Consider the following 72089-nt stretch of genomic DNA (forward strand, 5'->3'; position numbering starts at 1 on the left):
AATCTAAATTTCCGTAGACCAATATTTCTTTAATTAGGTGACCAATCACGCCTTTAATATGGTTGGTGGCGATTCCAAAACTCTTTATTTAAAGACATATAAAAAGGGACGTTGGCCACCCTGCGTCGCGATCATGTTGCGATTGACCCAACATTCATCTTCAAGAGATTCTTTGACATTTCTTAGCTCAACAGGAGAGTTGAAGCAAATATTATTGATCGTCTCCAGGAAATCAACTTTGTCTTTCTTTATGGTTGTCACCCCTTCGTCAAGATCACCAATTATGTTACTAGAGGGATGATTTTTACGAATCCAACTGGATGGTTGCTTATTACTCGCTTCAGCCTGCTTAGAAACTGACTGGTTGTTCTCCATTGGAGTTTCAGAATTCATGTTAGATGTCATGTCTGATGAGATGTTAAGGAAATTTGTATTGACAAGTGGAAGGCACTGGAATCTTCTTTTTCAATAGTAGTGGAGCTTGATGGATCTGCAACATCATCAACCACAATGTTAATAGACTTCATTTCACAACGAGTTTGTTTATTATAGACACGATAAGCTCGACTATTTGTGGAATATCCAAGAAATATTCCTTCATCTGATTTGGAATCCCATTTTCGTCTAGCTTTTCTATCCAATATGATGTAACAAGTGCTGCCAAAGATATGGAAGTATTTCACATTTGGTTTTCTCCCTCTCCATATTTCATAAATTTTGCTCGAGATATTGGGACGTAAAACTATTGGGAATCATGCCCTAAAGTCTCGTGTATTGTAGTTTGTAAACAGTTTGTACAAACGCTTGTGATGTATAATATAATATTTTCTTCACTACATGACTTCGCACATTGGATGTTTTATTTGCTTTACTACAAACCAATAAATTGAAATCTCTGGTTGTCATTATGTAACTTAAGCATGTATGTGGTGACATACAAGTGGATCATGTCTTAAGTGATAACCAAAATGATCTGTAGTATATGGATAAAGAAGGGAAACCTTATCCTGGTAACGCTACAGATGCGGCCCACTTTGTGGAATGGTTACAAGTGTTATGACTTGTCACAGATGGTCTGATCCTGATAATTTATGTGGAGACATGCTAGGTGGGACGTCCTATACAAAGAGTTTGTATAAGACCTGACCACGAATTGTTAACGTCTCGTTATATAACATCGTTCATGATAGAGACTTCACTTCACTAGGATGACCATAGGTAACATGACCTCAATCCTAAGTGAGTTGGGAACTCCTACCTTTGAGGTCGGTCCTTCGATTTGCATGGGTGCGAGTGGCCAGACCGCTGACTCAAACCTATCGCTTTGGAGATTCGTCTGATTTGGGAGCTGGGAACTCAGCTACACAAGACAGAATTCACTCATTCCCCTAAGTAAAGATAAGTAGATAGATTGCTCCCTTAAAGGCTGATTCCGGGGCTTGAACGATGTGGCGCCACACACCTTCTCATGGTCCAAGAGGTGTTTACACATAGTAGGACTATGTTGTATTGTTCATTAGAGGGACCAGTGGTACTTAAGGAGTAAGATTTAACTATAGGGGCAAAATGGTAAATTGACCCAACTGTACTTACGAGCATCTATGAAGGGTTATTGTACTCATGATTGGTTATATCCGGTAGACAAAGAGATATATTTGTGGTAAGAAGAGTTCAGCTGTCGATCTTTAGTGGAATGCCTGATAGTTAACGAATGGTGGATATCGTGGTTAAACAATTTAGTCAACTATTCACGTACCATTGGAGCTTCGAGCCATAAGTTCATAAGGTCCCCTTGGTAGCTTGGATTCAAGTTGAGAGTCAGTTTTTGGGTAAGTTTGAAATGTTCAAATTGACAAGAGAGAGTTCAATTATATATATAATTGAACTCGTTATTTATATATTATACGATTGACTATATGTATGAGATACATTAATTGGAGAAAATTGGATATAAATATGATTTATATCTAGTGAAGGAGAAAACACTATGTTTGACATATGATATTAAACTATAGGTTAACAAATATAATATGATTATATTTAATATTTTTTAATTGGACAATTATGAGATAATTGGCCACCGTTTTCTCCGTAATCATGCGTTAGTGGAAAGTTCCATTAAGTTTTCGTAACTGAAGAATAAAATGAATTTTTTTTTTTCATTTTGCAAAGAATGCACTTATTTTGCTCAACGAAGTGTTTTCCCCATCGCTTAGTGAATTAAGAGGCTATACGATAACTCATCTTTTACTAGACGATCGTGTATACCTGCGCACGCTTCTTCTAAACGATCGCTTAGTGTCCGAGCTTTACTAAACGATCGTATAGACGATTGCTTACCTTTTCCTACACGATTGTGTACATCGCTTAAACGATCAAGCATCTTGTCTATACGATAGACGTTGCCTTCTCCCACTTGCTTGATCGTTATATACGATCTCTTTTCCTCCTTACCTCTACCAAATCCGAACAGAGCCCACTCTTTGGATTCTCACTCCGAGAATACTAAGGGCTCCAAGTGGTGGTGTCGTCCCCATTTTTTCTGTTCGTGTGGAGGCCGTTCGTGAGTAGACGACCGGAGTTTTGGTGAATGATTGCTTGGACGTTCTAGCAAGAGTGAGAGAAGCAGTCCCTTTGGAGAGAGCGAGTTTTCGGTGAAGAAAGGTTCTTCAACTGGTATGTATTTCTTGTTCTCTTGTTTTATCTGTAAGCATGCCGGTAATAATTTAGTAGTTTAATGCATATCTGTATGTGTGAATGTAAACATGAAAATTCTATCACAATGAATTGGAAAGATTCGCTTCCACTTAGAGGTACTCTTATATAAGAGTTCCTTAAAAAATAACTTTGTTGTGAATATGACATGTTGTATTTAGAGCCTCTGCCCAAAAATGAAAGAGCATATGTTTTGCATGTAACATAGCTCGTGTCATCTTCTGAAGTGTTCGATTTTTCCCCTCCACAACTCCGTTTTGTTAGGGGGTGATTAGAGTAGAAAATTCATAATGTATTGTTCATGTTCCTCGTAATGCGAACAAGGGATGTATTGCGTGAGGAAGTGGAAAATAGGGTGCAAGTGAGAATATGAATGATGTGTTATCCTTCTACGTAACAATTTTGGATTATGCGTGCAGAGATGCGTTACACTCCTCCTAATGCGTTCAAGTTTTCCTAAATTGGATCCAAGTATAAATCTAATTCAGATTCCTAGTAAGTCCGGGGTCGAACTCAGGGATTTAGATCAGAACTAATGCAGGGTTTGGGTTGTAGCTAATGTAGAAGGATCCTAAGTAAGTGTTGGATGAGTTTTATTTACACTAAATTTATTGCATGTGTACAAGAAGATGCAAAAGATCAAGTAGAAGACAAGGGTTCATGTAAAAATGGTGTTCATTGAAAGTGGTATGCGTTGATCTAAGTGAGATGTACACGTGCGAGAATGTTGTGTGGATGGAAATGAACTTTGCTTGTTTATAATCCTAGTATGTATAAATGCGTTGGGTTTCTGCTTAGCTTTTATTCAGCACTTCTCAATGCGAATGCCACATAAATTCCTATCTCTAGGATGCATGCGTTAATCACATAAAGTAATGAAACATTAGTGCCTCTATCTCTAGATGTACCAAGCGTTTTGAATTAATGCTTACTTGCTTATTCTCTCGAATAGTTCAAGCTAAAATAGCTTTAACCAAGTAATTATATTGGCTTAAGCGTTTAGAAATTGAACTTACATGAAGTCATGGATGCGTCTAACATATAGCGAGAAATAAACAGTAGTAAAGTGTAGTTGATCAAATACGTGATTTCATAAAGAACAAGATTGTCTTTACAATATCAATACTTAATTAAATAAGATGAAGAGAATGAAATTGAGATGAAAAGAAAAGAACCAAGCCGCAGAATACAATTTATTGTCTTCTTTGGCTTAATTTAAATGTGTGTAGAACCAACTTGTGGAAGAAACAGAGGAGAGTTCTCTCTCGAGCTAGGTCTCCTTCACCCCTTGATCAACGATGGAGATGGATCTTTTCCAGTTTGTGTTGACAGTATCTAGATGAAGTAAAACTCGATTGTGAATACGACAAGATGTATTCAAGGCTTCTGCCCAAAAGTAGAGATGCATCCTCTTAGCATGAAGCATGGCACGAGCCATTTCTTAAACTGTGCAGTTTTTCCTTTCAACAACTCCATTCTACTGAAGAGTTATAGGAGCAGAGAACTCATGTAAAATCCTTTTAGAAGCACAGAAATCAGCAAATTGGGAATTTTCAAATTCCTTCCCATGATCACTTCTAATACAAATGATGTTTTCTCTGTTTGACATTGAGGTTGAAGACACAATGTCTGGAATACCTTAAAGGTGTCAAATTTTTCTCTTATACATCTCACCCATAGGAAGCGAGAAAAATCATCCACACAAATGAAAACATACCACTTTCCTCCCAAACTTTCAACTAGCATAGGCTATCAAGTCCATATGTAGTAACTCCATAACTCTTCTAGTGTTGCATTGTGTCACTTTCTTGTGAGAGGCCTTGACTTGTTTACCAGTTTGATATTCTCTGTAGAATGAATTAGCTTTAAGGCACAAAGAGGGTATCCCAAGAATGGCTTCTACATTGATGACTTTTCTTAGTGATCATAGACTTATGTGACCGAGTCGCTTGTGCCACATTTCAACCTCAGTCATTTTGGAAGAGTGACAAACATCAATGGAGACATCAGGAGTCCAATGACAACAATTGTCTGTTGAACGAGAACCCGTCATAACTAGCATGTTTTTATCATCTTTTACTAAACACTCGTCTTTAGAGAAACTCACCTGATATCCCTGGTCACATAGTTGACTAATACTAATTAAATTAGTAATTAGGCCTTCGAAAAACATGACATCACAAAGGGCAGGAAGTCTAGATCTTAACAAGTCTCTTTTACCCAATACCTTTCCTTTAACTCCATCTCCAAAGGTTATATGCCCAGAACCACACATCTTTAGATTAGAGAAGAAGGATTTTTTATTTGTCATGAGCTTAGAGCACCAACTGTCAAAGTAGCAATCTTCTTTGGTTGAGGTGTGTAAAGAGGTAAAGGCCACATTGTAGGACATACTCTCCCGAGATTTATCTCCTTTGATACGACATTCAAGTCTTCTTGAAAAGGATCTTCTAATTTCATGACTTATAGTTCCTGATCTCGAGGAGGAATGTCTTAATGTTTTATACTCTTTTTTTTGCCAAAAAGGTAAAAATAGAACAAACGAATGTGACCAACCTTCCCATAGTAATGACACACTCATTTCTTCCTAAGCCTACTGATCTCATAGTAAGCCATGAGTATAGTGTCATTAGATTTCAGTTCAGACATGTGAGGATTTTGAACACAAAAACAATTTTAGAAGAGGACGTTGTTTTACAAACAAACTTCCCACGACTACTAAAACCAACCCCATTTCTATCAGCAGCTTGCTTCTTTAATGTGAGAATTTTGTTTAGATCATCTGTACCAAAATTTAACATGCGAACAGACTTAGACATTGAATCCAATTGTTTCTAAGATAATTTCAACTCCATCTTTAATTCAGATACAGTGCTCAAGAATCGATGATTATCTTCAATTAGCTTTTGAATACAACCGTTTGTTGTTATAATGCAAGTAAATCTTCTTCCCATCATTCATAAACTTCTTCAATGGTTAGATTTTTGAATTGAGGAACAGTTTGACTCAATCCACAACAAATTTCATTTACTTCTACTTTTTGACTACATACTACCATAGATTCATCAATAGTTGCACAACCAATCAAGGCACGAATTTCATCTTCTGACTCAATATTTGTGTCTGATTCATCAACTAAAAATGTTGTTGAGTGTCCTTTATTTTGTCTTCTCAAATAGTTTAGACATTCAGCTTAGAATTGTGGCCAAATCCTTCACATTTTCTACATTTGAAATTCCGATCCCTTCCATTTTGATTACTATTTCATCCCCGTTCACTATCTTTTTTACCACCAAAAGGTTTAGCATTCTTATGCATATTATGACTGATGTTACCACCATCGTCTCTGACATAGGGAGGGTTATACTATCCATGACGCTTGTTCAGATGCTTTAAAACTTTGCTCAATTGCTTTGTTAACAAGGAAAGTGTGTTAGCAAGATTCTCTTCATCATCTTTCCCTTTGTTTAGAGCCCGATCCTCAATCACAGAAGAGTGCAAGGCTAGCCTTTTACCTTTCTTGTCTATTCTTTCATCAAATGTCAACTCAACGGTATGCAAAGACCCAAATAGTTCATCTACTTTCATGGTCGCTATATCATTTGCTTCTTCAATGGCGGTCACTTTCATGTCAAATCATTTTTGTAGAGAACGAAGGATCTTTGGAACCAAATTTTATTTTGACATTTTCACACCAAGGGCAAAAGATTCGTTAACAATGTTCAAAATACGTACACTGAAGTCCGTTATTGTTCCATCCTTCATTTATTTTAGAGATTCAAACTTTGAAGTGAGAACCTGCAGCCGAGGCATTTTCACTTTAGATGTACCTTCATGAGCAATTTCCAAAATTTTCCAAGCTTCTTTGGCTGAAACGGACGTATTGATAAGATGAAAAATATTCTTCTCAACCTCAACCCCATTGAAAATCGCATTTAGTGCGCATTCCTAGGGAAGCCTCATCTTCTGCTTTTGTCCAGTCCTTCTCTGGTTTGTAAGAGACTTTGCTACCCTCATTAGTGACTTAAGGATGAGTCCATCCATTCAAAACAACTTTCTAGGTCTTACTGTCAATTGATTTTAGAAACGTGGTCATTCTGGCTTTCTAGTATGAGTAATTAATCTTGTAAAGCACTGAAAGTCTGGTAGTGGATCCACCTTTTTTATTGGTTCTATTGTAAACAAACAACGATAGTATAATAGTGGAACCCTCTCTGATACCAATTGAAAAAAGATGTACAAGAAGTCAAAATAAAAGGAGTATTGATGGACACAATGATGCTAACAATTTGACCAACACGAAGATAAGCAGAGAGAGAAATAACACACAATATGTTAACCCAGTTCGGTATAACTTTACCTACATCTGAGGGGCTCAGGATCCAATTGAAAAGAAGATAATAATATTCAAAAGGTTTACAAGGAATACCACTTATCTGATAAAACCACTATCATGTAATACAGTAAACCTTAGATAGGCATTTTGTGTAGACTCCCCTTAAACTTGATGTCACCTATCTCAAGATCTTCTCACAACTCAGGTTCTCCGCTTTTCACCTATCTCAAGTCAAAAGACACGTCCATAACGCTGCTTGTTCTGCTTCTCTCAAAATTTATCCCCGTTTTACGAAGTTGTGATGTCGATCGACAATCCAGTTTGTCCAGGGTGTACTAATTTGAGTCCTGCATTTTTTGTACTTGATCAAGATACAACAACGAAGCCCTGTGCATGTCCAATATGTGCAAGTAGTTTCCCATTTCCTTTTCCGACGCCAGGATGAACATTCATCGACAAATCAGCAATTTCATATCACTCCCATATTCATTCTTCTGTATGCATTATTAGCATTACCATTAATTACAGTCACCAAGAACCAAAACCCACAATTTTAATACAATATCATCATCATCTTTACCAACTACTTTGCTGCATTCTAGTGACTGCTTCTTCATCTCCATTATGCTTTATCTAAAATAGTAATGTTTTACCCAATTTTGCATTTTCATTTTGTAACCCCTCACCTCCACACACACACACACATATATATACATACATATATACTTTATATGCAAATCTTATTTTTACTCTTTTTTTTTTTTGAAAAAGATTCGAGGTGGCTCAGTAAGTGCACCAGACAATTCTAATTAAGTTGACATCCTCCTACCACCCTCGTAATATATACTAACTTCATTCATAAAAATGTAATAGATAAGTACAGAGGAAGCTATCCAAAAGAACAATATTAGAGATAGATGGGTTAGAGAAAAGCCACAAAGGGGAGGGAGAAGATTTACATAAAAGCACTCAAGTTATATCATGGAACTACTGTAGCCCAAGAAGAGCTTTGATCTATTACACCAGCTAACCCACTAAAGAGCATACATTCTCTCAATTAATTATTCATTTATATTTTTAAACATTGGGAGTTGTTGTATTAATTAATTAAATAATAAATTATTAATTTTGTTATCAGTACACACCACTACAATAAATTTTCCTTTCTATAACATTTTATGATAACGTTTCTAACATAATGCTATGAATGAAATCAAAAGAAAAGGCGGTAAAGGAAAAAAAAAATTGGCGCTCAATTTTTTTAGTAAAGATACCCACTTTTCTCCCTCTCTTTTCATTTTTCTTTTTCTTCTCTTTTCCAGCTTTCCCCCATCATTTTTCTTCTCTAATTTTTCTCTCCCCTCATTCCTCCTCGATTAAAAATCATTTGAATATCTTTGTACATCATTCCATAGCTCTTATACCCATAATCCTTAGTTGAGGTAGAACATTGCTCAATACACTCAACGTCAAAAACCTAGCTGAGATATATCTCTTGTGGTACATACAACTCAACAATCTCTCATATGTGCACGTACAATGTCCCCAAAGGGCTACTCACCCCAACACATGGCCCAAAGCCTATAGATGTGTTCTACAGTAGGTCCCAAAGACTTGGTCGGATACCTTCACCCTTTTGTTCTTCGATATCCCTATTTTTCATTTCAGTAATCCAAAGTATAAGGCTCAGATAGTTGAAACATATTTTTAAACATCAGTTCTATCATAACATAGCAATAGAATTTTCAACCTTTACACCAATCCATAATCATGTGGTTGCGAAAAGAAATATTGGATATATATGTAGAAAAATCAACTATCATGCAATATTAAAGCATGGCAAACCGTTTTAAAATAATCATAAAATAATCCAACTACAAATTGATAACTTTTGAAAATAAGTGTCACTCACAAATTATAGCTCGATCCTAGCTTGTCCTCTCAGGTCGATGCACCTCACCTATCTTCATTTGACCTGAGATTCATATACAAATTTAAGGTTATACTTTTTCATTTAAATTGTTCCAAACTCCAGAAACTAATCCCGAGACCTCAATTCATACTTTTCAAAGCTAGAATATCTTTCAAATATATTTATTTGATCTCTAAAACAAGTTATAGAAATCAAATTACTCAAATTGGACCCTAAATCATGCTTGAAAACACCTTAATTAACCTAGAATTACAAAGTCAGCTTGAAAGGCAACCATTTTACCCTTTAATGACAAGCAGTAGATGATGGTCAGATTTCATCTTCAACCTTCAGCCTCAATTTCGGCCCTGTTTTCCAGCAGCACTTTCAGACTTAAGTTCATCAATTTCTAACCAAATAACTTCAAATTTCTTGCATAAATCGTTTAATCAACATCTTAATTAGCTAAACTGAGAGTTTGAGGCTTCAAAAACTCGTGAATAACTCGGAATCAGTTCCAAAACTCCACTGCTCTGTTTTGACCGAATTTCCGAGTAGCTTCAATTTTCCTATGAATTCGTCAACGTCCAACCAAAATTAGCGAAAACATCCTTCATGAAAAATGTTGGAAAACATCTTAAATTACTAACCTAAAAATTTCAGCTTCTGATTCCTTTTCTATGGCCGGGAATTCTCAAAAAAAACGCAGCTTGCTCAGGTTTGCCCGAAAATCTGATCATCTTCTGTTTTTCTATCATTCCAGCCATTTCCAATCGGAATTATCTCAACTATCCTTCATACGAATTGTTAAGCAGTGTGTTGACGAGCTTACCTTAAAAGTTCAGATCCTAAATCGTTTTCTACAGCTCTAAATCTTTAAAAATACTGAAGCTTGCTCAATCTGTCAGAACAGCAGAATCACCTCAAATTTTTCGTTGTTTTCACCATCTTCTTCAACACCGAACGCTCCGATAACCCTCGAAATTCTTTTCCTCTGGTCCCTCTGCAACTTCATCAAAGAAAATTGAGGATTTGCTCGAGAGAGTTCCTTACACCGACTTAGCAAAACCACCCCTATTTTGAGACCCCTTTTAGCCGACCTTTACTTTTCTTTCTTTTATCTTATTTTTTATATATTTAAGAAATAAAAACTTAAAATTAATTATTTAATTGATTTTACTATTATTTTTATTATTTAATCTACTCAGAATCTTCAATCCCAAAATTTCATTTTTTTAAAAAAAAATTATTTAATCTACCAACTTAATCCCAACTTAATTATTCTTCAACTTATTTTACCTCAAACAATACCAATTATACCAACTATTTCATTTAGGACCATTCGAGATCTAGGGCTTACATGTTGATCTCCATAATTGTGGCTCTTGATTATGTACTCCACTTTGTCAAGGACTTTGTATCTTTAATTGCTCTTCTTCATCTTCGTCGTTTTCTTCTTATCTCGTTAACTTGACTTATTTCTTCTTTCGATCCTTCTTTGAAAGACTTATCATCTTTGAGTGCCTTTTCTAATTCAGGTGCCCACCATGATGATGCTTCATAAAATATCACATTCCTTGATGTATAGCATCGTCAACTGATAGGATTAATGCATCTCCACCCTTTTCTTTGGTTATTTTATCCAACAAAGATTTATCTGATTGCTTTCTTGTCAAAATTCTTTCTCAGATGATCTGGTACAAACATATAACACACACAACCAAAGACTTGAATGTATCCAACTGTTGACTTGATATTCAACAACCTTTCATAAAGGGACTTGAACCCAAGCCTTTGTTGGAGAAGTCTGATAACCACATGGGCTGTTGTTCTAATGCATTCAGCCCAAAATCTTCCTAGCACTTTATTAGCATGTAACTTGTTGCAACATACTTCTGCAAGCGGTCTCTTTTTCTTTATGCCACTCCATTTTATTGTGAAGTGTTTGGACACGTCAATTTATGATGTATCTTATACTTTTGCAAGTATTAAGAGAATTCATTAGACGTATATTCTCTCCTGTTATCTATACGTAGGCATTGAATTTTCTTTCCTAATTCACTTTCAACTTGTTCTTTGAATTCTTTAAACTTTATAATTGTTTCAAAATTTCTCTTTCATAAAGGAAATCCAAACATACATGGAGAAGTCATTAATAAAGGTCACCATGTAGCGTACACCGCTGGTTGAAGATTGCTTGATAGGACCAAATATGTAAGAACGTACCAACTCCAATGGTTGCTTTGCTCTGGATTTGGACTCCTTGAATGACAGTTGATGTGCTTTTCCATATTGATAACCAGCACGGACCATATTTTTTTTTTATATCAAGTTGAGGTAGCCCCTTAAGCATAGACTTGCTTATTATTGTCTTCAATTAGCTGTAGCTAACATAACCAAGTCTTGCATGCCACAAATTTGTTGTTTCGTTTTTTCATGTCTTATTCACGTAGGCACTATCCGCTGACATGACGTAGATGGAGTTCATTCTTCACCCTTCCATTAATGGCGTACCACTGACTTTGAGATTATGGTACACCTTGGCATCGTTAGGTCCAAACACGATGAAGTTGCCTGCTGATGTCAATTGAGATACTGACACCAAAATTTTCTTCATTTCATGCATATAAAATATGTTCTCCAGTTCCACTTGATTGGAATTGGAAAAAGGCATTATCATACTTTTCCCAATGTGGGCTATTGGCAACTTTGAGTTATTTGCAGTTACAACAACTAGGCTTCCTTTGTACTCATATGTGTTTTACAGCTTTTTCTTATCTCTTGTCATATGGTTAGAGCAACTTGAATTGAAAATCCAAGCATTTTCGTAATTTACCTCGTCTGCATGGAGAGCCAACACCTTGTTCTCCACCACATTGGATGTGGACTAGGGGTTGGGATTTGTTATTGCAAAGCATGCCTCTGCATCCCACTCTTCTTCATTAATACTCTTAGCCTGAACTGCGATTGCGTTACTTTTTGTTGCCTTTTTTTCGACGAAAATCTCTAGCATATGGCCTATCTTTCCACAGTTATAACATTCACCATTTTTCTATGCTTGTGATTTTGATTAGCTTTACTAGCTCCCCCTACTTGATAGTGTTTTGGAGTTTCTTCATCTCTTTTTTATCTTACTTTCTTTTGATATTTTGAATGACCTTTTCTTTGGTCACTAAAGAGTACTTCTTCCTTATTGCTTTTTAATGTGACATCTGACATTTGTTTAACCAATGCTTAGACTTACAAGCATATTTTTTAGGTCAATCAAAGGAGATTGGAATGCCCAACCTTATAGCAGCAATAAAACTTCTATATTCAGGTTAAAGATCATGAATAATAATTTTCCTCATTCTTGATTATGAAATAGTGGAAGTAGAATCTAATTAAGAGATTTTACAACATAGAGTTTTTACCTTGATGAAGTATTGGTTGATAGTCATCTTCCTTTGAGCAATTGATAGGAGCTCGTTTTCTAGAAATTACAATCCATTTTTTAGAAAAGTGAGGTGAATGTTTCCCATACTTTCTTAGATGTCTCCACTGTATTGATGTGCTCCAACATTTTTTCATCAATTGTAGTTTTAATTGCAAACATAGCTTTACCTGTCTTGATATTCCATTTCTTCAAAGCGGCAGCATCCTCGAGTGGATTGACTTCAGTGCCTCCCACAACATCCCACAAGTCTTGGCCTTAGAGATACAACTTCATGTATGTAGACCATGTTTTGTACTTCTAAGTGTTGAGCTTTTTAATTCCCTTCAACAATTTGAAGGTCTTCCATCATCTTGTAGCGATGAATGCACTCCACAAGTAGCTGTGTCTCACACAACAAGCTTCATAGTCCAGACTGTACTCAATCTTCAGTAGCTCCATGGCTCTGATACCACTTGTTGAAGAAATTGAGAGAAAAGGAAGAGAGACAATCTCTTTTGAAGAAATAAGCTTTTATTAAGAACTTACAAAGATGGACACTTTTGGATAGAATACTCTTTCACTCTCTTAAGACACAATAACTCACTTTTTACTCAAAGTTTCTCTCTAACTTTCTTTCTTTTATTTCGTCCTCTCTTTGCTTGTTTGGCTTACGAATGCAACTACATCTTCTATTTATGGGCATAAGATCCTTGGAGCCCAAGGAAAAAGATCTCTCTAAATTATTCTTGGATTCTTAATATCTAGATATTTCTTGGTTTATTCTAATCTGAAGGAATTCTAATTCCTTAAACCTAAGGCTGTTCTAGAATTTTTCTAGAATTTTTCCTTTGAGATATTTATTCATACTATAACATAGTTCTAGAAAAAATTCATTTATATATTTGTGCATATGGTAGATACTCCATGAACATTCTAGACTAGTTAGCATTGCTATACATTTTAATATGTATCAACTGATCTATAATATTAGACAAAGATAATGGTAGAATGTCAGCAGCCACACCGTTTATCAGGTTCCATAAGGAAGATGAAAAGCTGCAATTAATGAATAAAGGATCCATGGTCTCCAAGTTTCATTTGCACAATACACACCAATTTGGATTGAGATGTAACTTCTATTGTCTAGCTTGCCGTTTGTCCATTTTGTCGAGGCCACCGTGTATCAGGGTCCATATTAAGAATTTGCATTTTTTCGGCATGATATTCGACCATAGAGTACACACCTCCCGAATGGTTGAAGGATGATTCCTGATAAGGAGTTCTTTTAAGGATTTAACACTGAAGATACCATTAGAGGAAAGCTTCTAGGATTACTTCCCAATGGCATACCGAGATAAGTGATTGGTAAAGGAGTCGATGTACAACCCCACACAGATTCAACAAAGGATGCTTCAACATTGACCCCTGAGATGGTGGACTTCGAGAGATTAACTTTCAAACCAGATGCTTTCTCAAAAGTACTTGTAATAAATTTGAGATTCTTTAACTTGGAGATGTCCGCTCAAGAGAAAAGAAGAACATCATCAGCAAATAATAACTGTGTTATATGAAACTCTTCCTGATTAATACTGAGGTAGTTCATGGCAATGATGAATAGGAAGGGAGACGGAGGATCTCCTTGACGAATACCTCTTTTAGCTTCTATATAGCCTCTGGGTTTGCCATTAAGTAAAATAGAATAATTTACCAATGAGATATATGCATAAATCCAATTCAATGATTGTTAAATCCTTTGCATTTCATCATGGATAAGAGAAAAGACTAGTTTACCTTGTCAAAAGCTTTTTCAATGTCTAATTTGATAACGATTCATTTCTATTTACTGCATCTCAATACTCAATGATTTCATTTGCAACAAGAATAAGATCTATAATTTGTCTACCCTGGACAAAGGCAGATTGTTGACAAGCAATAAGCAAGCACTTTTGCCAAAATTTTATAAATGCTTGTAGTCAGACTAATAGGTCTATAGTCCTAGACTTTTTGGCAGTGAGTCTTCTTGGGAATCAATTGAATATAAGCGGCATTCACAGATTTGTTAACAATTTTGTTCAAGAAAAAGTCATGGAACACTTTCATAATATCGTCTTTGAAGATGTTCCATACTTTTTGAAGAATTTGATTGTGTAACCGTCTGGTCCAGGTGTTTTGTTGCATCCAAGAAGCTTTAAACTATTATACACTTCTGTTTCAGTGAATGGGAGAGTAAGGTTTCAGGCTTGTGCAAAATCAATGGGCCGCCAATCAAGATTATCCACCATCCAATCACATTCTGATGAGCCCCTATAAACATCAGTAAAGAAGTCAAGAAAAGCTTTTTCGATGTCTCCATCCGAGAAAAGACTGATCCCTGGAGTATTCTGGATGTCAGATATGTAGTTGAACCTCCGTCGAGCCATAGAAACCTTGTGAAAATAGGCAGAATTTTCATCTCCTTCGTGAAGTTATTTAAGTTTACAGAGCTGACTCCATTTCCTAGCTTCATTGAGATTCAGGTTGAGGAGGTCATTTTTGAGTACAAGGCGACGAGACAAATGAAGGTCAGTAATCTGATTTTGTTCCTCTTTAGCATCAATCTCAGCAATGGCCTTGGTTAATTCTTGTTCAATGTTTTTTTCTCTTTTTGTAAACATCACGGTTCTAGGCTTTAATATAATTAGAGAGTTTTTTTAGTCTCCTCATCAATGCAAACCCAGGATGGCCATTATGGAAAATACCACTCCAATTTGATTCAATGACCTGAAGAAAAAGTTTGTGCGCTTACCATCTGTTGTCAAATTTAAAGGGGCATGGGCCCCAACGAAGAGATTCTTATTCAAGTAATAAATGATAATGATCTGAGGTGTTTCTGTTGAGTTTCTGGGATTGATGCAAGTGAAACTTGGTTTCCCATGATCTGGAGTAAAGGAATTGATCAAGTTTCGACATGACAAGATTGCAACGGAGGTTAGACCAAGTGAAAATCCCACTTGAATAATGTATATTATTTGTCTCAAAGGTTTCATCTTCATCGTAGATATCTTATTTCCTCCGATGATTCTATGGGCATAGTGTCATGATTGTTTTCTTCATTTGAGATTATGGGTGAAGATTCTGGGTTGGAAGTTATTGCTCCAGCTTTTTGAGGTATGCCTCCCACTGCTCTACTATTGTTTCAACGTTGATTGAGGATTTGGTAATTTGAATTTCCCCTGTTTTGAAGGTACCGAATGCTCGGATGAACTCCCAAGCCCCAACAAAACTTAAAAATATCCAAACTATCCTTAAGCCATAAAAACATGTGGGCATTCTATTCAAAAAATAATAATAATAATAATATATGCATACTTGTGGATTGATGTTTGATAGTCCGATGGTGTACTAAGAATTTTAATATCCTTGTTGCCCGATGGCATGATGACCCACTTGAAATTAATTTTAATATGTTTGTTGAATGATGCTTGATAATATATCGATGTATTTGGAATTTTTATATGTTGATAGTTGATGTACTCATACCTAGAATACTAGCTAATTAGGTAATCTTAATGATATATTACCAATACACTAATAATATATTTGAAAACTTATTTTAATGAGTTGTTGATATACCAATGCGATGCTTGGAGAATCACGCCCGTAATGGCAAAACATAATATAAAAATTAAGATGACAATTCTTGTAGAAATGGCAAAATTAATAAACCCGACCGAATTGAAAAAATCAAAGGTCCAAAAGAACGTCCCACACAGTTAAAATGTGTGATTGTTACTAGCTATATTGCTAATACACTTGGAATGTTGATTGATGTTAGATTATATTGTTGATATACTCATGTTTTATTTAAGTATTAGCTCATTGATATCTAATATACTTGTGTCTTATATCTGATATATTACTGATATACTTGAAGTACCGTGCATATAAATTGTAACATGCGTGCTTTACTTCAAAATAAGTTATTGATTGTTGTCGAATATAATATATGTTGACACACTAATGTCTTACTTCAAATTTTACTGATTGGTGACTGATACACTCATGTCTTATATATGATATATACACTCATGTGTCTTACATTTGGTAAAATGTTGATACACTTGGAATATCATGCTTATAAAATGTAACACACAAGTTTTATTTTATATTAAGTTACTGATTTAATGTTGATTGTCGTTAGATATACTGCTTATACACTTGGAATGTCAAATAATGTTAGATATATTGTCGATACACTTATGTCTTACCTCAAGTATATATTGATTGATGTCTAATACACTCGTGCCTTATATTTGCTATACTGCAGATACAAAATGTCATGCTTATAAAATGAAACATTATAAGATGAAACACACATGCTTTATTTTAAAATAAGTTACTAATTGAATGTTGATTAATGTTAAATATAATTTTGATACACTTTAAATGTTGATTATTAGTAGATATACTAGGAATGTAACAAATTTAAAGTATATTAGTTAGAGGTGTTCAAATAATTCGACAACCCGAACAACTCGACTATCCAACCTAAAATGTAAGGGTTGGGTTGGGTTAGTTTTGTTCTTGGTTTGGGTTTGATTGAAATTTTCTATTATGGTTGTGGATTGGCTAAAAAAAAATTGGGTTAACCCCAACCCAACCCGAATTTTATATATATATATATATATATATACTCCTCTCTATTTAAAGTTTGATTACTTTGTATTCATTAATTTGTGAATTTAATATCTTTCTTTTAAAATTGTTATGAAATTTGTCTTTGTTTAAAGTTTACAATAAATATCACAAATATTTTGTATTAGTATTTTAATTTTATGAGATTTTTGTTATTAGTCATATGTTGTATATAAATTTACATATTTTTCATTAAAAATAAAAAATAAGTTATAACCTAACAATGCAATCCAACCCAATTTTAAGGGTTGAATTGGGTTTGAAACTTTATTTGGATCATTTTGGTTGTCAATCAAACCCACTCGAATTTTTTGGTTGGTCTAAAATATATCCTCAACTCAACCCAACCCAATCCATGTACACCCTTAGTTGAGCTTTTAAAGTATATCAACTAGAAAAATATAAAGTATACTAATGACATTCTTTAAAGTTGTTTGATATCTATTGATGTATTGTTGATATACTATTTATACACTTAAAAGTTGATGGATAGTGAAATATTTTTGTTACATTATAGATATTCTTAAAAAAGTTATTTGATGTCTATTATTGATATATTTTTGATAAACTTGAAAGTTGTTTGATATATAATGTATCATCTGATATACTACTAATGCACTTGGAATATTTTCCTTATAAAATGAAGCATGCATACTTAAATTCAAAATAAGTTATTGATTGAATGTTGACTGTTGTCAAATATATTGCTCATATATTTGGAATATTTATTGATGTTAGATATACCATTTATACACTCTATGTATTACTTCAAGTATATCTGATACACTCTTATCTTATACTTGATTTGTTGAATGAATTTTCATTAAATTATTTTTGAAATGTGAATTATTAATAAATATGAAATGAAAGAAATAAATAAGTAACAAATAGAGATACTTTCAATGATATGTTTTAATTGAATTATATTATTTGTAAGTAAATTCGACATGAAAAACTTGGTATATGAATGTATTAGATGATTGATATACTAAATATACAGTATATTATCAATTCTGGAAAATAGAATGGAATAAACACAAAAGAATAGAAACAAACGTATAAGAACGAATAACCACAACATATAACAAACCCAACCAACACAAAAAGAATAGAAACAAACTTATAAGAACGAATAACGACACAACATATAACAAAAAGATAGAAAAAGAGCAGATATTATCATTTACAAAGAACTAAAAAGATGAACAATCAAAGGCCAATAACCATAACGAGATAACCTAAAAACATTTTTTTTAAAAAAAAAAAAGTGCAGAAAAGTGTCACAATCAATGGAAGCAAAAAGATAGAAAAGCCATGAGAAGGTTGGGAGCATTCACAATCCATGGAAACTAAATTAGAAAAGCTAAATCAAGTATAAAGTTCTAAAACCTAGTTTAGTTACAAGCAAACTAAATTATCAATCCACGGAGAAAATGCAATAAACTTTTGTTTCAAAGAAAGAAAAGTGTCACAAGAATCACAGAGGGAGAGAATGTAAATTAAAATTGATGCAACAAAATCATGGAATGAAATTAAATTTGAACCACCAAACTTTAATACATCAAAGAGAAGATGAAATCGAAAAGATGAACATTCTAAATGCAATCAATCAATGAAGAAAGATCGTGTGAGGGGATGAAAGCGATGATACCTGCAATGGATCGATGGATGCTAGAGAACCGTATGAAGGGATGAAGAAATAGGGAAAAAAAGGGAATAATCTTCTAAAAGACCGACCCTCAAACTATCTCCATAATGATATGATATTGTCCACTTTGAACATAAATCCTCATAACTTTGTTTTTTTGTTTCAAACCAAAATGTCTCATACCAATGGAGATAGTCACCCTCACTTATATACCCATGACAACCCTCAAACTATCTTCACAATGATATGATATTGTCCACTTTGGACATAAACCCTCATGGTTTTGTTTTTGGTTTCACCTCAAAAGGTCTCATACCAATGGAAATAGTCACTCTCACTTATATACCCATGATCCTTCTCTTATCTAACCAATGTGAGACTTTGGTTGCATTCCTAACAAAAAAAAGTTGAAATTGATACAAGGCAATGTAATTTTATATATGAAAATTTTGCCATATTTGCAAAATCACAAATATAGGTGACACATATACAAAATATTATTTTAAAATTGTCATCCATGGCAAATTCTCTCTTTACTGTCATTATTTTAGTTACTTTTGAACATTATTATGTATATAATGTTTGTTCTATACTTGTTTATATCCAATTAAGTTATAAGAAATTTGCTAGTGTTATTCAATTTTTATATATTGTTTCTCCTATAATAATAATAACAATAATAATAATTTAGTTTTCGAATTTTAGTTTATATGTTGATTTAGTATACTTTTAGTTTGATAATAGAACTTAGTTTCCAACTTTAATCTTTGCATTTTGTGAAAAGTCTTATTAAGATTATATTTAATGATTTTCTTTTACTCGTACAAAACGACTTGATTAAGGACCAAATAAAGTCTACATAATAGACATCAACCCTTAATTTTAGTTTTAATGAATTTTTCCATAGTAAACTTAAATTGCCCTACAACATTTTAAAGTATATGAATTGAAATTATGTCATGTTTATCAAATTGCAATAAAAATTGTTATAATCATAAAGGAATTTCATTGATGGATCAATTGTAAGAAGCTTGGATCGTAAATATAATTAGATTGATTTTGATTATTCTTACTTAAAATTATGAGTTTTGTCACTTTTACTGTTACCGTTACTATTACCTTTACTTTGAGGGTCAATCGATAAAATTAATGGTAACGATAATAGTAAAAGTGTCAAAATTCATAATTTTTACTCTATAACGGTAACGAATGACGTAATTTTCAGACGTAATTAGATTGAGCACACTCTAGTCGTCAATCAATTTGCGTTTTTTATTATAGATTTAGAGGTAAGATACATGAAGCCCACTTTTCACATTACTATTGATTTATTACGTTTTCACAATATAAGAGTGAGTTTAGTCGGAGGACTAAATTGTTAACTTTTTCATGAATCAATCCTATTAAAGCCCAACATATTTTGTTTTAACAAAGTAATATTAAAATATGTGAAGTCCCATATTAAGAGAAAAGTCTGGAAGAGTTTTGGGATTTAAAATAATAATTTAAGCAGAGAAAGTGAGAAGAGAAAAATTCCCGAAAAAATTGGATATAACTAGAAATTAGAATGAAGGGGCAACGTGAGGCATTAGACTTATTAAACTCCTAAAAAATGTGTGGAGTTAGTTTAGAATTCCCTTTTCTTACTCTTACTCCTCCACGTGCCCTTCCAAAAATTCAATAACCAAACCTTTTATATCTCAAACATTCAAACCTCCTCATTTGGTAAAATTGTGAAATCCCAATCCCACAATAAATGGCTTTATTCACAACCTCTCTAACGGTGAGTCCCATTTATTTTTGTTAGTTTAGCAACCATGTTCGTGCATTCCACCATGTTGTTTAATCATAATTTTGTTATTTCTTTTTTGAAATATTTTATTTTATTTTTTTTTTTTTATTTTTATTTTTATTTTTTTTTTTTTTTTTTTTTGTGGGAGTGAGGTAAAGGACGTATCTTTAAATGCACCTAGATATTACCTGATTATTTTTTATTGGTTGAAGGTACATCAAATATTACTCATTATTTAATTATTAATGGGTGTAATATTTATATATGCAGAACAAGGTGTGGAAAGCAATGCTTGTTGGAAGTAGGATCCAAGGGAAGCGTCGTTTGGCGTCGTCCACTACAGCCCCAGCGGCCAATAATATTCAAAAGGCTTCTTCTTCTTCTTCTTCTTCCTCTTCTTCTAAGTAAATAAATAAAAATCATCTCATTATATGTAATTAACTATACTGTGTTGGCGTGTGTTGATGAATATAATTAATGTAATTCATATGGCGGCACACAGGGGCGGTTCTAGTTCGAGCGAGTACATGAAAGGTGAGTATGCCCCAATCTACATTGTGGTGGGGATGGTGGCGGTGGCTGTATCCATTGGAACCCACACTGCGAAGCAGCAGCTGCTACATTCGCCGGTGGTTAACTTTAGCAAGAAGAAGAGGGAAAGCATTCCGGAGGTCGACGACCCCGACACCATTATTAATTCCGCCAACAAATTTATCAACAAATCCTTTCTTAGGAAAGTTGCTCACATTCAGGAAGACACCAAGACCCTACCCGATCCCGTTCACCCCAACCCATTTACCCGGTGAAAAATCTTTACCTTCTTTTATTTTTTAGTCAATTTGTTTACGGTGTTGATATAATATTAAATTTATCGTAATTTATTAAGTGTTTTGATGAGTTAATTACTTGGATTAATAACTTTTGAAGCATATATGTTTTTGAGGTTGATATAATATTAAATTTAATAATAATTAACTCAAAAACTTCATCGTATTTTGTAAGAAGAGAAATACATAAAAATAGTATAATATGCATAAGTAATAGTTACCAAATGATTTAATAGTAGACCCAAATACTTATGAATGTTAATGCATGCATGGATTGGACTTGCAGGCCGCGCAATGCGGAAACTCTGAAGACGGCTGGAGTGGATCCTACCCGACGTTGAACAACTTTGTGTGTCACACTCACAAGTATTATAAACATTATCGTCCCAAGTTTTTTTTTTTTTTCTTCGTGATGTGTATATATAATATTATGTATAATGGGCCCTTCTGCTTTTGCTTTTCAGACTTAAAGTACTAGGGAATGTGGCCTTGATTTGTTTAATTAATTTTCTTTTTCGTATAATAAAGGCAATTTGATTGGATAGACCAAATCGAGAGGCTTTGGAATTCGTCATTAACAAGGGCTCTTTTTATTCTAACTAGAGATGTCTATTTATTCGTGGGTCAAGTCCCGCAAAAACCTATCTCGAATAAGGTGGTGAATCTCTCCACATGCATAACCTAGGATTTTGTATGTGCCCATTGATATTACTTTTTATAAAAAATGAAAGGAAATTTTGTTGGACCCCCATTTCTTTCTCCTTTCTCCTCTATCTCTCTCTTCTTTCGGCGGCATGCGGTGCTACGGTGGGCGAATCTGGACAGCAACACATGTCGTTCTAGTAGGTGGGCGAATCTGGACAGCAACACATGTCGTTCTAGTAAGTCGACGGCATAGCTGGACACGGATTTAAGATATATTATAGAGATTTTTACATAACAAACCATTTTTGGCTATATATTTTATAAATATCTTTAAATTTGATTTTTTTTCAAAGAGCTTTTAGTGTTAATTTTGGACAATTTTACCATTTTTTTTTATTTATTTATATACCCATTTGTTATATATATTTTCTAATTTATGAAGCTCTCTTAATGTTGGAGAGAGCAAATTGGGTTTAATATGATTTTTTTTCCATTTTCAATTGGAGAGAGAAGATTCAACTAATATTTTTTTTCAAATTTAAATTAAATAGAGAACATGCATTTAAATATGGTTTTATTTTTCATTAAACAACTTGTTTCTCTGGTTGACTCATATTACTTTTAAATATATCTTTGAACACATTGGCAAATGTTCTAACTAATATATGAAATAAACTGGTAAGGTTTCACGACAACTTGTTGGTTATTCCGGTAGATTCATGCTTTTATTTTTAAGGGTTGCTTACAAACATAAACTTTTGGGCCAAACTAATTGTAAATATAGCATTAACCAAAACAAATTACAAATATGACCAAATTTGAGCACAACCCGTACAAAAAGACTAAAAAGCCCATGGAAATGTAATAAACACACGACCTAATATCCTTCCAGCCCATCTCATCCACGGCCCAGACATCCCATTCCACGATCTTCTTCTACCCTCTTCTAGCCCACACATATCTTTGTGGATGAATACATTAAGATCCCTCTTCTAGCCCACACATATCTTTGTGGATGAATACATTAAGATTCGGTCAATACTTATTAAACAAAGTTTCTAATAATAAGCCAATTTCCAAAGACCCCTTTGAACTATGGATTGGAAGGAAACCCAGTTTAAGGCATTTGGAGTTGCCAAACAGAAGTAAGAATTTTAATCTACATAAAAAGTAACTGGATTCAAGAACAATCAATCATTTCTTCTTTGGTTATCCAGAAAAATCAAAAGGGTATACGATTTTATTATCTTAGCCACGGAATAGTTGAAACTAGAAATGCAAGGTTCATTAAAGATGACAAAATTAATGGGGGTTTGGAACCACCTAAAGTGAAAATTCAAGAATCACGTTAGGGTGAAAATTCCTTTATCTATAACTTCTTCTCAAGTTGTTGTTCTTGTAGCTTTTAACTCTATTAACAATCCAGAAAATTAATGGTCAAACACTACATAATGATATTATGATGAATGAACCTATAACAGAAGAACCACGAGGAATAAAATTAAGATCTATATGATAAAAAAGATCAACTATTTTTTATGATTATGTGGTTTATTTGCATGAATCAGAATTTGACTTAGGTATTGATAATGATCCAGTTTCATTTTCACAAGTCATTAAAAATGATAATTATGCCAAATGGTTTTATATGTCACGAAAGAAGTTGAAATCTATGGATTACAATCAGGTTTTTTTAGGACCTTGTGGAATTGCCTAAAGAAAGTAAAAGAGATAGGTGCAAATGGATCTTTTAGACTAAAAGTGACTCAAAAGGCAATATTGAAACGATACAAGGCTATACTCATTGTTAATGGTTATACTCATAAAGATGGTATTGACTATAAGGATACTTTTTCTACTGTTCTCCAAAAAATTCAATAAGAATTATTATGACTTTAATTGCTCATTATGAAGTAGAGCATCATCAAATGGATGTAAAAACTACTTTTCTAAATGGAAATTTAGATGAAGAAGTGTTCATAAATCAACCAAAAGGTTTTGTGATTAAAAGAAATACACATATAGTGTGTAAGCTAAAGAGGTTATATACAAACTTGAACAAACTTTCCAATAACGGTATCTTAGGTTTAATCATACTATCACATCTTATGGATTTAAAGAAGAAATCATCAATTGATGTATGTATCTAAAGATCAGTCGGAGAGTTTATAATTCTTGTTCTAGATGTTGATGACATATTGCTGGTCACTAATGACTTTGGTTTATAACGTCAAACGAAAGAATTTCTCTCTAAAAAAACTTTTAAACGAAAGATATGTCAGACTAAAGAATTTCTCTCTAAAAAACTTTGAAATGAAACATATAGCATGAGGCATCCTAAGTGATTAGAATTAAAATATTTTATGATCGAGCACATGGATTATTAGGATTGTCTCAAAAGGCATACATTGATAAAGTTGTAGAGATATTTAAGATGGATAAATGCTCTTCAAGAATAGCTCCAATTTAGAAGGAAGATAAATTTACTCTCATACAATGTTCAAAGAATGAATTTGAACGAATTCAAGTGGAAACTATTCCTTATGCTTTTATTATTGGAAGCTTAATGTATGCACAAACTTGTACCAGACTAGACATTAGTTTTGTTATTGGTGTGTTGGAACAAGAAGGAGACTAAGTCCTATCCTACTATAGTTAAATATGCCCACTACCTCTGGTGAATCCCGAAGGAGACACAAACTGGTGAATCCCAAAGGAGACACAAACTGGTGAATCCCGAAGGAAACACAAACTAGTGATCCCCGAAGGAAACATAAAATCTAATGGGCATCTAACTAATCAGTAAGGACATTTGCACAGTCTCAACATTATAATCATCACTTTATGAATCTATGACATACATATAAACCTCAACATCATGGCTCTACAACAAACACATATACCTCAACATTATGGTTCTACAACATATATGTATAACTCAACATCATCAGATCTAATACAACCATGGATGCACATACCATTTCATACTAGCATTCAAGTTTCTATGTGCATAAATAAATAATTCGGATCTCGTAACAGAACATACTTTAATCATGTTATATTATCAATCTTTGATGTTGTCATTCTGCCATAACCTTCATTTAACATGCTAACATACATCTAATGTCTGGTCCGTGAGCAGTTCCAGTAGTAAGATTACTTACCATGATATTAGGTCGAACCAAAAAGCAATTGAATCTTTGTGAAATTCTTGAATCCTTAATCAAGCCTAAACATAAACCAAGCTTTAAAATTAATAGTTAAGGTCAAATTCCAAACACCCAAATATTACAAAATATTTTCAGATAACTTTACCTAAGGTGTGGTCTAATTCGAATTCACCTTCCAAACCTCCAATTTTAAGTCCAAATAATTAGCAAACCAAACTCTTCTTCATCTTGAATGAAATTCTTGAATCAACCCCCTAATTATAATTTGAAATTAGGCTTACATGAATAAAGCTTGAATCAAATATATACTTCACTACCAATGTCTCAAATAAATTATCCATATGTAGCTTCGTCAAAAATCACTTCCAAATGACTTTACCAAAATTTCTCAACAACCAAAATTAATTCACAAGAGGGTAATCAAAGCATAAAACTTACCAAAACTCGCTAAAACAAACTCCAACTTCACTAAACAACACCTCAATACTTTCACAAACTTGAATCCAAAGTTGAAACACAATGGGTATCAACCAATTGATATCAAAAGTAAATGAGTATTCAAGAATCAACCGAAAACAAACCCAAATGGAAAAAATCTTACTCAAATCGATAGATCCAGTGACGGTAAAAGCGAATGACGCTTGAGCAGTGGTGGACGAAGGTCATGAAGAAGAAACTGACGCGGCAGCTTTGGGCAGCGTTGGACGGGCTCACAAATGTGAGGAAGAAAATGGGGGTGGGGTTTGACTTTTTTTAAAAAAAAAAACAAAAAAACAATAACAATAATAATAATAATAATAAAACAAAAAAGGAAGTAAATATAATTACATTTAATTTCTTTTCGTTTTATACTATTAAATTTCTTTCTGTTTCAAAAGAAAATTAATTATTGCCATTAATTTTCCATTTGAATTTCAAATTGGATAATTTCACACCAACAATTAAATTCCCGCACTTATACTTGAATTCCAAAAATGCCCTCCAACTAATAACAATTACTGAAACTCCAAATAATAAAGTTACTGAAATTACATTATTACTAAAAAATGTGCAAGGTGTCACATTCTTCCCTCCTCAAAAAACTTTCGTCCTCAAAAGTTCATTCTTGAAAAAAAAAATCCGGGTACTGGGCCCTCATCTCATTTTCTCACTCCTAAGTGGCCTCCTTGAACTGATGATTCTTCCACAGGACTTTCACAAGCACAATCTCCCGGCGGCGCAATATTTTTATCTCTCTGATGAGGATCTCTATAGGCTTCTCCTCGTAGCTCAAGTTGTCATTCCACTGTAAGGGCTCGTAGTCAACTACATGGGACGGGTCTGTCACATACTTTCTTAGCATCAAAACATGGAAGACATTATGAACTAAAGACAGTGCTGGGGGTAATGCCAAATGGTAAGCTACGGGGCCAACTCGCTCCAAGACCTCGAAAGGTCCAATGAATCTCGGACTAAACTTCCCCTTCTTGCCAAACCTCAGAATACCTTTCATGGATGCCACTTTTAAGAACACTTTCACACCAGTCTCAAATTCCAGTTTCTTACGTCTTACATTGGCATAGCTCTTCTGTCTGCTCTGAGTTGTTTGCGTACAAGCCTTGATTTTCTGTATTACCTCATTCGTGGTCTACACCAATTCAGGTCCTAACAATTTCCTCTCTCCTACCTCATCCCAACACACAAGGGACCTGCAACTCTTCCCATATAGAGCCTCAAATGGCAAGTGCCAGTGGCAGTCTGATAGCTATTATTATATGCGAATTCCATTAAATGCAAGTGAGAGTCTCAACTCCCTGAAAACTCTAGTGCACAAGCACACAACATATCTTCCAATATCTGGTTCAGACGTTCTATTTAACCATCAGTCTATGGGTAAAAATTTTACCAAAATTCAATCGAGTACCCAATGCTAACTGGAGACTTTTAAAAAACAAAATAGATGTAAAACGAGGGTCATCGTTTGACATAGCTGAAACTAGTACCAAAAGAGGTGTAACAACCCCTTCCATAAATAACTATGAAACTTAAGATGTTGAAAATCAGCAACACTTCTACACGTCCGAGCTGAGAACTGTGAAAACGGTCATGAAGTTAAGAAAGCCTTATATACTAAAAACATATATCTGAGCCTACCATGTCACAGGGAAAACTTCATATGTGCAATGAAGAAACTGGTCATACTATATAATGCGTCATCTGAAGATACGTACCAGAACAAATCTAGTCAACTGAAAACTGCTTCTACTCTAGAAGCGCCAACTGTGATACCTTTTCTAGGGTCTACATGTCTGAGAATAACTCTGTCTAATTAAGTCTCACATTCATGAGAAACTCATCATGAGGCTCTATGTTGTCATGAGCTATAAAACTTGCTTGAGCCTTCCTCATATTATTCTTTAGGCTTGAAACAATCACATATCATTACTTAGACCCCGCTGTGAACAAGTCCAGAATTTCCCCCGAAAATGAAGTTTTGAAGTCCCTAAATGCTCAAGCATAAGTCAATTGATAACACATTTTCATAACCTCGTAATAACCGTAATTGATCCTTGAAGTCATTTTTTTTAATGATAAAACCTTCTTGATTCATAAGTCCTAGCTTGGATTACTCGTACTCCCTAACGCTAGTTAACTCATTGCCCATGCAAGAGAATACATACTATCTTGTAATGCTCAAAACCCACTTTTAGTAACTTCTTACTATCAACTCAACTTTATTGCCAAGTACATCCCTTATACCAATGGTTATATTGGAAGATCCAACTTACTTACTTTTATGCATATACCATTATTGTCTAACTCGAGTTGGATTATTTTCTTTTCTCAATCAAATTGATGATCTTGCTAGTTCATATTTCCAACACTTGCACACAAAGTCAAAATCCCTTAAATCTTACTAATGCCATCAATGTTTTACGTTTTAATTGATGAAGCCTCAACATACCATATCAATAGTTCTCGAACATCTACTGTTACTAGTAACTCCATCTTATCCCTTCTCAACCTTCTATTTCGATAACATATTCTTGTGTAAAACAAAGTTCCATACCAATCATCTATGTAAGCTATCTTTCCATCTAATACATATTGTCCCAAAGTCCCACATGATCATTAGATATTTTTCTTTTACACCAAAACAAATGCCTTGTAACCCCTCATATCCTGCCTCCAAACTATACTTAACTAGGAGTATTGAATACATTAAATTCCTGTTTCTTTCCAAAAAGTAAACTTCCTTGGATACTTCTCTCTTCTTTACACTTATCTTTGATAAAACCACTAAATTCAAGACACCCTTTTTTTTTTACTGTCCAATTGGAATATAATCTCTTTACTAAGTTATATTTTACCTAACTCCTTTATAAGTCTTATCTTTCTCACTAAGAATTTCCTTCTCGTAGAATTCTTCTTTGCCAATTTGCAAACTTTTAAACTCCAAAAGACTTTTGTTTCTTCAAATTTGCGTAACTTGGATCTCTTCATTACAATAAGGCTATGGTTTGAATTAATCTAGGTACTCTAAAATAATCCTTCAACCCAAACAAATAACACTTTGCTTTATCCCCTTTAAGTCTAAACTCATGTCCAACTATTTTGGCTTCCTTTAATGACATCAACTTAGCTAGATATTCCAAAAGAATCCTTCATATCACTACACATACTTTACCTAATCCATCAAGTCGTAGTATTACCAAAGTGATTATCTTATTAATCCTTTCCAAAATTCCTCTCAAAATGTTTGGTTTTAATATCTCAGAACCTTTAATAAATCCATAGTCTCTTCTTTTTCTCCTTCTTATCCATAAAACAACTTTTAACCTTATACTTGAGTATGTGGCCTGTGAAGAAATTTATACTACCACCGATTGCACTATCCAACACAAAACATAACACTAGTCCTTGATCAATTCTTGTCTCGACAATTTTATTCTTTGGCTTAAACATATACATACCTTTATTTCGAAATTGTCATAACTCTACATAGTTTCATCAACCTTTAAGATCTCTGAACTGAGGTATATGTATTTTTTTTCGTTTCTAACATAATTTCCATGAGATAAACTAGCGTCAAATGACCTCATAATTTATTTTATTTTATTTTCCTCCTTTTGTAGTGTCGTATCTGATAATCCTCTTATAATAACTTCAAACGAGTCACTGACCTAGCATTAGAGCATAATTGGTACATTTAAGCAAAACAAATATTTTAATGCACAACTATCATAAAACTTGTAATTGATAAGACATACCTAACGATGACAAGGAATCCATTCATAGGTTACAGGACTATCTAGACTTACGTAGTAAGTCAGTCTACAGAACCCAAAACATGGGCTCTGATATCAATTATAACGACCTGACCCCCTAGGACTTAAGTTAGGCCGTTACTAAATACATGCATGTATGGAACTCAAAAGGACACTCGGTTATGGTGAAATAAATGCTAATTAAATAAGGTAAGTTCAAAAGACTTTCATTAAATTCAAATACTAAATCAACAATAGGATACCCATAAATCATAAAGGATAATAAATAAGTTTGGAAAACGACTCTTAAAAGTAAGTTTTGATCATCAAAACTAAAAATTAAGAGGAACATGAAAAGAACTCTAAATATCATGATGCGGAAGCGTAAAAACTAGTCCCAGTGGCTCGATCACGAATTTCGCTTGTCCATCGCCCGTGCATCTCTACCCTTACCTAAAAAAACAACATGAGAAAGAATGAGTATAAAATACTCAGTAAGTAACCCCACTACTGGGGTTAAGCTGGGCATCTATGTCCTCTAGATACCCACCTCTGGTGAAACATATAAACTGCTCTAGTCCTCATGGGACACATATGCACATGAAAACAAGAAGAAGACTGAATTCTATCCTACTGTAGTTAAGTATGCCCACTACCTCTGGTGAATCCCAAAGGAGATAAAAACTGGTGAATCCCGAAGGAGATACAAACTGGTGAATCTCGAAGGAGACACAAATTGGTGAATCCCGAAGGAGACACAAACTGGTGAATCCCGAAGGAAACATAAAATCTAATGGGCATCTAACTAATCAGTAAGGACATTTACACAGTCTCAACATCATAATCATCACTGTACGAATCTATGACATACATATAAACCTCAACATCATGGCTCTACAATATACACATATACCTCAACATCATGGTTTTACAACATACATGTATACCTCAACATCATCAGATCAAATACAACCATGGAAGCACATACCATCTCATACTAGCATTCAAGTGTCTTTGTGCATAAATAAATAATTTGGATCTCGTAACAGAACATACTTTAATCATGTTATACTATCAATCTTTCGTATTGTCATTCTGCCATAACCTTCATTTAACATGCTAGCATACATCTAATGTCTGGCCCGTAGGCAGTTCCAGTAGTAAGATTACTTACCTTGATATTAGGTCGAACCAAAAAGCAATTGAATCTTTGTGAAATTCTTGAATCCTTAATCAAGCCTAAACATAAACCAAGCTTTAAAATTAATAGTTAAGGCCAAATTCCAAACACCCAAATATTACAAAATATTTCCAGATAACCTTACCTAAGGTGTGGTCCAATTCGAATTCACCTTCCAAACCTCCAATTTTAAATCCAAATAATTAGTAAACCAAACTCTTCTTCATCTTGAATGAAATTCTTGAATCAACCCCCTAATCATAATTTGAAATTAGGCTTACATGATTAAAGCTTGAATCAAATACATACTTTACTATCAATGTCTCAAATAAATTATCCATATGTAGCTTCGTCAAAAATCACTTCCAAATGACTTTACCAAAATTTTTCAACAACCAAAATTAATCGACAAAAGGGTAATCAAAGCATAAAACTTACCAAAACTCCCTAAAACAAACTCCAACTTCACTGAACAACACTTCAATACCTTCACAAACTTGAATCCAAAGTTGAAACACAATGGGTATCAACCAATTGATGCCAAAAGTAAATGAGTATTCAAGAATCAATCGAAAACAAACCCAAACGGCAGAAATCTTACTCAAATCGATCGATCCAGTGACGGTAAAAGCGAACGATGCTTGAGCAGTGGTGGACGGAGGTCATGAAGAAGAAACTGACGCGGCGGTTTTGGGCGGCGTTGGACGGACTCACGAACGTGAGGAAGAAAAGGGGGGTGGGGTTTGACTTTTTATAAATAAAAACAATAACAATAATAATAATAATAAAACAAAAAAGGAAGTAAATATAATTACATTTAATTCTTTTCCGTTTTATACTATTAAATTCTTTCCATTTCAAAAGAAAATTAATTCCTACCATTAATTTTCCATTTAAATTTCAAATTGAATAATTTCACACCAACAATTAAATTTTCGCACTTATACTTGAATTCCAAAAATGCCCTCCAACTAATAACAATTACTGAAATTCCAAATAATAAAGTTACTGAAATTACATTATTACTAAAAAAAGTGTGCGGAGTGTTACATAATCATCTTAAGGTGATTGGATATTCAGATTTAGATTTCGCTGGGTATGTGGATACATGAAAATCCACATTTGGCCATTTGTTTCTATTATGTGGAGGAGCAATTTCACATAAGAGTGTGAAGCAATTTATCATCGTTGAATCTACTATAAAAGTTGAATTTTGTAGCATGCTTTAAGGCTACAGTTGATGTTTTATGGCTGCAGAACTTTAATTCAGGCGGAATTCGATCATTTATAAAAAAAAAAAAGGTTGATTATTAAGTAAGAACAGGGAATTATAAGCTAATAACTCCATGTGTTAGGTAGACACGTGGCCTCTCACATCCACACATTTTTTGGAGTTTAATAAGTCTAACGCCTCACATTGTGCCCTCATTCTAAATTTCAGGGTTATATCCAGCTTTTTCGTCCAAAATAACAACGTTTTAACTTTTGGGAGATTTTTTCTCTTCTCAACTTTTCTACTTTTATTCCTAATCTTAGGATGGCAATCAATTATGTGGTTAGTTAGAAAGTTCGTGTTGAGACGTAAAATTGTAATATTTAGTTCCACAAATTAGAGAAAGATGAAGTTCTATAAATGTGCAAATACTTGAATTATAAATGGTAATGCTAATAGCTCACTTTGATAATTTACTTTTTACCCATCTTTTGAAAGAAAAGGATAATGGAAATTACATACATTGATCGAGACCGATTGACTAAGAGACGAAGGGGGTCGGCTACAACTTCTTATGCATGGAAGAGAGAAAGAGAAGGCCGAGAGAGAGACACAGGGGAGAGCAAGAGAGAAGGCCGAGAGGGAGACACGGATTGACAAGACGATAAGAGGAGAGGATCGCTGCTGATGCTGCTTCGAAATTTTTGTAAACAGGAAGGAAAAGGATTGAAAGATGAGAGAGCGGCTAGTGAAAACAAAACACTATTAACACTATTGAACTTCCCTAATTACTGAATTTTCAGTGTACCATTTGAGTTGGATGGACCAAATTCTCTTATTATTAAAACATCCCTAGTTTTTCTAGTCACTAGAAATATAGCAAAATTAGCAATAAAATCCTAATATCCTCATATTAAAGAATATGGTTCAGTATTTCATTATTATATATTATCATTTTTAAATTACAAATTTAATCTCAAGATTATGATTTGATAAAACCTTTTTTCATAACAGTCCCCATACTTCGATAAAAATCCTCATAAAATACCATCCATTATCATATTACATAATCCAAATATTGGATACCATGAGTTGTCACGTTATGGATCAACAAAAACCATAAATTTGACCCACAATATTAGTCAAACAATGCGTGCGAAGGAGCGGTTCATTATAAAGCAGTTCACGAATTCAATCTTCCCACTCAAATAAATCAATTCTCCATGTCTGAGGAACGTCTTCCTGTGATGAAGTTTTCTTAAATTTTCATATATATACAAGTTACATCAAAACCCTTTAGGATCGCATCAAATAATTTCTTAGCTTCATCAATAAAATAAAACGATTTGCATATTTCCCATACCATGTCAACCACAAAACAAATGGACCAAGTTTTCTGCAACCATTCGCCATATCCAAAGAGCATCACATTAAGGAAAACAAGACCCTAAGAAACAGAAGGATAAGGCCACCACAGCCAAAAACAAATTGTATGGCAAACTGCAAATCTCAAACAAATAGGCAACCACTAGACTACATCATGATAAGGATCAAGAGGAGCAATTAGGAAATCACTACACTCCATGACATTGAGACAGAAACAAGAAATTCTAGTGCCTTGCAGATGACAAACTATTCTAGTACAATAAGGTGCGGAGAATTTGAACCACATAACTCTTTAGTAGCTAACTCATGTCTACAGATGGCAAACCACTTTAGAAAGAACAATTCAGTATTTCAAACACTAAAAGCAGCAGAAAATACGTTCTAATTTTACAACTCATGGAAATAATGGCAAGCAAATCAAAACAGATCGATCAATTGAAAAAGAATTGTGGAATTACTTCAAACAAAACTTAACTTAGTTTCATTGACAACATTAAAATTAACGTACGGGAACAGGGGTGCCAAAATGCTCTTTCTTCTCAAGCAAAATAGAATAATCAACAACCAAAATGTAGAAAAACCCGAAACAAAGACAAAATATGCTCAATTGCAATATCAAAATTCAAACCCACCCATTCTTATCCTACTACAAGCCAATTCTGTGCCAAAGAATTAGTCGCCCTTTCTTCTAAAGGAACACCCTTCTGTTAGCTTAGCACGCCCTCCAGTTGGCTGGCACAAGACCGTCTGGCAATTCCCACATACCACAACTGTCTGTGAATGACTGAATACAGTGGTTCTGTTTATCATTCAAACAATTTTATGTCATCATTCATTTTAAGAAACCAAATAACCATAACAAATGAAAAGATAAAGACTTACATGTTAAAGCAACCCTGGCATTTCACGTCCTGCATTCAGAATTCACATAACAGCTGAATCACTATTATCGCATAAAAGATTAAATCAAACAAAGGCAAAGGATTAACACGAATCAACACACCATGAAGAATGAGTTGGGAGACTGTACGAGACGCTTGAGCTTGTGCTTTCTCTTCTCAAGCTCAGCCGGAGGATTAAGCAAATCGATGTCGTTTTGAAGAACCTGATAATGGCATGAGAGAAAGGGAAATTAGTTGGATCCGAATATGAAAATGAAGAAGAGGGAAATTTGGAGTTTACCATGATGATCGGGAAGGAACTGTCTGGATCGCGAACCCTAAAATCCCAACGACAGTTCGCGAGAGAAACAGGGCGGTGCGATGAATGTGAAGAAAGAAGAGACGAGCGCCGTCTAGGATGAATATAAACGAGCGGCTGGTAATTGTGCACCGTTCGATTTCTTTAGAAATAAATCTTAACCTTTAGTTTTTGAAGTGCCTAGGGCTACGCACTCGCACTGCCATCAGGCAGAGGGTATAACCGTCCATTCGGATATTTGTTAAAATGTTCTCCCTAAAAATCGATATCTATAAAATAAGGTTAAAAAAACATAGGCAAATATGAATTTATATTTCAGTTTATCAATTTAAGCTCCCAACTACTCCAAATTAATGGTATAATTTAAACATTAAATTTTTAACAATATATTAATTTAAATTCAAAAATTTTATAATTGTATTAATTTAAGCTCTCCATTCCATTTTATTTGGATTAAAGTTGGCAAAATTTTCTATAGACCCCACCCGATTAGAGTAGAAAATCCCCAGTTTGATTAGATGGGGTCAAAACGGAGACCTCTTTAAGGTCCCTGAATCGGGCATGGGGCAGAGCTGGGAGGGTATCCCCCACCCCAACCCCGCCCCTGGCGCAGTTAGATTTTTAAATATATTTTTCTATATATATATTAGGTATTTAAGTTTTTACATTAAACCTAGTTTTTTAATTTAGCTTAATCTAGGTTCAATTAAAATGTCCAAACCCAAACCAAAAAGAATTTTAAGGAAATAAATTTTAAAACACAATTCCCGTGGGGAAACAAAAGGAGAAACGAGGAATGGATCCCCGTGAGGATCCGTTTCCCCAACAAAAATTCCCTATCCCCGCCATTGGGGGTAAATTCTCCCATTGAAGATGAGGACGAGGAACCTTCCCCAGTCCTGTTGCCAACCCTTATTTGGATACACTTATCAATGTTTGGAGTTTAAATTTATATATTTATGAAAGTTTATGGTTTAGATTGGTACACTTATGAAAGTTTAGGGTTTTGAATTGATACAATTATTAATTTAGAGTTTAAGTTCATACAACTCCAAAATTTTAGAGTTTAAATTGATATAACCTCAAAGTTCGTGGTTAAATGAATTCAATTATTAGTTTAGTATTTAAATTTATATAACCCTAAGTTAGCCGTATAAATTAATATTTTCAGGAAAAAAATCTCCTTTAAAAAATCTCCTTTTTAATATAAGGTTTTCTACTAATCCACCTACTTATAGTGCCTTTAATTTTTAAACACAAAGATACGAAAACAAAAAATGGCTAATAATTCTAGCATAATCTTATAAGTTGTTTATATAGATAAATTGATTACAATAATTTATAACATCTAGCTACTACATTCAATCAACTATGATATAAGTTTGATAATTATCATTGAGTTTAAACTAGACTATGAAGAAACACTAGTTAAAACGAGTTAGAAGCTTATTAGTAATAGATTATTAAAATGGTTTATCAATGATAAAAGTTACTATTTATTAACCATATAAATATTTGCATATTATTTATTTGTGTGATATACTTACAAATATGACAAATAATCACCGTTGGAGGAGAAATTTCGGACCAATCACGGATCGCCACTTCATTTACTAAATTAATGACAAAATTTCGAAATCATCAAATTTGTGACCAATTAAGAGTTGACATGTCCCAAATTGAAGTTGAAGAAAAATTCAGTATTTTCGTCATAGGCATTGAATTGAGTAAAATTAATTTCGTCCAATTTGACGTTATAATTTGGACGTTGGTCAGTTACACCCAAATATGGGCTTAATTGGGCCTAAAATTCCAAAATAGGCTCAAATCCAATTAATAAGGCCCAAAGACCAAGCTCGAGTCCAATTAATTAGGCCCAAAGATTAGGCTCATGTGCTAGGGTTGGCAAAATTCCCCGCGCGAGGAATCTCTAGTTTGACCGGGGACGGGGTCAAACTAGGGACCTCTTTAGGGTCCCCGAACCGGGGACGGCGCGGGGATGGGGAGGGTGTCCCTGCCCCATCCTCGACCCCGACCCTGCCTCGATTAGGTTTTTAAATATTTTTTCTATATATATAATTAGATTTTTAAATGTTTTCTCTCTTTATATATATATATATATATATATATATATATATATATATTAGGTATTCAACTTTTTTACATTTAGCTTGGTTTTTAATTACACCAATCTAAACTCAACAAAAGTGTCCAAGACTAAATCAAAGATAATTTTATTAAAAAAAAAAAAAAAAAAAAATTAAAAAGTCCCCACAAGGAAATAAAAGGGAAAACAGAGAATGGGTCCTCGTAGGGACCCGTTTCCCTGACGAGGAACCCCGTCCCCGTCCCCGCCTTGAAATGGCTGGGATGGGGGCAAGGATGGGAATGGGGACGGAGAACCTTCCCCCGCCCCGCCCTGACCCTGTTGCCAACCCTACCATGGGCCAACCAAGCCCAAACCCATGAAGCCTATCAGAGAGCCCTATAAATAGAGGAGTTCTTCTCATTTCAAAAGGTTAACAATTCTACATTCAGAGAGCCCAGAGAGAATTCACCAACAAGCAGAAGACTCCTGAGACTCTTGAAGCTCCTTGAAGACACAAGATTATTGAAGACACAAAGACTATTCCAAGACTTCTACTTCAAGAACATTCGGTGTTTTTCTTCTTCAAGTCAAGCACATTCATTCAATCGAGAGAGAATCCGAGGATCAAGTACTAGAGATCGAACCACACTGCATCAAATCAACACCAACATCACACTAACTCAAGTTCAACTCCACGAACCACACTGCTCTCATCATAGTCTAGTAAGCCTGTAGCTCATTTAGAAAGTAGTCAAGTTATATTCTATTTTATTCACGAGCATGTTCGTACAGAACTGTAGAAAACTCTTCGGAAGATATTTTAGAATAAAACCAACTTGACTCTTCTTGACAATGACAGCCCCATTTACTTCTACCACATTGAAATGAACCATCATGTCCAGGACATGTTCTCTAACAGAGGTCCCTTCTTTCATACGACAATTGTAAACGTATTTAATAACATCATGCCTCAAGGAGAAGGACGGTTATCCAAACATCCCACGGAGAGATTCCATAATATCTTTGGCAGTACCTATATTCTCATGTTTCTTTGCTAAAACATCAGATATACTGGCAAGAATATAGGCATGGGCTTTGTCATTAGCTCTGATCCATCTGTCACATGCATCCCGAACATTTCAGTTTGTATTTAAGACAGGAATGGGAGGACACTCATCTGTTAAGACGAACCGTAGATCATCTATCACCAGTATAGTATTAAGGTTTGACTTCCACATTGCATAATTATTCCCAGTAAGTTTATCAGATGCCAACAATTGTACTAAAGAACTCGTCATTCTGAAAAATATAAACAAATTTTATCAGTGAATTGCTTTTTAAACGCAATCAAGTTTTACCAAAATAATAATGCACTCAAGATTATTTTTGCAACGATACTATAGCTAGACATTCTTGACTAAATACTATCCTTAGAATAACTCATATTTTGATAGTTATTTAGCTACCATTTTTTGTCAGAAATTACTAACACTTTAGTAATTTTGTAAGTGTAACCCTCTGTTTTCAGACCTCAGAAGTCGGCCCCAACGATGCTCTCGAATTGGAAAGTCAAAGTTGAAAATGACTTTAGAAGTCTTATCCATTTCTGGAGTTTGAGTTGTTTCAAATCCTATGTTAAAACCCTCTGAGGGGATAGACGTCGTTAAAAGACTAGCAAGGCTGACTTAAAGACGACAAGCAGACGCAACATAGGAATATCACGGTCCAAACTAACAGAAGAGACCGCAGAATACGTTGACACATATCCTTCACCTACTTACTATGAATTACTTCCCCCATTCACTTTGATCTTGACCTCATGACAAAACACTTTCTGGATGGAGGTCACTTCCAAGGTGACACGAAATGTTGCACGGATCTCACGGTGGGAATTTTTTAGGGATGTGAGAATTGAAATCAATATATCGTATATTTGATTTTCTATTGAACATCTTCCACCCATTCACCTTGATATTGATTCACCCAAACTCTTTCTGAATGGAGGTCACTCCCAAGATGACACGAAGTGCCACATGAACCTCATGGTGTGAACATCTTGAGGCATGAAAATTAAATCAAAACATCACATTTGATTTTATAGTGAACAACTTCCCCTATTCACCATAATCTCGATTCATGTAAACACTTTTCAAATGGAGGTCACTCCCAGGGTGACACGAAATGAAACATGAATTTCGATCATGAACTCTTAGGGACGCGAGAGCTAAGAATAATCATATCATATATGTATATTAATCTCTCACTAAAGCATTCTAACATATCATATACATTATTTATTTTCACTGAAGTGTTCTAATAGCATAACAATGATGTTATTAAACTCCCACTGAAGTGTTCTAACGTTAAACTGGGTATACATTTTCTTAGGTTAGTTTCGGCTAATTAAACAACCTAAGTCTAGGTGTTTATCCAAGTATAATATTTATATTTGGATTTAACCTACGATGTCTAGGTGATAAACCAGTTTTAAAACTTCACACCACTCACATATTGCTCATAAAATCGGTTAAAAACGCTCAATTATTCGATCATAATCTCCAGGTAGGAGGTGTTCCGTAGACCATCAACTTAGATACCCTTTGCCTTAGATAGGATTATATACCAGTTGAGTTTGTAACCTAGTTTTACAATATGTCGGCCTATTTTAATTATTAAAATAGGTGATTAACCTACGTGAGCATGCAACTGTTCTTTGTTATGAATTTTAAATGTCTGACCCAATTTTATAACAACTTACAAAATTTTAGACATGCTAAACATCCACAACATACATCAAAGGCATTCAATATTTAATATAACACTTATATTAAATAAAAGAAACCCTAAACATGCATACTATATATTATAACACTTTATAACATACTTTCAATGCATGTAACATGCTTCCTATGGTGAGATTTTAAATCTACATGACATACTTTATGCACATATAAGATTTATTTAATTATTACAAACATCACATGTATAAATAATTAAATACATACTGATATGGATTTAGTTTTGGCATTTTCAAGCAAACAAAGGCCTAATTATTACAAAATTCAACAAGAATTGGCTCCAAAACGCTTCTAGACCGCTCGAACTGCCCCAAACTGGACCCAAACTTCTTGAACTAGACCTGAACCACCTGAACCGAACCAGGATTGCCTGAATCGGACCAACCAAAAATGATTTGAGGCTGAACCAGATAGGAGTTGAAGCAAACCGGTCAAACCGACTGCTTTTGCAAATCGAACGGGTCAAATCTCGCTGCTCGCTCGTCGGTTCAATCTCACTAGTTTTGGTGTCGCTCTCACTAGTTCTCGGTCAGCAACATCAGCAGGTTACAATGCTCAAGGGCAGCATTGCAACGCTGCTTGGACAGAAGCTCAGCATCAAAATTCTGTAGCTCGACCTTTTTCACTTCTTTCTTCAATTACATCTTAATTTCAACTCTATTGACTCTAGATAAATTACACACTTGAGCACACATATAAGCTCATCAATCAAGAGCCAATTACAAATTTAACAATGGAATCAAAGAGAATTTTAATGCCAAATCTCAGAAAACCATATCAATGCACCATTTTCATATATCTCATGAAAAAACACCCACCAAGCCAAAATTAAACCAAATTGAATGCTTAGATGATACTCTGATACCAATTGTTAAAGTTAGAAAACATGCAGTGGAAGAAAAATGGATGATTAAGCATTCTAATTCATTAATTTTGGCTTTGAATTAAGCATGTTCATAAACTAACAAGAGGGTTTCATGACATACCTTTGAAAAAACACTTGAATCACGACTCCAGCTACAAATCTTCTTTAAATCAGATTGTGAACAATCTCAAGGCCTTCCCTACTATCCTCTTGGTGCCTTAGATTGAGTTGTGGGACTTAAAATAAGCTTGGATTAAGGTAAAATGGAGAAGAAGATCACTGGTGTATCAGCTGAAGACTCCTCTTCAACCTAGAGAGATTTTCAGCCAAAATTAACCCAAGTGCATGCCCGATTTCCACTTCAATCTTCTTTATTTATTGCATGACTATCATGCAAACACCCATATTGTATGTATCGCAACTCATGCTTGGAAGATTGACCCAAGATTATGGTGGAATGTGTGTGAGCTAGTTGGATTAAAAGTGGAAAAAAACCTACTTTTGAGATTTTCCATTTTCCATCTTTTTCAATTTTGATTTTCTAATTGATTTCTAAAATCAATTTTTATTTTCAAAAATGAAATCTTTGTTAATTTACAAAATTAATTCAATAATTAATTTTCTAATAAAATCAATAATAAATAATTAATTAAACAATTTAATTAATTCTAATTAATTGAATGTCAAATATTAAATTAATTTAATACTAATTCCACCATCATGAATCCTATTCATGAATTTAATATTTAAATCATATTTAAATATTAATTGATTCTCCAATTTCGTTTAATTCCAAAATTAAATACGTAATTATATCACATATAATTATTAATTCCCTTAACTCTAATTCGTACATTTCAATTAACTTATTACACTACTCTAAGGCTAATCCATTTGTGAGCTAGTAAAGAGACCTTGTGGACCTACAGATCATGGGTTCCAATGATTTGAGATTAATTGGCTAAACTCTTTACACCGAATTAACCCTCATTCGTTAAGTACTGGGTCACTCTACTAAAGCCCATAGTTGCACTCCCCTCACCGTAGATATATTATATCCACTCGATATAACCATGATTAATAAGTTAACCTTTCACAGGTTATTCGTAATAATGACTGGGTCAAATGGTTGTTTTACCTCAAAGATTACCTTTTGTTCCTTAAGTCCCACTAATCCTCTAATGAACAATTAGTTTGTGATCCGATCAACAAACCAAATCCCTCTCAGGCCAAAAAGCCTCAAAGCCTCCGATTCTACGTTATGTCCCTTTATCGAGACAGAAGAAATGAGAGTCACCTTTTACGGAATGCTCAAAAGGTTTGTAGGTCGGCGACATAGAAATCCTAAAGGAGAGTTTTGTCACACCCCTCACGCCGATAACAAAGCAGGAAGTCCACAAGTCGAAGGCGGACTTGACAGAGTTAAATTTTCCTGAGAAGTGAACTAAAGATGGATTCAACTCGAAGGCTTACAAGTTGTTGGTGAAGGCAGGTTATGACTTCACAACTCACATTGAGTTTAAAAACTTGAAGATTTATGAGCAACCTAGACACCCAAAAAAAGCTTTTGCAAGAAGGACACACTATACCTACGTCGAGGACGGGGCTCGGATATAAATCGTCGGAGCCAGTTCACATAACCAGAAAGACGAAGGAAAAGGTGGCCAACAACTATCATATCACTGTAGAAGAAGTAGAAGATCTAGGGGAAAATGAGGGAAAAGATAAAAGAGCCTCCGCCTTCGACCATATTAGGCTGTCCACCACATGCGTTTTGTCTTCGAAAGATTGAGCATGACGGAACCAGAAAGGGGAAGTCCACATACGATACCCGGAGCTACTCGACACTCAGTCTTTTGAAGGTTGACTCTGCTGAATGAAAGAAAGGAGGAAATCATCTATCAGCCACCGGTGGTGGCGTGACCTTCAGCCTTCGAGAGATTAGGCGTAGTTCCAAAGGAAAGTGAAGGAAAACCCCACACCCTTATTTTTTATCGCTGAAGCACGAGAGAGTTGAAGATCACCTTGACAAACATGTTTCTAGTGTGACAAAAGGGAAAGGAAAAGCCTGCAGTGACACCCTCAATATGACTATAAGAAAGAGAGGGCCAATACCCCAGGCGTCAATTTGGCGACGCCTTGACCTTAAAGACGCTGAAAGGCCATCGGACAAGAAACCATTAGGTGAGGCAAGAAGTGACAGAGAAACTCATAGTACCATCCCCTCACGAATGAACAGAAATACTTTCTTTACTTTAAACACAAGCGAGGGCTTGTTCAAGGTAAAGAGGCGGAAAGCGAAACTTCATGCCATCACATCACCATCACCTAAAAATCTGAAGATGGTATGATCGAGGAAGAAGTGAAGGATGCTCCACAAGGTCTAGAGGACGGTGGTCAATCCATGGTGAACAAGCTCAAAGAGGTGAATTTAGGCACAGTAGAGGAGTCGCGTACGACTTTCATTAGGACATTCCCCTCGGAAGAGGAAGGGGGCGAATATGTGAGTTTGTTAACCGGATATTGGGATGTTTTCGCTTGGTCATACAAAGAGATTTCGGGACTGGTGATGGAACACGAGATATACGCAGTGGAATTAGGATCTAATTACACTCTAATTGCTTTTAATTAAAAGGAAACTAGCATGCAAATAAATGGAAAAACAATAAATTAATAGGATAGGATACAACCTTTGTAGCTCCCGAAAACCGCTTTTCCTTACTGAATCTCGACCGGAACTCTTCCGGACCACCACTAGAGTTGACCTACTATCCTCTGGACTCAAAACCGGATTGTGGGACCCAGTGGATGAAGAAAACCGAGAGAGAGAAAAGAGATGGAAAATAAGAATGAATTTGGGTTTGGGTTTTTTATTTTTCCAACCCAATTTTGAAAACAATTTTGGAAAAAATGGCCAACAGTTTTTCATCCATAATTGAAAGCCCATTTTATAGAAAAAAACCATGCAACATTTGCATGAAACAAATTCATAAAAACCCAACACCTAGCCCACTATTTAGGTCAAAATTAGTCAACACGGAAAAAGTCATAAAAAGTCAAAATGTTGACTTTTTGGTCAAAGTTTGACTTTGACAAAATGACTATTTTGCCCTTTGACTAAAGTTAGTGAGAAAAACCAAACTTTTGTTGGATAATTTCACTGACAACTGGATCTGAAGGTAGCAGTCCACCTGAAGGAAATCGGACACGAGGATTTCCATGAGCAACGGAAGGATCTTTCCAAATTTCAATCGTATATGAACAACAACAATTACAGTCACAAACAGAACCATACAGTTATTCATAAAACAGAAATTACAGCATGCTTTATTACATGATTAAGGACAAGAATCAACAAACCTTTGTAGACTCATCTATAAGATCCTTGATCATGAATGCTCGATCACAGCACACTCGAACTAAGCGATCGCCAAGATCACGAACACCCCGAACACCACAAATGGCCTCCACAGAACCTCGAATATGTCGAGTTGAGTAGGACACCACTAAGAAGGTTGCATTGGTATTCTCGGTGTGAGAATCCAAAGGGTGGGCTCTGTGTGGACTTGGTTAGAGACAGAAAATCGGAGGAAGAACAATCGTGTAAGCGATTGATCAAGTGGGAGATGCAACAACCTATCGTATAGGTCGATGCCCAATCGTTTAGTAAAAGCTATACGATCGTCTAGCAAAAGCTATGTGATCGTTTAGCTCATCATCTAGCTGAATGTCTATCGTGTAAAACCAATCCACGATTGTTTAGCTAACTCCAAGCTGTCGTTTAGTAAATCTGATTTACTTGACAACTTTTCCGTGAGTACTTTCCGAGATTGGAAATTTCAAATTCACAAAATTGCAAATCTTTTCTCTTTTTAAAATTAGGAAAACATTTTTCCTTTTATCTCACGATTACCATGAAACCACCAATAACCTCCCATTTAATTGGTTATTAGAGAAAAAGATATAATTATCTAATAATTAATATTATTATAAATATAAATGATAACTAACTTATCATATTATATTTATAACCTATAGTTTTAATATTTCATCTCATGAAATATACAAACCATATCTCTTTTTTTATTCCATGGCACTTAATGTAAATCTCATTTACATTAATCCTCCACTTGATGTATCTCATACACCATATCGATCATATCATGTATAATCGAATTACCTCATGTTAATTTGAACATTTCAAATCAACACCAAGAACTGATCCTCAGTTGAATCCATTGAGCTACCAAGGGGATCTTATGAACCTGTAGCTCGAAGCTCCAACGGTACGTGAATAACTGACTGAACTCTTTAATCACGGGATCCACCATCCGTTAACTACCAGACACTTCACTAAAGACCGACAGCTGAACTCTTCTTACTACAGATATATCATATGTCCATCTTAACCAATCAACAGTGTGACTGAGTCCTCTCTTCCAAAGAGAAGTTGTGGCCACTATGTTCAAGCCCCACAATTTATCTACTTATCTCTACTTCGGGGAAGGAGTGAATTCTATCTTATGTATTGAGTTCCTAGCTCCCAAATCAGACAAGTCCCCAAAAAGGTAGACATGTTGAGTTGGCAATCTGGCTACTCTCACCCATACTAATCAAAGGGCCGCCCTCAAAGGTAAGAGTTTCCAAAACCCTCAAGATTGAGGTCATTCACCTATGGTCATTTAGGTGAGATGTAAGTCTCCAGTATCAACGACGTTATATACAAAGTTTAGTCATCTCGTGGTCTGGTCTTATACAAACTATTTGTATAGGACACCCCCGCTCACATGTCTCCACATGAATGGTCAGGATCTACCATCTGTAGTAGTTTACAACATTTGAAAACCTCTACAAAGTGGGTCGTATCCGTAGTGTCACCAGGATCAGGTATCCCACCTTAATCCTTATACTACAGACCTATTTAGATTATCACTTAAGGCATGATCCACTTGTATATCTCATATACATGCTTAAGTTTACATAAGATAACCATGGAATTCTGTTTATTGGATATGAGTAAATGCCAAAATGAAATAACAGTTACTTTATTCATAAAACAATGTGTATGATTACAAACAACGAGTCTCTGGGAGAATTAGGACATTAATTCCAACACCACCATCTTACGATCAAACAAGAGTGTCGACCCATTAAGCAAGCTCAGCAATGCATTCAATCGGAACTTATCCCCCAGATTGAGGCTAAAGTTAATAAGTTGATTAAAGCCGGGTTCATCCGCGAAGTCAAATACCCAACATGGATAGCTAACATTCTCCCGGTTAGAAAAAAGAAAGGACATCTTCATGTCTGCGTGGACTTTCGTTACTTAAACAGCGCGTGCCTAAAAGACGATTTTCCATTTCCCATCACAGAGATCATGGTTGATGTGACAACAGAACATGAGGCTCTATCCTTTATGGATGGATCGTCTAGGTATAACTAGATACGAATGGCTCTTGCGGATGAGGAAATCACACCATTTTGAACCTCAAAGGGGATATATTGCTACAAGTTGATGCTTTTCGGATTAAAGAACGTTGGCACCCCTTATCAACGTGCCATGTAGAAGGTGTTTGACGATATGTTACACAAACACATAGAATGCTATGTGGATGACCTTGTAGTTAAGACCAAACGACGACAAAACCATTTGAAAGATCTGAGAACTGTGTTCGATCGCCTGCGGAAGTACCAGTTAAAGATAAACCCTCTCAAATGCGTGTTCGATGTGACTTCAGGGAAGTTTCTGGGCTTCGTTGTAAGACAACGAGGGATAGAGATAGATCAATCCAAGAGATGCCAAGGCCAAGAAATCTAAACGAGTTAAAAAGTCTGCAAGGACATCTAGCCTACGTCCGGAGGTTTATTTCCAACCTGGCAGGGCGATGTCAACTCTTTCAAAGACTGATGAGAAAGGGAGAAAAATTCGAATGGGATGAGGCCTGTCAAAATGCCTTTGATAGCATAAAAAGGTACTTGCTCAGTCCTCTTGTCATAGGAGCCCCAATAGCAGGTAAGCCATTGATATTGTACATCGCAGTGCAAAAAAGATCATTGGGGGCATTGTTGGCACAAGAAGGAGAGAAGGGAAAAGACCGTGCTCTCTATTACCTAAGTAGGACCTTAAACAGGGTTGAGATCAACTATTCTCCTATTGAGAAAATGTGTCTTACACTCTTCTTCTCTATAGATAAGTTGAGACACTACATGCAAGCCTTTACAGTCTGTTTAATTGCAAAAGTCGACCCCATTAAGTACGTTCTATCTAGGAAAATCATCTCGGGGCGTTTGGTCAAGTGGGCAATCATGCTTCAGCAATACAACATCGTTTATATGCCGTAAAAGGCGAATAAAGGGAAAGCACAGTGCAGTCTGTTTTCTAGGTTACGAGACCCGAAGCTTGGACGTTCTCAACAACTACCATCTTCTTAGCCTAAGGAATATCACCAGGGATAACATGCGCTTGATAGGACTGTTGCATAGGATTCACTTGCAACACCTCAGAAGTACCAATTCTCTCAACGAATGAGTCAACAACAAAAGACCCGCTAGAGATTCTTCGCTTTGCGACGTCGCAAGACTTTGAAGAGAGTGGTTCTAGGGTGACTACAAAAAAGAAAAAAAAAAAAGAAATTAAGCATAAACTATGAAGTCAAGGAAATGAGATGAGAATACTTTATGAAAAAAAATCAACATCCAATAGGCTGAGGGCGTTAGGAACCACTGGATCATCCTGACCCCTCTCAAGAAAGTCGATATCCGACACCTTGTGTTTTTTGGAGGACCTTTTCCAATGACGGTCACCGGTGCTACTATGACTATCCTCTTCGATTGGATTTGAAACATCCTTTCATGCGATCGCTACCATATCCTCGATCAGGCGAATCTGCTTACCTCCGGGGCTAACCCATTTACCTTTGGGTAGCTTCAGTGGTACTGGGGGAGGAATGAAACTGGTCACTAAAAGATGACGATTTTCTTCAAAGTAGTTCCCATGCTTTGCCAGCCACCAATCCTTAAATCGTGGAGTCATATGGGTGTACGAATCCAATGTACGCGCCAATAGAAATACTTAAGATGAGGTCTTGCGTCTCATGCACACTCTCTAGTGATATAAAACGTTCTTTGGCATAGGGATAGGCATCATTCCCCCTATATCATTCGAGATGTCCTGATAAAAGCCAAACTGTCGATCGAAGCGAAGGGGACTATACGACTCTATAGTCGGGACATTCCCACACTTGAAGGAAAAATAACCTGATCGCATGCCGAAGACATAACTAGACTTCAGAAATGATAGGTCTCTACCATCAGTCAGGAACTCATGCCTATTTCTGTTCAGAATGCTCACATGCCATTGAATGCTGGCGCCGCTATGGATCAGCTCCCGTACTTCGTACTCATCAAAGTAAATCGAGCCACCTTCACCAAAAAAGTGGCCATCTTTGGAACAGCTACAGGGACGGGGTAATGTGTAATGAAGTAGTAAGCCAGCCAACCATGGACGAGGGAAGTGAAAGTCCATACGTCCAATAGGGTTTGAAGCCTCTATTATCAGCCCTAGACCATGGTAGATATTGGTTAAGATTGTAACTGTAAGACTATAGACAGTCCCGTTAGCCATCAAGCTAGCCATTTTGAAGACCCCAGGGCGAAGGTAACCTCCTTTCTGAGGGAACACAAAGAGACATAGCCAATAAGCCAGAAAGGTGGCCAAATATGTTTTGTCCTTCAATTTATCCTCTATCTCCAATTCTTTGAATAGCATGTCTTCCCTACACGACCAATCTAGAAACACGATCTGTGTATCATCAGGATTCTGCTTAGACTAGGAACGAGAGGCTTTCTTTTGCTTCTGGGTGGTAGACTTGTCATATCTCAGAACGCCTAGAAACCAAAAAGAAATCTAGGAGCTAATTGACACTGAGGAGTCATTCTTTGAGGGCGTCGTACGATATTCTCTCTGTGAGCACACTATCGAAAAATATGCCTAAAAAAGGTGTTCACATGCTTTTGGCAGGTACCTCTCTTTGTCACGGTAACCGCTTAACTCTTTGAGGTAAGGAACCACCTCCTCATAAAAGCTTCCCTTGATTGGAAGGCCTCCGAACAACCAGAGGTCACATAAAGAAATCGATACTTCACCCGCCGCGGTATGAAGAGTGTTGGTTGAAGGGCACCAAGTTCACAGAAGGCTCAAACTATGTCACCATTGTGATCATACGTGTATAGAAAGGCCATCACCGCGCCAAATAAATTGATGTCACGAAGAATTGCTCATTTCGACTAACTATAAATTCGAGCCACTCCCAATAATAATCAACAAAGCTGAATTCTCCAAGAACTTTCATTATGATGTTCTAAGGGACTTGGCCCTCAATTATAAACATTCGAAAGTTAGCGCTCGATCAGGGTTAGGGGCAACCTCATGAATAGAAGATCGTAAAACCCATGCGCGTTCGCCTCAAGTCAAAGGAACTTCCATCGATAATTTGGGAAGGATCATGTTGTCGTCTAGACTTGGACAACAATCAGCGAAAGAGCCAACTAATGACTTGGCCATAAGAAGGCTAAATCCATCTTTTAAAGCTTGAACCCTATCTTTAGGAATCACAAGGTATCTCTCGTCAGATGAAACACCCTCGGTGAAGTAAACCATCATTCTACAAGAAAAAAAAAGTCATAAAGGGATGAGTTTCAACCACAAGGCTCAAAGATGATTGAAAGAAAAAAAAAAAAGAGAAAAGAACAAAAAAAATGAGGGGCTTAGCAAGTGTACAAAGGTAGACCTTTCTGGGATCATCCCTAGGTTGATCGAATTGAGGAGTTGTAAGCCTTTCCAGGCCCCCCTATAACGATCAAAACGTATAAGGGTAGACCTTTCCGAGGTCATCCCTAGGTTGTTCGAATAGAGGAGTTGTATGCCACATCCCCTCCCTAGCCTTAACTCCCCAAAACCTGGAAGGGAGCGTGAGGGTACACCAATAATATCCTAAGACAATATTTAAATTCAACATTTCCCCTCTTATCTATTAAAGACTTCAACATGTTTACAACACTCTATCTAACTTTCATACACATAGTTCAATTTTCTATATTTTTTATTACATGATTCGAGCCGTGCCCTGAGAATTTACCAAGTCCTGGTGTGTTGGTGGTTAGTAGACTCCTTCTTGAATGCTCCGCTTTGCTACCTGAAGGGGAGGGGGGGGATATAAGAAAACATTTGGAAGAGTGTGAGCTACTAAGCCTAGTGAGTGGTTCTTTTAGAATAATAATCACTTTGCAAAACATATTTTTGGGAAACCAATCCCATAATCACAATTTCAGTATAATCTATGCATGATCATGTGTACATTCATTCAATTATCATCCTCCAGTTCCATGCTATACGTGGCATGCTCATACCATGGACACATTATCAATCATAACAACTTTTTATGGAAACTTTCCTATAACCCACTTCTCCCACCAATGTGCACATCGACAATTCTTTTCCCGCTAGTCATGCTTAGGTACTTGACTATATTTCCCCCCGGTCGTCACCAACTATTATTTTTCATCGACCGAGGCCGACTATATTTTCCTGCCAAGCACCTTTTATTAAGCATGCTAACTTACGTAATCTGGGTATAATCTCAGTTTCCATAGCAATTTCACAAACAATATCATGGCAACAACATAACATCATAAGCATGCATTTGGCACTTATATATGCATTTATCTACATATCAACGCATAAAACTAAGTAAACACTCACCGTTAGCAAGTTTTTCCACTAAAATCACCTTGAGAATACCTTCCTGAGAATTCCTCCATATCAATGGAAATTCCTCGATTAATATTTGTTATATCAATAAATAATGTCAAACTAGCCAAAATACTATTATATAATGAAAATACCAGCTTACCCTACTTAATTTTAGCCAAAATCCCAAAATTAGCCTCTTTAGAGGTTATTTGGACCGTGGTAGGCAACTGGGCGTTGGGCAGTAAGCAGGGTGGGCGTGCTGTGCTGCATAGGGGGACTGGTGCGTTTGGGCGTGATGCATCGTACGGGGGAGACAGCTGCGCTGGGCTGGCGTGCGGGATGCATCGAGCGAGGTGTGCACGGACGGACAAACGTAGGACTGCGTGCGCACAGGGTGTGGGTTGGCTGTGCGTCTGGCTGACTCAATGCCTCACCAACGTAACCTTGCTTCTTTTAATCTCCAATCAACTTGGCAGCCTAATAACTCAAACGTAACTCTCTAAATATGCTCTCAACACACGATTTAAGTGATGGTATGAATGAATTCCCCTTGCCCAACCCCTCTATTTATAGCCATTTCAAACTCACCCCATGTTGACAACACAACTCCCATTTGTCTCACTTTGGAGCTGCCAACACTTAGTCTAACAGCCTAGCCTTGAGTTGTTCTCATTTCAGCTTGCCAGCCAAAATCTCCTTTTTTGCATGAAATCTCCTTCACCCACCTCCTACTTGGGGTGATAAGACTTCAATTGCATGAAATCTCCTTTAGCCACCTCCTACTAGAATTTTATGTGATCCTTCTTTCGTCACCTAAATTACTTAAATACTTCACATATTTCTCTACTTAAATTGTTTAACACTTACACTCGTATACTCTTGGCATTCTCCCTTGAAGTTTTCCATCAATTAGCCTTACCTTTTATCCTTAACGTATAGCAATTCACCCTTCCTTTATCAAAGTCCCACTTAGCCAACGCATGAGTTGGTCATCACCAATGCATAGGGTGGCCGCTCACCCTTGACGCATGGCTTGCTAGGTGTGCTTTCTCGGCCTACTAAGTGTGGACGCATGGTGCTGACCATCGATGCATGGTGTGCTGCCTAGGCACTTGCGCGCTTGGCCGCATAGGCATACTCGGCCACATAGGCACTCTCGGCCGCGTGGGCGTATCTCGCCGCATGAGCGTGCGCTTGGCATAGCGCATCGACGCATGGATGCTCGGCAGACTCGGCAGCGCTTTGATGCATAGGATGGCATGCTCACTTACCCGTTTGACGCATAGGCAGGGTGCTTGTCATACACCATCGACGCATGGGCTGTGCGCTTGTCCTCGACGCATGGCCTGTGCGCTTGGCTTCAACATATGGCATGCACGCTTAGCATGCTCACTCGACGCATGCTTCTTGCTCGTGTCCGCATGACTCATGTATGCCTTTACGTTGGTTGTATGCAACCCTTAGCCATTTTTCAAGTTTTCTTGCTTCCATCCTCCATGCCTTCTTGCGTCCAACATGTTTTAAGCTCTTCATAGGCGTTTAGATTTTTAGTCACCTTTTTTTATGTTTTTCTCCTTTTGCCCCACTATCCTTACTTAGGATTTTTCTATTTAACCTCTCACTTTATGTTCAGTGTTAAGGTCTTACATTTACCACCCCCTTAAAATAATTTCGTCCTCGAAATTAAACGAAAATTAATTTACAACAGAACTTTTATTTAATAATTTACCTCATACAGTTTTATTACACCACAACTTTCTATTCTAGTCTTCTAAAACTTTCTCTTTCCCTTTTCCCACCACCGACATATTGTCTTCCCTATCCTGAGTTAGTCCATATAGTTTTTCCAATGTCATTTTCCTGTTTCCTCTTTTCTCCCTCCTACAGTTCATCCTCCTTCAACCGTCGTTGATCTTCCTCCCGGGTTGTTTGGTGGTTGTACATTTCCAGTATCCATCAACTGAGGACATTCTCGTTTAAAGTGTTCTAGTCTGCCACACTTAAAACACGTGTGCGACCGTTCTTGGGTTTATTCCCAACATCTTCCCCAGTGATATTTATTACAAATCAGGCATCTTGGTCTTTGGTTAACGCACATCATTGACTCCTTTATTTGACTCTCCCGTTCAGGGTCTGCTTTAGTATTGGTAACTTCTCTTCTTTTCCATCCACTTCTACTTTATACCCTGGAGGTAAAATTTCTTGGTTCTTCCCTCCACCACCGACTCATTGATGAGTCTCTTTCTGGTCTTACTTCTTCCACCGTTAAACTTCTTTCTACTCTCATCGTGACTTCTATTAGCTTTGTAAATTATCCCCATTCCGCGGTTGCTGTAACAGAAGTTTGAATCTTTTGTCTTAATCCTGTTTCAAACCTCCGACAACGTTCTTTTTCATCCACCACTATGTTTAAAGCATACTTGGATAATTCCGTATACTTTAATTCATATTCTGCTATAGTCATGTTTCCTTGCATGAGTTGTAGGAACTCATCTTGTTTCATATCCCTGAACGATCAGGGATAGAATCTTTCAAAAAATGCTTTCGAAATTCCTCTCAACATATTTTTTCTTGATCGCCCCTCCTATTCTTTAGTAGCTTCCACCAATCTTCTGCCTGTTTTTGTAGTAAGAATGTGGCAAGACTTACCTTACGGTTTTCAGGACATCTTATCACTTCGAAACATTTTTCTGTTTGATTCATCCAGGCTTCGACATCTGCAAGATCCTTTGTTCCTTCAAAGTTTGTGGCTCTCGATACCTTTAATCGTTCTATCCCATATTTCTTCTCGGGATCAGGGTGTATATTTTCTAAGCTTGCTTGGAGTTTTTGGGTGAATTTATCCATTTGTTCTTCTTCCCTGGATTTTTCTCTTGGATGGCTTAGGGCACTTTCACTTTCGTTTCCAGAGGGTTGCCTCGTTCTACGTTTTTCACTTCTCAGCATTTTGTCTACAATCATTCACATATAAATTAGACATATGTTATCAACATACTATTTTTATTTTTGAACATTGTTGCTATTTACATTAGTAGTTTCTTCCAGTCTACATAGTTATTTGTTTACTCATTCCCCGATAGTCGTAAGTTTTCAAAGTTAAGGCGCATCCTCTCGTTCCTCCATACACACCTCTCTTGAACATGTCCTATTTCCTTACAGAAAATACAAAATTTATAGGATTCCGCGTTGTTAGAGTCATAAGTGGGTTTTTCCTCGAATTCGATCACGATACGTCGAGGAATATCCTTCTTTCCTGCACGCGCCCATTCTTGGTCCACCGTCAGTTGAGGTAGTATGTTGTTACTTCCTGAACTTGAACCTCCAGCTAGTTCTCGTTGATATTTTTCCTGAATCTCTCTTGTTTTTATCTGAAAGGTATAACAATTTTTTGCAGATATGGCCAACCTTGCCACACCCATAGCAAATTTCGATCCCTTTCAGACATAGACCGCTATGATTTTTACCACACTGTGGACATCCCATGTTAATTCGGGATTCCACCAAGTTTGCATTGTTCAAGGTAATAGGATATTCGGTATTATTATTCACACTATTCTCAGATCTTTCAGGGTTTTCCCCTGGGCTAGCGCCGCGGTCTCCAGCTTGCGTTCCGGAGTCATTCCACCACCAGTCTTGTCTGCTCGAATTCATTTCCTACAGTGGACATTATTCAGGTTATTACTTACTAATTTATTTATTTTCACTTTCCCTTTCTTATGTTTTCTTATGTCCACTTATTATTCCTTATTTCTTTTTCCTAACCTTTCCTGATTCTACTTTAGGTTTTCCTAGTATATTTCATTATATTTATTCCTTTTTAGGTTTTGACCTGGCCTAGTTTTTAATATTATCTGGCTTCCCTACCTTAGATAAGCCTTTTCCTGATGCCGCTTTGACTTTAATCTATCCTTTTTCCTTTAGTTTTCCTAGATTCTATTTATACTTATGTTAGACTCAACTTTTTCCTAGGTTTTACGTAAACCTTTGCTCTGATACCAAGTTGTCACACCCCTTCCCTAGCCTTAACTCCCCAAGACCTGGAAGGGAGCGTGAGGGTACACCAGTAGTATCCTAAGATAATATTTAAATTCAACATTTCCCTCCTTATCTATTAAAGACTTCAACATGTTTACAACACTCTATCTAACTTTTATACACAAAGTTCAATTTCCTATATTCTTTATTACATGATCCGAGTCGTGCCCTGAGAATTTACCAAGTCCTGGTGTGTTGGTGGTTAGTAGACTCCTTCCTGAACGCTCCGCTTTGCTACCTGGGAGGGATATAAGAAAACATTTGGAAGAGTGTGAGCTACTAAGCCTAATGAGTGGTTCTTTTAGAATAATAATCACTTTGCAAAACATATTTTTAGGAAACCAATCACATAATCACAATTTCAGTATAATCTATGCATGATCATGTGTACATTCATTCAATTATCATCCTCCAGTTCCATGCTATACGTGGCATGCTCATACCATGGACACATTATCAATCATAACAACTTTTTATGGAAACTTTCCTATAACCCACTTCTCCCACCAATGTGCACATCGACAATTCTTTTCCCGCTAGTCATGCTTAGGTACTTGACTATATTTCCCCCCGGTCGTCACCGACTATTATTTTCCGTCGACCGAGGCCGACTATATTTTCCTGCCAAGCACCTTTTATTAAGCATGCTAACTTATGTAATCTGGGTATAATCTCAGTTTCCATAGCAATTTCACAAACAATATCATGGCAACAACATAACATCATAAGCATGCATTTGGCACTTATATATGCATTTATCTACATATCAACGCATAAAACTAAGTAAACACTCACCGTTAGCAAGTTTTTCCACTAAAATCACCTTGAGAATACCTTCTTAAGAATTCCTCCATATCAATAGAAATTCCTCAATTAATATTTGTTATATCAATAAATAATGTCAAACTAGCCAAAATACTATTATATAATGAAAATACCAGCTTACCTTACTCAATTTTAGCCAAAATCCCAAAATTAACCTCTTTAGAGGTTATTTGGACTGTGGTAGGTAGTTGGGCGTTGGACAGTAGGCAGGGTGGGCATGCTGTGCGGCACAGGGGGACTGGCATGTTTGAGCGTGCGCTGGGCGTGATGCGCCGTACGGGGGAGGCAGCTGCGCTGGCCTGGTGCACGGGATGCGTCGAGCGAGGCGCGCGCGGACGAACGAACGCAGCACTGCATGTGCGCAGGGTATGGGCTGGCTGTTCGTCCGACTGAATCAATGCCTTACCAACGCAACCTTGTTTCTTTTGATCTTCAATCAACTTGGCAGCCTAATAACTCAAACGTAACTCTCTAAATATGCTCTCAACACACGATTTAAGTGATGGTATGAATGAATTCCCTTTGCCCAACCCCTCAACTCATCCTATGTTGCCAACACAACTCCCATTTGTCTCACTTTGGAGCTGCCAACACTTAGTCTACCCAGCCTAGCCTTAGCTTAGCCTTGAGTTGTTCTCATTTCAGCTTGCCAGCCAAAATCTCATTTTTTGCATGAAATCTCCTTCACTCATCTCCTGCTTGGGGTGATAAGACTTCAATTGCATGAAATCTCCTTTAGCCACCTCCTACTAGAATTTTATGTGATCCTCCTTTCGCCACCTAAATTACTTAAATACTTCACATATTTCTCTACTTAAATTGTTTAAGACTTATACTCATATACTCTTGGCATTCTCCCTTGAAGTTTTCCATCAATTAGCCTTACCTTTTATCCTTAACGCATAGCAATTGACCCTTCCTTCATCAAAGTCCCACTTAGCCAACTCATGAGTTGGTCATCACCAATGCATAGGGTGGCCGCTCACCCTCGACGCATGGCTTGCTAGGTGTGCTTGTTCGGCCTATTAAGCATGGACGTATGGTGCTGACCATCGACACATGGTGTGCTGCCTAGGCGCTTGCGTGCTTGGTCGCAAGGCATGCTCGGCCGCGTGGGTGTGTTTCATCTCATGGGCATGCGCTTAGCATAGCGCATCGATGCATGGCTGCTCGGCAGACTCGACAGCCCTTCAATGCATAGGATGGCTTGCCCGCTTGCCCATTTGATGCATAGGCAGGGTGCTCGGCATACACCATCGACGCATGGCTGCGCGTTTGGCATACATCATCGACGCATGGGTTGCGCGCTTTGACGCACGACCTGTGCGCTTTTCCTCGACGCATGGCTGCATGCTTGGCGCATGGCCTGTGCGCTTGGCTTCAACGCATGGCTTGCACGCCTAGCATGCTCACTCAACGCATGCTTCCTGCCTGTGTCTGCATGGCTCATGTATGCCTTTGCGTTGGTTGTATGTAACCCTTAGCCATTTTTCAAGTTTTCTTGCTTCCATCCTCCATGCCTTCTTGCGTCCAACATGTTTTAAGCCCTTCATAAGCGGTTAGATTTTTAGTCACCTTTTTTATGTTTTTCTCCCTTTGCCCCACTATCCTTACTTAGGATTTTTCTATTTAACCTTCCACTTTAGGTTTAGTGTTAGGGTCTTACATTGTAAGCCTTTCTGGGGGCCCCTCATGATGATCAAAATGTGCAAGGGTAGACCTTTCCAGGGTATCTCTAGTTGATCGAATGGGGGAGTTGTATGCCTTTTCGCAACTCCCCTTCCCCCCTCCCCCCATGAGGATCAAAATATACAATGGGTAGACCTTTCCGGGGTCGTCCCTAGGTGATCGAATGGGAGAGTTGTAAGCCTTTCTCGGGTCCTTTCCATGAAGATCAGGAAGCATGAGCACGAGCAACGATACAATGGGTAGATCTTTCCAAGGTCGTCCCTAGGAGATCGAATGGGAGAGTTGTAAGCCTTTTTGGGACTCCTCCTATGATGATCAAGAAGCATGAGCACGAGCGACGATATAATGGGTAGACTTTTCTGAAGTCATCCCTAGGTGATCGAATGGGAGAGTTGTAAGCCTTTCTAGAGCCCCTCTCAGTACTATCAGGAAGCACGAGCACGAGCAACGATATAATGGGTAGACCTTTCCAGAGTCATCCCTAGGTGATCGAATGAGAGAGTTGTAAGCCTTTCTGGGGCCCCTCCCATGACGATCAGGAAGCGCGAGCGCGAGCGGTGATACAATAGGTAGACCTTTTCAGGGTCATCCCCATGTATACCAAGGAAGCAATCACGTGGCTGGGTATTTCTGAAAAAAAAAATATAAAAAAAAGAAAGTTGATTTCAAAAAGAAGTTTGAGGAAAAAAGGTCACCCTTTGCAGAAAGTTACTGGCGGGTCGGTGAGATTTAAAAAATTGATGCTCCCTTAAATGCGAGTCATGAATCACTTTGATTCTTGTAAAAAAAAAAAATGGTAAGGGGGCAAATTAGTAAAAAAAAAAAAAGAAGAAGAAAAAAAGGATGGTTACAATTAAAGTTGAAAGAAGAAAAAAAGGATGGTTACAATTAAAGTTGAAAGAAGAAAAAAAGGATGGTTACAATTAAAGTTGAAAGAAGAAAAAAAAGAAAAAAAATAAACAGCAAAAAAAAAAAGCAAAAAAATGCTGAAAAAAGGAGGAAAAAAGAAAAAGAAAAAAAAAACAAAATTCTCTGGAAAAAAATAGAAAAAATAGAAAAAAAAGAAAAAGAAAAAAATTTCTATAAGAAAAAAAAAGAAGAAAAACAGAAAAAAAACAAAATTTTTCTGGAAAAAATAAGAAAAAATAGAAAATAGAAAAAAATTGTTAAAAAAAAGAAGGAAAAGAAGAAAAAAATTTAATCAATTAATTAATTTAAAAAAAGAAAAAAATAAGAGAAAAAGAGGGGGAGACGGGGGAGGAAACCCTAGGGTCGCCTCACCCTCACAATTGGCGATGACGGCCGATCAGCAGCGACGAACGGTGGTGAGGAGTTCGATGGCATGGCGACACGTGCAACGGCAGATGATGCCATGTGGCGGTGTGAGCGAACAATCGAACGACGTCAGGGGGATTGGCAGCGTGCATAGTGAAGAAGGGGGGCTCACGACTGGTGGCTCGGGATCGCAACTCAGCTCCGCCTGTCACGTGGCTCGGCTCGTCTAAACAGGCGCAGTTGGCAACTTGGCGGCTTGAGAGTAAAAAGAAAAAAAAAAAGAAAAAAGAAAGGAAAGGGGGGAGAAGTTTTTTTTGTTCCTTTGCTTTTAATTAATTGAGATGGGTTTGTAGGCTTTGGGTCCTATTTATAAGGACTCCACTGAATCCAGAATCAAATCAGAAAATCTAAGATTTGGTTAAATCTATATTTCATTTGGTTTAAAATTTTATTTTAAACCCCAAATTTTATTTTTTGATTATTTTTCTTTCCTTCCTTTTCTAAAACTGTTGGTATGTACCAACCCTCTTTTATTAATTAAGTTTTATCTCCAAATCTATCTAAATTGGGGATGAAAATCGAATTCTCATTCTAAATTCAAATTTTTTTAATTTTATCTCCAAAATCAAGTTAAATTGGGGATGAAACTCGAATTCTCATTCTAAAATTCAAATTTTTTAATCTTTATCTCCAAATCAAATTAAATTGGGGATGAAACTTGAATTGTCATTTTAGGTTTAAAATTTTTGAATTTTATCTCTAAAATCAAATTAAATTGGGGATGAAACTTGAATTTTCATTTTAAATTCAAAATTTTTAAGTTTTGTCTCCAAATAAAATTAATTTGAGACGGAACCGGAATTTACCTTTTAAATTCGAATTTCTATATTTTATCTCTTCAAATCAAATTAGGTATGAGATAAAAGTTGAAGCTTTTCTCAAATTAAAAGTTTGGTTGTCTTCTATCACAAATTTTAGTTAAACTTGTGCACTAAATTCATGGTTTAATTAAATCGGGAGCATCAAAGTCAAGACCAAATTACTTGCGTCTCGATGCCGGCTTTATCTTTTTCGAGATTCATCCACCCACATCTGTTCACAAATCTCGAAAAGGGGGCATTTATTGAAGAAATATTTCGGACCAATAACGGATCACCACATTATTTACTAAATTAATGACGAAATTCCAAAATCATCAAATTTATGACCAACTAAGAGTTGACATGTGTTCCAAATTGAAGTTGAAGACAAATTATGTGTTTTCGTCATGTTGGATTGAGTAAAATTAATTTCAACCAATTTGACGTTATAATTTGCGCGTTGGTCCAGCTACGCCCAAATATGCACTTAATTTGGGCCTAAAATGTCAAAATAAGCCCAAATCCAATTAATAGGGCCCAAAGGCTAAGCCCAAGTTCAATTAATTAGGCCCAAAGGCCAGACCCATAGGCCAACCAAGCCCAGACCCTTAGGCCAATTGGGCCCAAGCCCATAAAACCCGTCAAAGAGCCCTATAAATAGAGGAGCTCTTCTCATTCCAAAAGGTTAACAATTCTACATTCAGAGAGCCCAGAGAAAATTCACCAACAAGCAGAAGACTCCTAAGACTCCTAAAGTTCCTTGAAGACACAAAGACTCTTCCAAGACTTCTACTTCAAGAATGTTTGGTGCTTTTCTTTTTCAAGTCAAGCACATTCATTCAATCGAGAGAGAATCAGATGATCAAGTACTAGAGATCGAACCACATCACATCAAATTAATACCAACATCACACCAACTCAAGTTCAACTCTACGAAATATGTTTCTTCAGAAACCTCGTGTGAACAATCACTACAAGGGAAAAAAGCCCTCTGTCGACGTGAAAAATCGTCTTCAGACACTAGAATCAATGTCGGAAGATGATTTGCTAATTGCCTACACGTTTTCAGGAGTTTAGTCGGGAGTACCGCTTCGGGAGAACGAAACAACACCGTCGGCAGTTAGTATTAACTCTTGATGGTGTACATACACTGTCAGCAGTTACTATCTCCTAACATGTTGTATACACCGTTGGCGGAGAGGCTTTCTCCCGACAACTATGTTGACCTGTTAGGAATTGTCCACAAAGATTTAAGTCTATTGCATTATCTCCTGAGCCACATCGAGGGATATGTTATCTCCCGACGGTTCATAAGTCGCTGGGAGTTTTATTGACATTTTCATTTTTTTTAATTATGATCTTCATAAGCCAATATTGTTATACAAATGTTAATTTTATAAAGCAAAAATTTGGAGATAACATTGAAATCAACCTTTTAGTTCATAATGATATCTTTTCATAACATTGTAATCATCCCTACAATGTATCACCAAAGTATTGTATAAAAGCATAAAATTTTCAACAAAAAAGACATCAATCATCCCTACAATGTATCACCCAAATATTCTATAAAAGCATAAATTTTTTAGAAAAAGACATAACATTAGAATCATCCTAACTACTATAGGTACTCCACAAAAGTACATAAGTAGTTGTTCACTTAAGTCGCATGTTGTGTTCGCATGATTTTCGGGTTGAAACTTCAAAAGCACATCAAAATTCTCCAACATTAACGAAAATGAACATTAATTTGAGCAATGAATTAGCACTATTATTTATTAAAGTTTCTAATAATTATGTTAGAAAAAAAAAACCAACCAACACTCGAAAGTTTAATCTCAAACAAAACTTAAACAAAGTAACTTAACAAAAAAAACAACATTAGCAAACACAATCATCATACATTAAACACCTTAGCAAACATAATCATTATACATTCATTACATATCTAACGGTTTAAGGTAACTTGACAAAGCAATAAAACAACCATTATAACTTCACTTTAAATTAAAGTTACCAAAGTGTAACAATTTCCTAAACAACCACTTCCCCTACCCACCCACTCAAATATAAACTAAATTAAGCAAATATCCTTAGCCAAGACTTAAAAGGGAATTTGAAAAAAAGTACATAAATGAAGCCAACTTCACAAATGTTACCGAAACCATATCTTAAACAAAAAATGAGCAAATCTATTCTACCTAAACTAAATAAAACATCTTGGCAAACACAATCATTGTACATTCATTACATATCCAACGGTTTAAAGTAACTTGACAAAGCAGTAGGACAACCATTATAACATCACTTTAAACTAAAAAGCCAACTTCACATTATAACACTGTTCAACACAAACAAAGGCTATCATGACTGCATGATAGCCATGTTTCATTCTTCTACAATTAATTATAGCCATACATAACTACTTTGCTACTAATTACAGGATAGCAATGTATTGAACCTCATATACAAAGTTTATTAGAATTATGATATCAATTCATACCTATTTTTATGGTTCTTCTCTTCGTGATTGCACCATGTCTTTGATCATTTTCTTCATTTCTTCCATTTGTCTTACATATTCTTCTTTCATTCATATATGATCTTCTTGAAGATCCTTCAACTGTGATTGAGAATCCTCAAATTTGGCATTTGGTGTTCTCATTTCCATTTATGCAGATGTTGTACTTGATGAAAAACTACCTCTTTTCACTTTAGGCTTGGGTCCACAACCAAGCCCTTTAAAATAGCCTGGTCGTCTACCCAAAACCGCATCACATATTTCGTCCCATAATAATGGTTTAGACCCTTCTAGAGTGGGGTTCGATTGTAAATCTAATATTTGACATTACACATATTGTTAAGAGTACGAATGAGCTTAATTACTTGAATATAAATTAATAAAAACAATATTCTAAAAAGTACGATTACATATGCATCCTCGGCAGCCTAATTCATAAACTTCCCACTTTTAGAGTGAGTTTCTTTGAATAGATCAACACGTCCCATTGGTTGACCTTGTTTTAGCTATGACTAGAATTAAATAAAAAGTTATTTACATTTGTACGACAATAATAAAAGAAATAAATTTTCCACTTACATGATGTTGTTAAATGCATAGGAACGTCTTTGACCCACACGATTGAATAGCAACTGGTCTCCATTCTTCCTATTGGTCTCCGAAATTTCCTAATAAAATAAATGTTTAGTTCAATCTAGTTGATGTTAGTTATATCTCAAATAGGTAACTACTAATCTAATCTGAAAAGTTATATCTCAAATAGGTAACTACTAATCTAATCTGAAACTTTGGGCTTTCAAACTGATCACACAAAAATTGTCAATCTTCAATCGCATTCTTCAGTCGGGTAATCGTCTGTACAAAAATTTCTCTTTCATACATTTCCAAGGGGACAAATTATATAGAGTTAACATCATAGACCACATACTATACGAAGTACTCATATTCTCAAATGAATCAAACTCATCTAAAATTAACCCCAAACACACATTTCTTTAGTCTATAGAAAAATTAGGAAATTCACGATCAAAATGTTTCCACCTCTCTGTATCAGCTGGATGTCATAATTCATCCTCTGCTTGAATTCATTTATCTTTATGCCATCTCATGTTAGAAGCACCTTCTTTCGATGCATACAATCGCTTTAACCTCGGTATCAATGGAAAATGACGAAGAACCTTATGTGGGGGTTTTTTTTTAACCTTGCCATCGTCAACTTTATAATGAGACTCGCCAAAGTTGGGCAATGTTGCCAATCAATAATTTTTTCCAATACAATACACAATTGTATTTGCACATATGAATGGACTCATAACCTAACCCTAAGTCACGTAATATTCTCTTGGTTTCATAAAATGAAGTGGTTATAATGGTGCTGGTTGGAAATGTAACTTTTAACAATTCTAGTAGCATATCAAAGGATTTGTTACTCCAACCGTTGGAAACTTTGATATGCATCCACTTTACCAAAAAATGTAGCAAATAAATTTGTGAGCAACAAGGATATAGTTCATTGCTTGGTTCATTTATTAAATCCTAAAAAAAGTTTGTTATATCTCTATCCTGACCATTAAGGGCATCTCATTCTCAATGTCTTCTTGATCTGTATCTTCATTTTCAATTGGAACTCGTAAATCATTTAGAAGATTTAGCATTTCATTTTCCTCAACAATATTACACTCTATAGTATTTAATTCATTGTTGGGTATTGAGTGAGTTGTATGACTCTTAAATCCTTTGATAAGTTGACTGATTCTCCATGATATACCCATTCATAAGAAGAGGGAGACATTTCATATGTTAGTAGATGTCTTTTCACAACATCTAACGACTCCCATATTGCGCTTATACAATTTTTCCATGGGCATCTTATTTGTCCATAATCATTAACATGAGATTTTGCCACATCTAAAAGCTCGCCAACCCCTTCTCTATACTCAGTTGATAATTTATTTCTAAGTTTGATAAATTTTTTATTCATCCTTGATTATAATATTTTTCAGACCAACTTGATAATTGGTGACAAATTTATAACCTATATTATTTAAATAAAAAAAATATGGTTAATTTATGGCTTGTAACCATTTATATATATAGTCAACATTTTAAAAAAAAATGTATATATGTATATGTATATGTATATGAGTATTTTGTCTACAGAGGAGGAAACATTTGTCTAAATTTTAAGAGAAACTAAACGAAATCGCAAAATAAAGTAAGACCTTCCAGCCTTATTTTCCCTGCTAAGGCAACTAAAAAATATTTTAAAATTAAGCAGAATAGAAGTTTTGAGCATAGTCTAAAATTTTTACTACGCAATCACTGGCAAATAGAGGATTATTTATGGAGAAATAACCTAGACTAACCAAAAAACCTTTCAGAACCATATTTGCCAACCATTTCCAGAGAAGTCTGACAGATAAAAATGAGGGAAAATGATTTCTCTACCTTAACCCTTGGGAAACAAACTTAGGGGCGTTTGGTGTATAATAAAAGCAGAGAGTTGAGTTGGTAATTATTATTTGAAGAGTTAAATTATCTAAGGAATTAAATTGTCTATATTTGTTGTGCAAAGTTGAGTTGAGTTGGTAATTATTATCTGTGTCTGGTATGTAGAGTTGAGTTGAGTTAAGTTTGGAAGTCTGTGTTTGAGTGTAGAGTTGAGTTGAATTGAGTTGAGTTGTGATCTCTGATATCGTTTTTTTGTGAATGAGATTGGTTCTATTTTTTTTTTCTATTTGTTTTTTATTTCATTTTTCATTTTTTAGTTTTATGATTTGTTATTGTTGATTAATTTTCAACTATACACCTAATTTCCCAAATATTTTATGACATAAACTGGATAGTTTCAATTTTTTATCTCAATTTGTAGAACATAATAAATTATTTTCCATGTATTCTTTTTTAAAAAACTATAATAATTCTAATTCTCTTCAATCTGTAAAATATACCACCAAAATACATTTCATATTGTTGCTCAATTACTAATGAATTGGTATATTGTTTGTATATGTAACACCCCACACATTTTTTTAGTAATAATGTAATTTCAGCAACTTTATTATTTGGAATTTTAGTAATTTCCATTAGTTGGAGGGTTTTTTTCTGGAATTTTGGACATTTAAGAGTAATTACTGTAATTTGATTATTGAAGTTGGAAATTTATGTTGGAAATTGATGGTAGGAATTAATTCCAAATTGAAAAATGAGGGAATTTAAGAAAATAATGGGGATTAGGAGAAGAATAAAATAAATAAAATAAAATATATTATTTTTATTTTTATTTTATTTAATCCTTCCCTTTTCTTTCTTTTTTTTTTCTCTCTTTTCTTTCTCTTTTTCTTTTCTTTCTCTCCCCCCTTTCTTCTAGCAACCACCGAGACCTCCTCCCCGACCTCCATTGCTCCGCCACCGCCTCAGTCACCCAGCCTCGTCAGCCACCAGATCTGAGTCGAAACTCTCTTAGCCACACCGCCCAGCCTTCAGTCGCCGCCCAGATCGGAAATCGGATGTCTACCGTGCGCCGCGCTTCTGCATAAACCCAGTCACTCACGTCTGTGCCATCTTCGTATGATTCTCCTCAGCCGCGTCTCCGACCTTCGAACCCCGATGGTACCGCTTGCCAGCCCGTGTTGGTCTCCATGGGTTGTAGGTCGTCGCCCAGAATCTCGAGTTTCGCTGTCATTCACGCCCAGATCTGAAGACCCACACCCAGGCGGCCACCACTACGCCTCACTTTTGGGTCGCTCGTCGTCAGTCACGCAAGGGTGCTTCAGATCCGTCGTTTCTCGTCGTTTGTGCTGCCAACAATAGGGGTCGTCGGAACTTGTGGATTTAACTGCTAATGGTGTTCTGTTTCTATCTATTGACACATATTTGTTTGGGCTTTAAAATCGAGTTTTGGAGAAACTTTGAAGTCAAAAGTGTGGTGTCAAGAGGATTTGGATGTGGTTTCGACAAGCTTTTGGGTAAGTTGTGCTGGTAATTTGGGAATGATTTAATGTTTAAAAATTGGGCTTAAAGGTTAAGATCGATTTTTGTCCATGTTCTAGGATCTCATTCAAAAGTTGTGGAAAGCTAGAAAGGAGTTTGTTAGCTTGACTTAACTTTTGGACTTTATTTGAGGTAATCAATCTTACCACTAGAACTGCCCACGAGCCAGGCTTAGTTGTATGCTAGCATGGTGAGTGTATGTTATGGTAAATTGTTAACATGTTGATTGATAGTATGACCTGAATCAAAGTATGTTCTGGAACGAGTTCTAAATTGTTTAAATACACACCTAAACACTTGATCGTTAGTATGTGATAGTATGTGTTTTCATATGTCGACGTCTGACCTACTAGTGTTGAGGCATACTTGTATGTTGTAGAATTATGATGTAAGGTTTACATGAATGTTGTATATTATGTTGTTGAGGATTATGTGTATGTGATGGAGCCATGGTACCAAGGATTTCATGTATGTTTTAGAATTGTACGGTATTGATTCTTTGAACATTGAGACTGTGTGAATATGCTCACTAGTTTTGTATTTTCTTCGGGATTCACCAGTTTGTGTTTCCTTCGGGATTCACCAGTTTTGTGTTTCCTTCGGGATTCACCAGTTTGTGTTTCCTTCGGGATTCACCAGTTTGTGTTTCCTTCGAGATTCATCATTTTGTGTTTCCTTTGGGATTCACCAGTTTTGTGTTTCCTTCGGGATTCACCAGTTTTGTGTTTTCTCTAGGATTCACTAGTTTTGTGTTTCCTTCGGGATTCACCAGTTTTGTGGGCATACTTAACTACAATACGATAGGACTCAGTATCTTGTCTGTTTCATGTATTTATGTGCCATATGCGGGTATCTAGAGGACATAGATGCCTAGCTTGACCCAGTGGTGGGGCTACTTACTGAGTATTTCATACTCATTCTTTCTTATATTGATGTTTTAGGAAAAGGTAAAGATGTACCGGCAATGGCGCAGCGAAACTCGTGATTATGTCACTGGGACTAAACCTTTTCGCTTCCGCATTTTGAAATCTGTTATTTGGTTTTACTATTTAAAATTTATTACTAAGGATTATTTCTTTTATATGTCTTTGATTAGCCTTTAAGAATTTTGGGTACCCTATTAACTGTTTTAACAATTGCATTTAATAAACGTCTTTTGAACTTCTCTTATTTAATTAGCATTTATTTCAAATAACTGAGCGTCGTTTTTAAATTCTGTGCATGCATTTATTTTAGTAACGACCTTATCAAGTCCTAGGGGGTCGGGTCATTACAGTATATATATTGAATCTTGCTAACTTAACATTATTATTTCACATATTGTATATATGAACGCTAAATAATTGGATAACTTAACAATTTATATTTATATAATATGGATCGTATATTTGGAACTAAAATTGTACATAGGATAATTACCTTCCATTTGATAATGATGGTGAGAATGTAATGTAGTATAGTAACATTGTTCTAAAGATCACAAAATAATATCAACCGACCGAACATGTGACTATCTAAAAAAAAATTCACAAAATATATGTCTGTTTGGGGTTGAAATATTAGGTGGTCAGTCTAATGGGTTCGAGCAAGTAGACATGTACAGTACCGTCGTCGTTTCTCTTTTAGTACAACTAAGAAGAGGTCTGTTTTCTGTATGTCCGTGCCAATTATATCAATCATGTCACATCTATCATCCTCAATGAGCCCTTCAATACCAAATATGGCCTGAACTACCTCATTCCAACGTCCAAATACCATCTCATATTTCTTAGCTTGCCATGCAACGAGTCTTCCCATATGCGCTGACTGTTGGATCGATATGGAAACCCTAGAGGGGGTGAATAGGGTTTAATTAAACTTTTTTTTTTTTTAAATTAACCCAATTAAACTAATTAATACACTTTTTATAAATAATAAGAAAAATTCAATTTATGCAACAAATAAGATGACAAAAATGTGATAATTTAATTCTATCAAATTTTAGCAAATAAATAAGAACAAACTAAAACATACAATAAATTGCTTAAATTAATTGAAAAAATAAAAAATAAAGAGTTAGAGAAGAAGACACTGTAATTTTTATAGTGGTTCGGTCAAACTCGACCTACTCCACTCCCCAAGCGCCTCTTGGGAATTTGAATAAAATATTTCCGACTCTTTCCACGGATTAGAGCCCAACCGTTATACCACCGCTCCTTTTAAGGGTTCAAGAGCAAACCCGATCCTTTCCACGGTTTAAGATCAAATCGTTACAAATGTTGAAATTTTTGAAGAACACAATACAACTCTCACTAGAGTGGATTTACAAGTTTAAGCACTTAACAAATTTATCATCACAATACAATAACACTCTCTCAAGAATAAGAAGAAAAAAAAATTGGGAACTTAGAGAGAGCAACAATGGAACTTTTGAGTTTTGGAGGATTATGAAATGTAAAATTTGTTGTTTAAAATTTGGAGAAGAAGATGGTTTATATAGAGATAGAAAATTTGTTAGAAACCACAATTAATTTAGACTATTGAATTTTGGAAAAGAAAAATCAATGGTGGAGATTTTAAACTAAACTAGTCATTAGATACAAACAAAATATAATATTAAATTCATTTTCTTTTTAAAATTAATCCAAAAAATATAAAAAAATACCATGTATCAAAAACTAGCCGTTAGACACAAATATAAAATAATATTAAATTCATTTTCCTTTTAATTCATTTTTTTTAAATTCATTCTTTTTAAAGTCAATCCAAAAATAAAAAACATACCATGTGTAAAAAACTAACCGTTAGACACAAACATAAAATAATATTAAACTTATTTTCCTTTTAGTTCATTTTTTTTTAAAATTCATTCTTTTTAAATTCAATCCAAAAATAAAAAACATACCATGTGTAAAAAAAACTAGCCGTTAGACACAAACATAAAATAATATTAAATTTATTTTCCTTTTAAATTTCTTTTTAATTTCAATTTTTTTTAATCAATCTAAAAATCAAAAGTCCATCATATGTTAATCTCTTAATGATCCACCATTCAACCAATATGCTGCCACATGTCTACATGCAAATGGTCTGGTTCGGTCAAGCTTGACCTACTCCACTCCCCAAGCACCTCTTGGGAATTTGAATAAAATCTTTCCGACTCTTTCCACATATTAGAGCCCAACTATTACACCACCGCTCCTTTTATGTATTCAAGAGCAAACCCGATCCTTTCCACGGTTTAGGATCAAACTGTTACAAATGTTGGAATTTTTGAAGAACACAATACAACTCTCACTAGAATGGATTTACAAGTTTAAACACTCAACAAATATCCTCACAATACAATAACACTCTCTCAAGAATAAGATGAAAAAAAATTGGGAACTTAGAGAGAGCAACAATGGAACTTTTGAGTTTTAGAGGATTATGAAATGTAAAATTTGTTGGTTTAAAATTTTGAGAAGAAGATGGTTTATATAGAGATGGAAAATTTTTTAGAAACCACAATTAATTTGGACCATTGGATTTTGGAAAAGAAAAATCAATGGTGGAGATTTTAAACTAAACTAGTCATTAGATACAAACAAAATATAATATTAAATTCATTTTCTTTTTAAAATTAATCCAAAAAAAAAAAATACCATGTGTCAAAAACTAGCCGTTAGACACAAATATAAAATAATATTAAATTCATTTTCCTTTTAATTCATTTTCTTTTTAAATTCATTTTTTTTAAGTCAATTCAAAAATAAAAAACATTCAATGTGTAAAAAACTAGCCGTTAGACACAAACATAAAATAATATTAAACTTATTTTCCTTTTAATTCATTTTCTTTTTAAATTCATTCTTTTTAAAGTCAATCAAAAAATAAAAAAAATACCATGTGTAAAAAAAAAAACTAGTCGTTAGACACAAACATAAAATAATATTAAATTTATTTTCCTTTTAAATTTTAATTTTTTTTAATCAATCCAAAAATCAAAAGTCCATATGTTAATCTCTTAATGATCCACCATTCAACCAATATGCTGCCACATGTCTACATGCAAATGGTCTGGTAATGCCACGTCATCCACCACGGTATTTTCTCTATAGACTTGTTTCGGTCATATCGTCTTCGTTTTAGCTCCAATTTGAGTGATTCAAGAGGTGTTGGAATTGTTGTTCCAAGCTCTAATGGACATATTAAAACATTAAGATTTTCAGTAATTAAAATTGAGTTTGTTATCATCAAAACATTGATTAATTAATTTGAGATTAAAGGCTAAAAAGCCAACACTAACTGCATATCAACGGTTGATTTATGATGTTCATCATTTCATTCTAGAATGTGAGTCATTTCCTCTTACACCCTCTAGATGGCTCCACTGATACGCTCGCTCTACCGATGGAAATATCTAGTACACCAACTTTCCCCGTGGACATATCTCCTTATCTCCTTGATTTTCTTCCATTGCATCCTCAGGCAGTTGGGTTTGTTTATTATCAAGGGTAGGGTATTCTTGTGATCCTAACCGAATCTCTTCTTCCATTTCTCAGAACAAATTTGATGCCATCATCACTGGTGGCTCGCAATAGTGCTCGGTTGCCCTATCCTTCCCAAACACACCTGATAGTTCTTTGTAATTGGGGAATGACTTGTTCTACAATCCCTTTGCATTAGGATGACTCTGCATTCAGATATGGGAGCAATATTAGAAATTATACAAAAATAGGTTTAGTGTACATTGTTTAAAATTTTAAAAAACTTAATCGAACCTAGACATCGAAGATCTCCCTGTCCACCTGAATGCACTTAAACTCCAAGTTCCATCCAAACCTTGATTGATTAAACATCTCTGTTACTTTTGAATATTGTTTCTTTAGACTTCTAATCTTGCATTCAATGGTATTCTGGTTTAGGCCACATCCGAAAAACTTTTCCTCCATTATTCGCTCCAAGTGTTGTAGATATCCCAGCCGGAATGTCTCATTGTCAGACTTCCAATCGGACTCCACCAAAGAGGTTAGGGCATTGACCACCCCAGTGTCCTCGGCTTTTGTCCATGCGTGTTTCGATCTTTTTCCATCGCTTACCATTCTAATTCATCCATGCATACATCATAAAGATACTATTGAAAATTAAATAGCTTCGTACGACATGTTATAAAATAAAAAACTAAAACATGGATTGAAATAGTCGAATTAAAAATATTCACGACATAAATGAAGCACAGGAATATTTTTCACCAAATAGATAAGATGCTCAAATATGTCTTTCTTCAGAAAAGTTGATCATGATCTTTTTCATTGAGAAAACATTCCGGTAGCCAAATAATCTCTAAATTTGGTCCATTCGTTCGAGGTCTCAATAAATTCAATATTCTCTCCATCCATAACAACAGAAGTAGAATTCTCATCCAACGAATCATCAAGTGAAGCACTAATCCCCATCTCCCTTGTGATTAAATTGTGAATCAGGAAATACGCAATTATCGTTTGACATTGGACCTGTACTGGTTAAAAGGATTTTCCCCTAAGAATTGCCCATAGGCCTTTCAAAAGTCTGAATGGTCACTCGACAACATTTCTTGTTGAAGAATGTTTCATGTTGAAAAATTCTCTTGGTGTTATCGGTGTGTTGCCTGCGCCATGCTAGTCAGAAAGATGGTAGCGTTCCCCTCTATACGGAGCCAGAAATCTTTCAGCATTAGGGTAGCCAACATCACATAGGTAGTAATACCCTGTACGATTTTTGGGATTGTAATACATGTCTATTAATGGAGTAACTGAAGATTGCTTATGTATATGAGTGATTTTTATACCCTTTGAAACCCTCAATCCATGCGGTCGCGCAACTGTATCCCTTAGGACCCTAGAGTCGGCAGTCAAGCCCTCCTAGTCTGGCATAACAAAGATGAATTCTCTGATTTAGTCACATACCACAAGAACATTTGTGGTGATGTCCCCCTTCCTCGTCCTATATCGTGGTTGATCTGCGACACTAACATTCATTTTCACGTATGTGTCGTCCAATGCCCCCAAGCAATTCTCTTGAGATTGTTTAATCATGATAATTCGAGAAGATGTCAGCACAATTTATTTCGTATGCATTAATAGAACGGTACTGGAATTTTTTCTAACTTAAACCATTTCCATCATCCATTGGTACATGCACTTGTAACTAGTTCGAAGGTTTTCAACAACACTGTGTGTAGCTGTATTACTACTCTAAGAACTGTAGTGAAATATCTTGAAATCATCTCGCCAGATCTCGAAAAATTGTGCATACTACTCTATTCTTCACATCATGAGTAAGAATGTATACGAACATTGCCACCATTTCTTCAATACCAACACATCTACTGGCTCTAAACATCCCTCATTCTAATCATGTTGCATAAAATCATAAACCTCCTTCTATCCATCCCAGTACTCTCATGACACTCCAAGTCACTCTCGTAAATGAGGCAGAATAACGTCAATTGTCGAATGCAATGTCTAACGTTATCTGGGTTTTGTTCTATCCTTCTATTATTGTTAAGCAACATTGTCAAAGTGAAGAATAATTATCTTTGAGACTCAGTAATACTTGTTATGATTTTAAACAGCTTTTGAACAATCTCCATCTTACTAGGGTAATGGGGGAAATATGTAGATCCTGAAAGGATGAAATATGCTTAGAATCAGTGAACTTGGGTTTAGTTACAAGATGACAAGTTCGTGACAACCTTGTACATTACTCATATCCGACTATCCTGAGCCAAGTATACATTACGATCATCCAAAAAATGAAGCCTATTACAGTTGCAATAATTGTACTACATTGTCCTATGCCCTGGTTACTAATTTGTCCAATGTGCGTTGTACTATAAAACTTATACGCATGTTCCACTTCATCGAATGTTTCATACAACTTATATAATGCCCCCTTGTACCCACTGACTTGTCCATGACATTCGTGTCAGGATAGGTAGATCCCTGGGATACGACCAATGAAAACGACATATAATTTGTGTTTTCCCATCTACCTATATTTTCAGAATAGGGGTAGTCAATGCCAGT

General features: G+C 35.7%; 2 protein-coding genes and 1 long non-coding RNA gene across 4 annotated transcripts; 1 reads left to right on the plus strand and 2 right to left on the minus strand.

Annotated features, from left to right (window-relative positions):
• Positions 1-7048: 7048 nt before the first annotated feature.
• LOC120068175 (uncharacterized) lies at positions 7049-10067 on the minus strand. 2 transcript variants are annotated; one of them, XR_005479118.2, is made up of 5 exons: positions 9796-10067; positions 9614-9714; positions 9267-9532; positions 8964-9026; positions 7049-7545 (listed from the first exon to the last, which is right to left on the minus strand). It is a non-coding gene; the product is annotated as an uncharacterized LOC120068175 (long non-coding RNA). The 2 variants fall into 2 exon arrangements; XR_016524993.1 differs by lacking the exon at positions 7049-7545 and adding an exon at positions 8200-8703.
• A 10389-nt stretch (positions 10068-20456) lies between these two features.
• LOC120092464 (uncharacterized) lies at positions 20457-21660 on the plus strand. Its single transcript, XM_039050556.2, has 4 exons — positions 20457-20483; positions 20763-20896; positions 20995-21294; positions 21606-21660. Exons 1-4 carry the CDS (start codon positions 20457-20459, stop codon positions 21658-21660), a joined length of 516 nt encoding a protein of 171 aa, XP_038906484.1.
• An 11954-nt stretch (positions 21661-33614) lies between these two features.
• On the minus strand, positions 33615-34662 carry LOC120067775 (small ribosomal subunit protein eS27y). The gene is made up of 4 exons (XM_039019357.2): positions 34343-34662; positions 34164-34265; positions 34043-34071; positions 33615-33959 (listed from the first exon to the last, which is right to left on the minus strand). Exons 1-4 carry the CDS (start codon positions 34343-34345, stop codon positions 33833-33835), a joined length of 261 nt encoding a protein of 86 aa, XP_038875285.1. The 5' UTR covers positions 34346-34662; the 3' UTR covers positions 33615-33832.
• Positions 34663-72089: the final 37427 nt, after the last annotated feature.

This window comes from Benincasa hispida, chromosome 12 (genome assembly GCF_027475165.1).
Source record: "Benincasa hispida cultivar pf3 chromosome 12, pf3_genome.v1.1, whole genome shotgun sequence".
NCBI classification, from domain to species: Eukaryota; Viridiplantae; Streptophyta; class Magnoliopsida; order Cucurbitales; family Cucurbitaceae; genus Benincasa; species Benincasa hispida.

What these genes read in the sequence shown, in the direction of transcription:
- LOC120092464 (XM_039050556.2), top strand. Translation starts at nt 20,457, where the DNA reads ATGGCTTTATTCACAACCTCTCTAACG. An exon ending in TCTTCTTCCTCTTCTTCTAA is followed by an intron (nt 20,897 to 20,994) that starts GTAAATAAATAA and finishes GGCGGCACACAG; the next exon opens with GGGCGGTTCTAGTTCGAGCG. An exon ending in CACCCCAACCCATTTACCCG is followed by an intron (nt 21,295 to 21,605) that starts GTGAAAAATCTT and finishes TTGGACTTGCAG; the next exon opens with GCCGCGCAATGCGGAAACTC.
- LOC120067775 (XM_039019357.2), bottom strand. An exon ending in CTCCCAACTCATTCTTCATG is followed by an intron (nt 34,072 to 34,163) that starts GTGTGTTGATTC and finishes TTCTGAATGCAG; the next exon opens with GACGTGAAATGCCAGGGTTG. An exon ending in TGCCAGGGTTGCTTTAACAT is followed by an intron (nt 33,960 to 34,042) that starts GTAAGTCTTTAT and finishes AATGATAAACAG; the next exon opens with AACCACTGTATTCAGTCATT.